This window comes from Tachypleus tridentatus, chromosome 13, assembly GCF_004210375.1.
Source record: "Tachypleus tridentatus isolate NWPU-2018 chromosome 13, ASM421037v1, whole genome shotgun sequence".
Lineage (NCBI taxonomy): Eukaryota > Metazoa > Arthropoda > Merostomata > Xiphosura > Limulidae > Tachypleus > Tachypleus tridentatus.
The window spans coordinates 231,923,427-231,977,160 of NC_134837.1; the positions used below are offsets into that span (position 1 = coordinate 231,923,427).

Genomic DNA, 53,734 nt, shown 5'->3' on the forward strand with positions numbered 1-53,734 from the left:
TATTTTGACGGGAACGAGACACGAGCCATGGACCTCTGGATACATAGTATAGATTATTAATTACAGATTATACCGAGCTATGTATACAAAAATAGCTCTGTTATTGTTCCGTTTTATTAAAATATATAGTCGTTAGGTTTTAGACATTATACAGTGGCGTCAAATCTTGGTTGTTTTACTTTTTGCCACCAATAAAAATCTATCATTTTATTGTAACACATTAAAACGGTGTCAGTTATCATCTTTGAAATATACGCATTTATAACGTTTAATAGAACTCAAATAGGTGTTTAAGGCTTGTTAGTTATCATTCAGCGGACTAGCTGGTACTTTATTTATGAAGTTTTCGTTTCGTCAACAGAGATAGTAGCAAATCAAATAATAGGTTATGTCCCTACGCTATTCACAGTTTGGTTTTGAATTTTCAACAAAGTTACATGAGGGCCGTCTGCGTTAACAGTCCCTAATTTAGCAGTGTAAGACCAGAGGGAAGACATCTAATCATCACCATCCATCGGCAACTCTTATAGCAATGGACAGTGGGATTGACCGTCATCTTATAATGCCTTCACGGCTAAAAGGGCGAGCATGTTTGGTGTGACGAGGATTTGATCCCGCGACCATCAGATTGCGAGTCGAGCTCCCTAACCACCGGGCCAGGTAATTCACCTATTATTTTTGCTGAAATTAAACATTTTGGTGACGAGAAGTGTTTACATAAATTTCACTTGTTTTCTGACAGTTAAATACGCCACTGTCGTGTACTAGCCGATTTGAAATATAAGGCTGTCGCTTTCCCCTTTATTGTTAAATGTAGATGTTGCCACTTTCCTATTCTTTGCGTAATACAGGCCTGCGATGTTTTCTATTGTCTTGACATCTTTACAGGTTTTATGGTAATTCTTTTATGTTGAATCCGAAAATAATGTCCATTGTTCTCCATAACATACATATTTTCTACAAAACATCATATATACTTTCACACAAGTGAATCGTTTTCATTGAAATCGGGTAACATTTTGTGATGCTTAAAATGTTGACAACCTCTGGCTATGGATTTCTCTAGACCAATTGCGATCTAAGTCTTATCAATCGTTCTAGGGTCCATGAGGCATCACACCCTAATATATAAACAGTTACCATGCCGCATGACGTATCATTTCTGGATATTATTTGTTTGTGCGTGCACTTTGACATTTTTTCTTTTCAATACTAGTTATTCTTCGCTATAGTAACAAGAGGTTGTGTAAATGATCCAAACATATTCTGTTATATTTGTGGTAAAAAAAAACAAAGGTAAAACATTACAGAATTCGGCTAAAACGCAATTACGCGCATTTTGAAATGAAATCTGGGGACCAAGAAAAAATTGGGCTCTGCACAAATTTTGCATTGTTTGTGTGGAAGAGTTTAGAGAATGGACTGAAGGTAAGGAAAAGCCTTTGCCATTTGGAATTTCAAGTGATTTGGTGTGAGCTTAAAAACCATAAAGATAACTGCTATTTTTGTTCGTATAACGTGAAAGACTACAACATTTGAAATAAAAAGGAAATGTTTTATCCAAATCTTCAGTCTACTAAAAGGCCCGTTGCTGATATACTTGTACCTACTCCACCGGTGACTCCTGATACAGTTTCATCTGATGCTGAATCTGACGTCAACAGAAATGATGGTAGATATTGTTTTCAACCTGAAATGTCTAGTGAACCACAGCTTTTCACACAGAAAAAGAAGCGTAAATTGTTTGTCTTTAAATATGTTACTGACAAATGTTTAGGAAAACAACAAGGACCCAAATTATTAAATTATTGTCAATAACATGTTCCATAAATTCAAAGAGTTTGGTTGTAATATGAGCTAGAATGTTCATTTATTACACTTCCATATTGATTATTTCTTTGTGAATGTCAGTGCTATCAACGAAAAACAAGGAGAAAGGTTTCATCAAGACATCAAAGAAATAGGTTGAACATCCGCATAATGGCCAATTACCGTTTGCTATTGAAATGAGATGCTCCAGACGTAATACATAAAAGACCATGATATGTAGTTTTGAAACTAAAATACGCAATTTCACACACACAAACATACATAAATCAGGTTAAACAAGGGTGCATGTTCTACCCTTTCCTTCAGTTTGTTTGTATTTTTGTTAGCAAATATAATAAAAATATTCTTGTGGTAAACGAATTAATCATTTGTTCTAAGTAAGAGTTTTTTTCTTTCTTTCCAATTTGTAAAATATCCTTATGTAATAAAAAAAAGGATATTTTCGAAATCTGCGTAGTTGCACTAAGGAAAAATCGTTATTAAAATCAAAACATTTCTATGAAGTTTGAATTCGAAGGCCTGTATAATTAATCACAATAGTTTCACCTACTTTATTACAAGTTAGAGCTTTAACAGTAGGAAAGAATATGTGTTTTTGTAAAAGAAAAAAATTACTGTAAAGGCTGCAACTTGTAATAAAATGACACATAATGGGTGAGTAAACTCCAAAAGAAACTAACAAGTTACAACTGTTGTTAGACGATTCAACAAATTCATTGCTAAAATATACCCCTATAATCCTCTGAATAATTGTTAAATAAACTACTGTGATAACATCTATACATATACGGTATATAGACACACATATAAAAGCCAGTTAGTTGTCTTTTAGAAACTCTGTTCGTATATGTTGTCGCTTAGCAACAAACTATGACATAATATTGTTACGTATGTGTACAATACTTGGAAAGTTCACGAAGGCCGACTTGAATTACACTTTTGTAGATCGTTTTACTTCTTAGGTAATGAATGTAGTTAGCTTGACGTAGACACTTGGAATTTCTTGGCGAGTTTCAAAAGTTTCTATGCCAGAGGTTAGTGACCGTAATTTGTATGTTTATATTAGGTTTGCATAAAGTTTTCAGTTATCATTATTTTTGAATAAAACTTTTTTTTATCTACCATAAGTCTTAACTAACGATGGTACTTGAAATTAATTTTTAGGTTTAAACTTTATGATATAATTTTTATCATAAAACCTTAGGCGCGAAATTCAAAACAAACAAAACTGAACAAAACCTTAGGGCCATCTGGTTTTGTAATCATTAGTTTATATAACGTAGTTAGAAAAATAAGTTCCGGTTCGTGTGAAATATCGAAGGATTTGCTATAACGTGGACAATAAACTGAAAAGCGAAAACGAAAATAATTTAAACGAGAGTTTGATATAATTTTTAAAATTTTATATTTTTAAAATGTTTATAAATTCACGAATTTTGACTTCATACTATTTTTTTTCATTGATTAAAATCAAATATATATAAGCAACTTGCCAGTGTGTGTGTGTGTGTGTGTGTGTGTAATGTTCGTGTCATAAGTAATTTTTAATTTAAGTTGCGCCATTCTTAAAATTTGTAGTCCATGAGTTTTGGTGTTATATTACTATTCTTTCATTGATTAAAATCTATTATATATATAAAAACAAGTTGCCATTTTGTGTGCCTTTGTAACGCTCATATTATAAGCAATTTTTAAGTTGCACCATTTGTATTGATGTTTTAAGACTGTATTGAAAATTATTTTCTCAATGTGTTTATGTAGTTTGATGAACGAAGCTTACTGAAAGAGGGGCGGGGACTCACGTTTTTTTTAATAAATACAAAACTCCAACCCTTTATTTCTCTCTCTCTCTCTCTCTGGTGTTTGGGTATATGTATTTTGTATACCCAGGAGGACCTCTTCCTCCTTCAATTACATTGTTGGAATGGACTAATTAATATGTAATAATGTCAACTTTAAACTGGTCCTTTTCAGGGCAATGTCTATTTATATTTTTCTTTTTTTTAAAAGTATAGTATGTAGGTGGCTGTTCTATTTTAGCACTATTTTATTAATTATTATTATTTAAATTTGATTTTATCTTAAAGATCAGATGTACAAATTTAACGTGGAGAGGTGTTAGAAGCAATAGCACCCTGGATATTGATGTGTAATACTGTGAATTATCCATGTTTAACAAAGTTCATGATGTATGTTAACATTTGTGGTAGGTATTTTTCGATGTTTTTCATAATTATTTTAATGATTATGTCTGTTAGACTGTTTTCATTATTTGGATTTGTGTATTCTGTCAATATTTCAGAGAAGGTGGAAGTAATGGCATTGGTTATTGTGTTATCAATATTCATACGTGTGGTTTTGTGTGTGTGTGTCTTCAGTTGTTTTAGGTAAATCTTCATTACTTGTTGATGGTTTTTCCTGCACGAATGATGTTTTCTTGACTACTGCAGTTTGTGTTTCCTGGTGTTTGAGTAGTAGTTGATTTTGATTGTTCTTGGATTTTATTTGTTTGTGGCTTGTTCATGTTTGGAGATTTGAGTTCGTATAAGTGTACCTTAATAGGTTTATATTTTTGGCATCCTTTATAATTTGCTGTGTGTTCTTCCCAACAATTACAGCATTTAGGTTTGGGGGTTTTGTTTGGTACATTGTGATATGTGGCGATTTTCTCCACAGCCTACACAGCGCGCAGTAACCCTTCACTTCTTGACGGTTCAGGTTTGAGTTTCGCGCAAAGCTAGACGGTTCAAGTAAAGCTAGTAAACAATATAATACTTGATATTCAATACTTACCCTTACGGCCTTTCTTTGGAGTTTCTTGTTTTATAGATAAGTGCTAAATATTAAGGTAAGTGCCAAATATTAAGGCAAAATTTGCTCCATATTCCACTTTGAATTCTGGAGAGAGAAGTGTTATGTGCTTTTATTTTAGAAAATGCGTCTACTAAATACACCAGTTAACTTTCTAAACGATTAATAATACAGAAAAAAAACACTCGCTTGTTTAACTTTTCAGAACATATTAAAGGACTGATTCCTTTTATCCCTTGAGATTTTTTTTGGAGTGTAGCTATTTGTGCGTAATATTTTTTAAATAACAAAACTACTGCCATTTGTTAGCTCAATGTTGTATTAACCACTGTAATTTATTGTCAAAACATTATATTACAACCGTAACAGTGAGTAATTTTTTTGTTTTCAGAACAGGTACCACCATTTCGATCACTGGTGTGATCATTCTCAAATATACACAAGAGAAAAAACTTGTGTACTTGAAAATGATTACAACGTTGTACCTATTCTAAGAACAAATCTTACCTACTGGAAAAGCTGCAACTTATAATTAATTAGACAGTAAACTCAAAATGAAATATTAAATAAAACATAATTTCTTGTCTTAGTGTTAAACATATCTTTTATCAGCTGACTAACTGCTGGATAGGGCCCGGCATGGCCAAGCGTGTTAAGGCGTGCGACTCGTAATCTGAGGGTCGTGGGTTCGCATCCCCGTCGCGCCAAACATGCTCGCCCTTTCAGCCGTGGGGGCGTTGTAACGTTACGGCCAATTCAACTATTCGTTGGTAAAAGAGTAGCCCAAGAGTTGGCGGTGGGTGGTGATGACTAGCTGCCTTCCCTCTAGTCTTACACTGCTAAATTAGGGACGGCTAGCACAGATAGCCCTCGAGTAGCTTTGCACGAAATTAAAAAAAACAACAAAAACAAACAAACACTACTGGAGAGAATACTGTTTCATGATTACTTAAGTTGCTATTATGTAATAACTTTAGAAACAATAGGTTATGTTTTATTACCTCACAGCTAAGTATAAAACATCAACTTAATAGCTCACGTTTCTATACGTTACTCAAATTGTTTCCATTGTCCTTAAGCTTTACGCATCAATGTTTTTTGCTTTTTTAATGTATTTCTCTGGGTAGACGTTTATACTGAAACTTATTCTTTTGTTGCTGCTTAATCAGTGATTCAAGCTTTGCCATGTCAGCTAATTAAAACATGAAATATGTTATGTGTATGTGATGTCACCTCCACGACTTATCGAAATTTTATTTGAATTGTTTAACATGCTTTCTGAAATTTGTTAAAACGTGTTCCTAACGTACAAGCTTCAATCGTCCGGATAAACAACATGGTTTCCATTGAAACAGCGACAGGATATAGTGCGAGTCTGGCATATGTTTTTATTTTAATCTATTTGATATACAGAAAGAAAAGTAAATGAAATTCCTTGCATGCTAGTACGATATAACACATGCGTATAAATTAGGCGGTGTTGAAATGTAGGAGCGATATTTAGAATTACAAAATAAAACATGTCAACATTTAACAATAACGCATATTCTCGTAAAACATCGATGATAATTAATATAGTATATGATTAAGAACAAAGAATAAATAAATAAACTTGTATATGTATTAAGGGCAATCTTTTTAACACATTCAACACTGCCATAAAACATACGGTTTCTTAATTGTTGGCTCGTTACATACCTATCATAGCTTAAAAATCTAGAGAACAATCATTTATGATCAGATCCCTGCTTACATCATAATTGTTCTAACCTGTTACTAACCAGCCAAGGAAAAATTTTTAACGGTGTACTTTCTCGACTTAGTACCAGTTATATCATTTCCCCCTTGTGTGAAAGTTAAATTTTAAACCCAGTTAAACAAAATTTTAGTTCATTACGTCTATAGTTTTCTTATATTATGCATGATATATAATACTTCCAAACCTATTATTTTGGTACATAAAGACATTCATTCACCTGATTACATAAAAAGTATTTTTTGCCCTACTTTTAGTAACTAAAATAACGAAAAACGGTTGCCTAGTGATGAAAACCACTGCTGATGACAGGGTGCCTTTGAGATGTGGCCATTTCGTAATCGCCAGTGTACTGTTTACTTCGAAGAAAAGCAACTTTGTCGTCAGGTTCAGGTCTGCGTGTAGCCATCCCTTCTACGTAGAAAAATTGCGCTACTTTAGCAGCGATATGTATAGAAACATCACGGATATTCTTTAAAGGCGGATAGAGACGGCCTTCCTCAATGTCCTCCTGTTTCACCTGATTTGCTAGAGCCTAAATGATTTACAACAACCATAATTAAAAATAAAATGTTTATGTTACATAATAAGAACTGTACATGAAAACACACTCAGAGATAAACTAATAAATATTAACAAGCCTTTAGCGCTTGGTCAAGTAAACCAGAAACTAGTGCTGAGCTATTATCACTTTTACAATTCGATTTGATATTTGTAAATATTCCCAATTTCAACTGCCATGATTTTAATTAGATCATTTCTTTTATGAAAGAGTAGAAAAAACAGAGAAACAAGTTTCAAGATTATATAAATAAATTTTAATAACAGAATATAACTAAGAATGGTCCAATACACTTATCAAATAACCTGTGTTTGGGTGCAAAAACACTAAACACAGATAATCTAACTTCTTCGCATGCTTACGTTAGAAGTGAAGCAAGTTCTCGTAGAAGAATAGTAACCCTCACATGGTTTCTGGTGACAATTCCTCTCTCCCCAGTTGTAACCATATTTTCACTTGCCATACAAGATAATTATAAGAGTACCGAATGCTTCACTGCGAGTTAGAACACACACGATGTTTATGATATGAAACTGAGCTGTTCAATCATATAAACTGGATTTCAATGTTTATGTCAATAATCGAAATTTCGGTAAGTTGCTCAGCACTCGAGAAACAACTATGTAATACTTAAGTAGCTTCTATTAAAAGCCCAGAAAGCAACTTAAATTATATATAATTAGAAAAGCAACTTAAATTAAAAGCAACAAACAAATCGAAATCCTATTGTGGTCAATAATAATACAAGAAAACAAAATGATACCTGACTGCCTTACCTTTGCAGCTATCAGAAACACTTGGTCTGCGATTGTGTGAACGCCACACTCTATGACTGCTAGCGCCACCCCGGGAAAGATATATGCATTATTACCTTGACCAGGGTAGAACGTTTGATCTTTTACTGTGACTGGGTCAAACGGACTTCCACTGGCAAACACACATCTACCCTAAAAAAAACAAACAGGTTATCAAATATTCTAAACCAATCAACATTTCAAAACTAAGAGGCAGAAATACAAAATGAAGTTCAGGCTGCTATCGAAATATAGGGTATAAAAGCTGGCTCCATCTAGTGAGTAATTTGAATAAAGTACATAAGATCTATGATAAAACGGGTTATCAACACTAGCAGCATTTACTTTTCTAAGCAATAGTGTGATTTTTAAAGCACTACGTAATAAGGCGTTTTGTAGACATATTGTAACTATTAAATTCATATTTAGCAAATTCTTAACGTAAAAACTATTAATTCAAAATTCACTTACCTCTGTGAATGTATAAGCTTGTTCTGCCGTACATTCGGCCCTGTCAGTGGGATTGCTGAGAGCAAATATTACAGGTCGCTCATTGTTATCTGCCATGGTACGAAGAATGTTTTCAGAAAACACACCTTTTTGGGCAGATGCGCCTAAAATGACGAACAATGTATTAATCAGGGGAAGCATTTAGCGCTGGATTAGTATTTAGGGCCTACCTTTAATATCGAAATTTAGAAAATATAAAAGAGGAATACAGTTTGAAAAACACCGTAAATATTTTAATACACATTATATTGGTGTTTACATCTCTAACTGACTCTTATGCACGCATAGGCTAAACAACTAGTACAGAGACAACTAAAGTTCAGCTATAGCCTTTGTAAACCAACATTCAAACACTTGATGAGAAGGAAGGAAGCCATTCACCAACACCATCAGCTAAAAGGGCTTTGAATTACATAAATAGAAATGATTATCACTCTTATAACACACCAAAAGCTGAAAATGTGAGAGTGTTCTGCAATATCGTATGGCGAACTTCAATTTTCTGAGACGCAACTCAACATGAAACGCTAGACAAACTTGAAAATTAATATTAGTATATGTTAAAGTGTATTAAGAAAACAGAAGGAAATCCAAAACAACTACGAATGGAATGCCTTTATGAACCAAATATACAATATACTGATAGCAGAGAAACAGAAACAAAGCAGCGGGTTAGATTTAAAATAAAAATACTGTAGTAATAGACAAACAACAGGAAATCGTCAAACAGATGATGAAACACAAACTTTATTTCAAGTTAATACAAAATATAAACAAACCTAGTTACATCATGACAACGTAATAAATTACGGTTAATGTCATTGTAGGAAAAGAGAGCAACGTATAGTTAAGATCTGAAGAAAGGAGTTTCGCACATTTTTGTTTCTTATGGCGATTTTAACCATTTTTTTGTATTTCCAGGAAAAAATAATGGAGTAAGAGAAAAACATTTTCACAAATAAAAGACAGGTAGAGTAATAAAATATATACTTACAGTAATATGTGTAATAAAAAAACGACGGAGAATAGCAGGAAAACGAAACAGAATGTTGTTATATTTTCACAAAACACTTGTGTAAACATCTACTTTTATTAAGTAATGGAAAGTAGCGTGGAATGTAATATTTGGAAACAAATAAAATAACGTGAAAGGCAAATATATCATAGGCTACACTGTTTCTTTCACCGAATGCTTATTTATATTTTTTCTTTGCTATGTCTGTTTGTTCTAATTAGCACAAGACTACATAACGGGCTGTCTGTGCTCTGCCCACCACGGATATCAAAACCCGGATTCTAGCGTTGTGAGTCCGCACACATACCGCTGGATCATCAGGGAACTATTTACTAACTTTGGCTTTCAATAGCTATATCTACGCTCTTAGAGTTTAAAGAATTAAAATCACCACTATCAAGCAATCATTAAAATTTACCTATTAAAACAGTCGGTTTTATGGTTTTCACGATGTCTTCCAATTTGGTCAGATGCTCGTGCTCTTGAGCAAAACGAGCTTTGTGCTCGGTTATGCCACCTGTTTGTCGATTCTGAAAGTCAAATAAAAGTTCATTAGTGTTACCCAATAAAAAAAAAATGAAACATTTCGTTTTACATTTTAAACATTACTTTCAATTAAACTAATTGGTAACTTATAGGTAATTACTCTAAATGCTTAAAACAAGTTGGGTTTATGCACTATTTGCCACGTCTTGTGTTATCTAACAAATATGCAAATATCTATAGTACTGTGCAAAAGTGTTAGGATAAAGTAAAAAATTAATTCCAGGCTACTTTCTAAGAATAATGGAAGGTAAATCAGAGATGAGACAAAAAACTTTTATTAATCTTCATATTTAGTACAACAGAAACCCAGTAGAAGTGTTTGAGTTCAGTAAACAGTTAATATTTTGTGTGTCACCTTTTGCTTTAATAACTGCAGACAGCCTTTCTGGCATTATTGTAATATATTTAAACCACGTGTCCTTCAATATTTTGTACCAAATGTCTCTAATACATTTCAGTAAAGTTTCTTTGGAAATAAATTTTGATTTTTTTCAAGTTTTTAATCCCAGATCTACTCAGTTGGGTTGAGATCAAGGTTCTGTGAAAGCCATTGCATCATTTAAATACTCCAGTAGCTTCTTTCTTAGCTAAGTAATATCTGCATAGGTTGGATGAGTGTTTGATGTTATCTTCTTGGTAGTAAAATCCTTTAAAAATAATACGCAAATTACTGGGAAGAGAAAGACGGATCAATATCTGATGGTCTTGTACTGGTCCATTATTATATCTGTTTTGCAAAAAATCTCCTATCGTCTTAGCATAAAAACTCCCCCAAACCATCACACTGCATTCCAATGATTCATGGCAGGTACTATGCATCGAGGTATCTTTCACTTTTCTTCCGCAAGGCGTACAACTTGCAATTTGAATCAAATATTTCAAATTTGGACTCATTCGTTCACAACACCATTTTCCAATCATCGACATTTCAGTTTCTGTACTTTTCAGTCTCTCGACAATCTTTGCATATTGCAGTAAAGGTTTGTTAACTGCTACACAACCAGATATTCTATTATTGTTCAGTCTTCTTGATACTGTAGATTTGAACACTTTTCTGTCATTTGGTACCTGGTCGTTCATCTTTTCCTTGAGATCAGTGGCAGTCTTCCTTTTGTTCCAAATGCTTGATAAAAAAAGATACTTAACATCAGTAGCATTGAGTTCAGGTGTTCTGCCTTTTTCTTTCCTATTTACAAACTTGTCTGTCTCAGTCTCACGATCTAGGCCAGGGGTTCCCAACCTTTTGGCACTCGCGACCCCTTACCTAAAAGTTTGAAACCCATGTGACCCCTAACTTAGGGCTTACTATCAGCAGCTTAATTTCTCTTTTATTTTCTGTGAAGGAGAGGGAAAGAAACATCTTAAAAAATATTTAAAAATTCTGTAATTATTTATTAGCAAATTAAATCACATTGGTCCAACCTGAATTCACAAAAAGAACATATATTTCTTAAAATAATATTAACATAGGTTTGAACAGCTATCCAACCCAGCTAGTGAGATGCCTGATGTTGCATTTCAGCAGCAAGCTTTGAAATTCGTGGCCGAACGTTTGTTAGAGCCAGTCTCATGTCATCTCCAACATCCAAGCTGTTCCTATTCTTTGTTTTTATATTGACAAGAGTGGAAAATCCTGCCTCACACAAGTAGGTAGAAGCAAATGGAACAAGGACACGTAAAGCTATCATGCTGACTTTGGAGTATGACTGATACATAGCGCACCAGAACTGAGTCACGGATTTCACCTTGAAGAGATCACGAGCTGAAGAGTCGTTCCTTAGATCCAGAAATTCATCTTGGATATCATCTGGGATGCTGGATACATCAAGTTCAGTACAAAATGGGTTCCTTACCAGGGCCTAGGGTTCCTGTGATAGCTCAGGGAAGTAACGCTCGACTTCCTTTTCTAGAGACTGAAGATGTTCGGTAATCTCATCCTTGAGGAACTGATCCAGTTGGATCTGAGACTCATTCGTCACTCCTCAAAGTTTTTCAAACATAGCGATGTTTCCAAGATTGGTTTTCCGACGCCAGTTCTGCAGTTTGGAAACAAAGGCCCGAAGTCTATCTTGAAAAAGGAGAACATGTGTTTCCTTTCCTTGAAGCTTCAAATTGAGCTTGTTCAGCTGGTCAAAAATGTCGGCTAGGTACGCAACCCTTTTATTCCATGCTTCATCTTCGAAGCGAGCTACAAGATCTTTCCTTTCTTGAGTCTCCAGGAATAGCTTTATTTCAGCTTTCATTTCAAAGACACGATTAATAATGTTTCCTTTCGACAACCAACGTACTGCTATGTAGAAGAGAAGGACTTCGTGGTCAGCATTCATGTCTTTGCATAGTTCTTTGCATAGGCGAGTGTTGAGTGCTTGAGTCTTCACATAATTTACAATTTTGATTACAGATTTAAGCACTTCCTGCAGAGAGGCAGGAAGAGTCTTACTGGCGAGAGCATATCGGTGAATCATGCAGTGGATGCCCTTTGCTTGAAGTGCTAGCTTCTTCACTCTCGACTGGAATCCTGATTTCGATCCCAGCATAGCCGGTGCCCCATCCGTACAAACTCCACATACGTTTTCCCATTGAAGATCTTCGTCTTGAAGAAAAGTTGAAACTTTTTCCATGACATCATCAGCTTTTGTTGTGGTTTCAAGTGCACTGCAGAATAAGAATTCGTCTTTGATGCCACCTGAATTAATGTATCTCACGAAGACAAGCAACTGAGAACATGAACTTACATCTGTTGACTCGTCGAGCTGAAAGGAGAACAAAGGGGAACCCTTGATTTTAGTCAAAACCTGTTACTTCAAATCCATAGACATTTTAGAAATGAGCCTCTGTATAGTATTATTTGACAGGGATACTTGCTGCATCTTCTTTGCACTGGCTTTTCCAAGAATAAGATTTACTGATTTCATCATGCAGGGTTTAAGAAGTGTTTCTCCAATCGTGTGAGGCTTTTTTTGTTTAGCAATTTCGAATGCAATCTCATATGAAGCTTCCACTACGGCTGCACTCTGCTGCTGAAACGACCCACTTCTATCGATTCTTTGGCTTTTAAGACACCGTTCATGCCGTTTGAAGAAATCCAAACCCTTATTTGCGTGTTCTGGATGTTTCAAAACACACTGTGGTTTCTCGATACCGTCGTTGGCGAGCACAGTGGTGAAACCAATGTTGAGGTAGCATTCTGAGTATCTGCGCTGTTTAGCCATGAACACAACTCACCTCTACTGCTTACTTATCTCCTTGTTAAAATAAAATAAAAATGTTGAATAATGAACACTTTGGCAACTGTAGATCTTACACTGACTACTTGTGGGGGGGGGTGCAGGTAGAGTAATGATGGGGTAAGTATTGGGAGGGGAAAGAACGTAGCCAGTCGCGCGATTCGTCATCCACCAATCAGCAACGGACATGTGACTCACGTGTCGACAGCAAGCGCACACACTTAATCACAGCTAAACAGACACACAAGCATACGTACATGCGCGTGTACTCACATACTCGCTACTCACTAGTACACACAAACATACAGTTGCAGACACAGGCACATTCACTCACAGGCACGCATACATACACCCATAATGTCACCTAATGACATTGAACTAACGTAGCACACGTTTTGCTTTGCGCCAAAACAAAAAAAATGTAAGAGCATAAAAATGCAATTGATGAAATAAAATTAATGTTATCCCAAGCTACTTTCTAACAAGGCTACGCGACCCCATGTGGGGTCGCGACCCACCGGTTGGGAACCTAGGTGGTACTTGACAGTGTTTAGGGAGCATTTGAAGTCTGCATCAACTTGTCAAAGAGTCCGACCAGCATCACGTAAAGCATTTATGTGAATTTTCTACTCTACTGACAATTCTAAGTGCTTTTGGGTCGTCGCATGACAACAAAACTAAAAATATCGTGTTAAACACTGTTTTTATTAAGGTTTGTTCATGGAGTGCTATTAAACTGATTTCTTATAGAATATAACGGTATCATATGCTAGCTCCCTTCAAACTTCTTTCTATATAGTTAAAACACTGTAAGAAGTATCATGTCAGTTATTTCAGACTAACTTTAATCAATATGTTCATTCCAGCAGAACCCTTATGACATACCCTAGATACAAATATAAGGGAATTTTAAAGAGTGATAAGTATTCTCATTCTGACTCATTCAATTGTTGTTAATAGGGATCAGTGAATCATTACATTACAATAGTGTTGAAATTTACATTTTATAATGGCATGGAATAATTAACTCCATAAAATGGAAATAAAATATTTTGTTGTCCTCACAATTTTGAAGAATAATGTACAATGCTAAAACTATATCATGTAATCGCTTTTAAATGATCAAATGCCATAATTAACAAGAAATACCAATGTAACATTTTGAAGTTGTTAATGTAATTACACAATATTTTTGACAAACTTTAAAAAAAGGTTTATCATAAACAAACTGAAACAGAAAATTATACAAACATAATTACCTTTACAATTAGACCTTTAGAATCAACCATCCATATCTGGCGTGTGGCTTCTACACGACTAACACCTTCCTCTTCCATCGCCATTACCAGCAGATCGGCAGTTCCCAGTGCCGCCTATGAACAGGAAAGTTAACTATGGGGCTTTGAAATTTTTTTATTTCACAATATTGTAACCTAATTTAGGTACGTAAATAATATTAGGTATTTCGTCGAATTCATTAATCGTTATTATACAGCGGTCCAACTGTTTAATGACTGGGTGTTTACAAATATGCTGTAACGTAAAAAAACAAGCCGAAAGAAAAATAAATTAATATATCACTAATTAAGGCTATTACACTTAACTTGATAAAGACTGAATAATGTATGGAAAAGTGTGATATAGTCAGCGACAAATCACAAACACTGAATGAATATATTTTAGTGAAAATTAATACATTTGAATAAAGTTAAGCACACAAAATCGCATTGTTTAATCGGCTTATTTTTTAAGTTATAACAAACTAATATAATTAGTCAGAGGTTTGGATTTGCTGTTTATAACAGTCCTTCCTTGTGATTTTGTTTACTTAATTTTATCAAAATGTATTAATTTTCATTAATATATATTAGTTCGTCATAACCAAAAACATGCCATAACAAAAATAAAGAACGCTGCACTAACTGAAAGGATTCCAGGATACAAGTTATAATGTGGGATATAAAATGTATCCCCAGGTGTTTGAAGTAAGACACCGTTTATAGGTCTTAACCTCCATTCGCCAGTCTCATATAAAGAAATAAATTAAAGGAATAGCAATAGCAATTAAAATTAAAATAACAGATACAGAAACAGAAATAAGGGGAGCGAGATGTGTGTTCTCAATAACGTCCCACATCTATATCACCCTTCACTACTTGCAGACACAGTCGTGAAAGTGATTGTTCTCTGAAGTCAAGAAAAAGATGACAAAATAAATAAAATTTGAATGAAAAAATACATTAGAAAATAAAAATAAAGTATTATCATTTGGATGTAAGTAAGTTAAATAAACTTACCTCTTGAAATTAGTACAACTCCCAACCACCACCCATTAAGACTAATGAAGTTATCAATTTTTTTTGCTCTAAAGAAACCTTTATATGCGGTAAAGTGTTCATCCGCTTAAAGTAGTGCCAAGTTGTTAAATGACTTAATTTTCCACTAAAAATAGTTATCAAAAACTTTTAAAGTTTTTTTAATTTTTATTTCTTTAATACATTCTTATATCTGTTACAGAATATTTTAATAATTTTATTTAAATTTCTTTATTAAATCCACTAAATATGAATTTTTGTATCAGTATTTCAACATTATTTATACAATATTGTAATTTATTACAAATTCTGAATAACTGAAGTTATAACACTTGTATATGATACACTACTATTAAAAGAGGATATACCATATACTGGAAAGGCCAAATATTTTCTTTTATCTAAAATATTTACAATTTATAAATCTAAATAATGTGCCTCTGAAGTATTTTCAATTTCGAATTCTACTAGGACCCTTCATACTAGTATAATTCGTTTATTGGGCTACCAGTGCCTTTCTACCATTACGAGGTCTCGAATGGTAACTTCAAGAGGTAAATTTATTTATTTAACTTACTTACCTCCAAATGGTAGTAACTTATTTTTATGTATTTGTTTCTTCTTTACTTTGGAGATCAGTCACCTTCCCACAACTGTCTGCAGACAGTGAAGGGTGATATAAATGTGGGACGTTGTGGGCTAGAGAACCAACACCACCCATAATAAATCAAACTTACTTCTCCTGCTCCTTGGAAGAGAAACACGTTCTGCGACAATTTCAAGTCTGTAATCTTTAAACTTGCAAGAATTCCCGCTACAGTAACAGACGCGGTCCCTAATCGGAAAAAAGTACTTTGAAAGACTGTTCACAACACATTACATTACTGTTGGAGATAAATTACCATAAAAATTTTACTTTTCTTTTCTTATTTCTTTGGCGACGACAAACTAAATAGACGAGGGTAGTTTGCTTATTTTAAATTTAGCGCAAAGCTACTCGAGGGCGATCTGCGCTAGCCGTCCCTAATTTAGCAATGTAAGACTAGAGGGAAGGCAGCTAAGTCATCACCACCCACCGTCAATTCTTGAGCTACTCTTACCAACGAATAGTGGGATTGAATGTAACATTGTAACGCTCCCACGGCTGAAAGTGCCAGCATGTTTGGTGTGACGGGAATTCGAACCTGCAACCCTCGGATTACGAGTAGAGCGCCTTAACCACTTGGCCATGTCGGGTCTTTTAGGTTTGAAATAGAACGTTTGGTCAAAACGTCCCGCCAAGAAACGAATCAAATAAAAGTTTTTAGGGCGATTTATCTTTAACAGTCTAATTTCGAAACATTGCATACTTTTGTCTCTAAATTATGCAGTGTAGATGAGTTCATTTCATACATGAGATACTTTGAGTATTCTAAAGACAGTAAAATAGCGACATACTACAAAACTAATATTGTATACAAAACGCATTGAACAACAGTGAATATAGCGCTGCGTTATAGAATTTCACAATAATACAAATGTTATTTTTTATTATATAATCAACGTAATATTAATGGTTACTGCTATAGAATTAAACAGTTTTATATAAATTTCCAAATCGTTATTCTAAAGTAGCGTGGAATAAACAGATGACACATACACTAACAAGCCCATACATTATAAGGTATTAAACATCACCTTTAATACGTAAAACTAAAGAAATAACATTAGTGAAAGAAATATTAAATTTTAAATAAAAAGCTGGTAAGTGAAAAATAGAGCAATGAAGTAAGAGTAACAAAGACAGTGTTCTACAAGTTATATACCATTTTGTTAAACCAGCTTTGTTTTTATATTTTGGATGTTTGTGCCTCAAGCACTGGACTAGTTAATAAATGTTGTTTTCCAAACTGTGTGTCGCAGAAAGTTGTTCAAAATGTCACAAGATTCACCAAATGAAGAATAAATATGAACATAAAAATCTAAAAAAAAAAAAAAAAATGTATACGGCAGCAGGGATGTTTGTTGGTTTGGTGTTTTATGGCGCAAAGCAACCAGGCGACTTGCGTCAAACAACCGGTAAAAGGTTAAAAAATTAAAGATAAAACAAAACAAAGTTCAATTTTGTATTAAAACATAAATAACATTAAATCCAATTTTTACATCTAGTCTACAGCTGTAAGAGAAAAACTACAGTAATACAAGTTGTAAAGGACTTTCTGTAGTATAATTGTAATTATCATAATTCACCAGGATGACAAAAGGGTAAGATAAAAAATCAGCGTTAGTCACCTGAAGTTGGCCTTTCCAGTCCTGGTGTTTCGGGTTATTTGACATTACGACCACTTTCAAATTTCAAATCCAATAAGATGGACTTTGATTCTTAAAATAGAGTCACATTAAAAAAGGTCTAATGTATAAATTAAAAAAACAGTGGACAGTGTCACCATCACCAATAATACTGTTTAACATTATAGATAAACCTTGGTACACAAGTTTAAAATGGTGCCGTCGTTATGATCTCAACGATGGCAAGACACTAAAATGTGGCTTATTGTGACCTGAGTGTTACACAGACAACACAATGGAGCATCAGTCCCAGATAAATGAAAACAATGAGTTAAAAAACTGTGACCAATGCCTAGTCTAGTTAGAACAACTTTCTCTTTCTGATCCTTACGGAAGCAAGACGGTCAAAGTCCAATTTTGGGTTTTATTTGGAAAAGCTTGTTTTCACATTGCTCACTCCAAGTCGACTGCTAACTGGCACGGAGACGAGCCTTGAATACAGGACCATAGTCCATGTATGGAACAGGAAGAGCGGCGATAGTGCCAGAGCAGATAGATTTAGGTGCGGTGTCGACGAGCTCGTTCCCGCAAATACCAACGTGGACCAGTATCCAGAAAAACTGGATATAAGTAGATGTTAAAGAAAAATGGGCCAGTCAGTTTTAAATATCGGCGAAAACAGGGTAAGAACTAAAGTGAAGCCATTCCAGGGCCAGTACGGAACTAAGCGAGCCAGTGTAAAGAGTGCAGTTTGAGTACTGCTTAGCTTCTGTGTGATACAGGGCAAGAGAACAGGCGTATAGTTCAGCAGTGAAGATAAGCTGTAGATGGGGTTTTGCCTGCAACCACCAAACCACAACAAACTATAGCAGAGCCCACACAGTCACCTGATTTCGAACCATCTGTATAAATAGGAATGGAAGGATGGTTCGAAAAATGTTCAGAAATTAACAGACAGTATTTCCAATTGGGAGTGTCTGCTTTTCTCAGATGATTTAAAGAAAGGTCACATATGGGGATTGTAATAAGCCACGGTGGAATGGGCTGACCAGTGGATAGAGCAATGTTATCCAAAGACAGACCCAATTCATCCAACTGCACCTGGATACGAAGGCCAGAAGAAGCAATGGCAGATTATCTGTTCTGAAAAAGCATGGTTCACCGAGGAAGGAAAACACAACCCCAGGTGGGATGCTCTGATAAGGAACAAAGTTCTGAAGCAAACGGGAAAGACAATAGCAAATGGTACAGGTGCAGAGAAGGTTCATGAGACTGTGTATAAGCTCTGAACTGGGGAAGTGCATAAAGCCCTGGTGTAGAGCTGAAGTCCCTGATGATGAACGGAGTCCAGCATCTTCAAGGCCTAGGTCCTGTCAGAGCCATAAACCAGTGAACCATAGTCTAGTTTGATCGAATAAGGGCACAATATATCTTTAGTACAGAACATCAATCCACTCCTAAATTGGTGGAAGAGGGGATACTCTTGTACATTTGATCCGTAGTTGCTTTATGTGTGGTATAAAGGTTAGCTTACAGTCAAAGATAAGCCCAAAGAACTTTGTCTCAGGGATCATAGGTAGCACAACATCACCAATACAGAGTTGTATCAGGGTGAATACCCCATTAGAAGGAAAAGTGCATGTAGACAGCTTTAGAGAGAGAAGTTTAAACCGTTTGCTGTGGTCCACTTCAGTAAACGATTGAGGACAGTCTGTAGCCGCTACTCAATAAACCTCATGTTCGATGACTAACATGAGATGTGAGAGTCGTCGACATCGAGCCCGTTTGCAACAGTAAGAGGAAGTTGTTCAGTGATGGCACTAATCTTTATACTGAAAAGTGTCACACTCAAAACACAGCCCTGAGAAACTACAAGTTCCTGTAGAAAGAACGGGAAAGTGTCGAACCCACAATGACTTGAAATAGCCTGTCCACTAATTTTTGTTCAAATAAAAATGGGCAAATGGCCATGTAACCCATATAAAATGAAGGTCTCGCAAAATGACATACCTCCATGTTGTATCGTAAGCCATCTCAATGTCAAAGAAGACAAGACGTCATTTGAGAAAGGCTTCTCTGATTGACGTTTCAAGTCGCATCACGTGGTCCGTGGTGGAACACTGTCGTCGGAACTCACACTGGGTGGGCGAGAGAAGGTTGTTTGATTCTAAAGTCTTACAGAGACAGCTCTTCAAAGGAATTGGATAGTAGTTTGAAGGAATGTTGGGATCCTTCCCAGACTTAGAGAAAGGACAATAGCCTGGCACCAGACATCAGGAAAAACATTCTCCTGCCAGATCCAGTTAAAACAATCAGAGAAATAGCAAGAGAAGCAGGAGATAGATGGTGCAGCATTTCATGGTGTGCATTATGAGTTCCAACTGATGTATTGCCAGACCGATGAAGGGCCAGTTTGAGCTCCACCAGTGTAAAGGGACAATTACAGTCATAGAGACAATCAGCTCAAAAGGAAAAAGATGATCGCTCTGCTCGAGTCTTGATGGCTAAGAAGGTGGGGATGAAGCAGAAGTGCTAGATACCTGGCAAATGCTTTCACCTAGAGTATTGGTGATTGTCTGGGTATCAGCACTTCCTGGCTATCAGAGAGCAAGATTGAGAGAGTGAAACATAATAATATTGCTCACTGACTTTTCGAATCTTGTCCCATGTGACTTTGGAATTGGTGGTAGACGATATGCTGCTTGTGAACTTAATCCAAGAGTCCCTTCTGGTTTTGACGTTTTACCCACCAAGCATGTGCAAAGGCCTGCTGGAAAGCAATGCAGTGTGAGGTAGGTATGTAGGTATTCAATGTTTATTGGCACAAAGATACAAGGCTATCTGTGCCAAACAAGATGTGGTACACTATAGGGCAATTAAGGTAAAAAGTAAAATATGTAAAATTAGGAACTGCCAGGAAGACTGAAGCAAGAAGTACACCCTTGCTGTCAGTCACTTGAAGTTGGCCTTTCCAGTCCTGGGTTGAAGTAAAAATAAAAATTGATACGTGTAAAAGAAATCGTGTTAAAACATTAAATGTGTAAAAGAAATCATGCTAAAAACTATATAGTCTGATAAAAACCTTAAATTAAGTGTAAAAGACCAATGGCTCTTAAAAATGTAAAAACATGAGTGAGATGGGCAGTATCACCTATAACATGGGCCAAAGTCAAGGGCAAACCTGCCTTACAAGTATCTTTAAAATGGTGTCGTCGTTCTAGGTTGTAACGACGGCATGATAATAAAATGTGGATGATTGTGATCTGAGTGCCACAGACCACACATTGGTGCAGCAGTACCAGATAAAAGGAAGTGGTGGGTTAAAAAATGTAACCAATGCGTAGCCTTGTCAAAAGAACCTCCCCTCGATCCTTATAGAAGCAAGAGGGCCAAAGACCTAGAGAAGGTTTGATTTGAAAAAGCTTGTAATTATGTTGCTCATTCTAGGTTGCCTGCCATCTGGTGTACAATCTGGATTTGATAACTGGACCATAGTCCATGTATGGAATGGGTACTGGGATGATAGATCCAGAACAGACAGACAGACTTCGCTGCTCTGTTGGCCAGCCCATTCCCACAAATACCAACGTGACCTGGTATCCAAAAGAATTGGACAGAGACAGATGAGAGAAAGATGGGCCAGTTTGTTTTCGATATTGATGAGAAGAGGGTGGTGACTTATCATGGAATGATTCCAGGGCCAATAGACAGCTGAGTGAGTCCATATATATTGTACAATTTGTATATTGCATTAGTTCAATATGATTTAGGGCAAGAGAGATGGCATACAATTCGGCAGTGAAAATAGAAACTGTACCACAATGGAACTGTCACAAACCATGGCAGAGCCCACTGAGTCACCCGATTTGGAACCATCTGCATATATAGGAGTGGATGGATCATATGAAATATGTTCAGCAAAGAAAGAGTGATAATTCCAATCGGATGTATCTGCTTTCCTCAGATGACTCAAAGATAGGTTACAACTGGGGACAGTAATTTGCTATGGTGGAATAGGCCGATTTGAAGAAACTGCAATGTTATTCAAGGAGAAATTCAATTCTTCTAATTGTGCCTGGATATGGAGACTGAAAGGAACAATTGCAGATTTTCTGTTATTAAAAAAGTGTGATCCATTGTGGTTGGAAAACACAACTCCAGGTAGGATGCTGTGGTAAGGATCGAAGTTTGGAAGCATACATTAGGGGCAGTTGCAAATGGCGAATATATAGAGGGGGTTTACGAGATTCCACATACAGACTTTGCACGGGAGAAGTACAAAAAGCTCCAATGCAAAGCTGAAGCCGCTGGTGATGGACAGGATCCAACATTTTCAGTGCTGAGGTTCTGGAAGAACCATAAACCACAGACCCATAGTCAAGTTTGGATCGGATGAGGGCGCGATAAATGTTGAGCATGGAGTATCGATCTGCTCCCCAAGAAGTTCGAGGTCTGTTCAAAAAATACGCGGACTGACGTCATAAAACAAAATGTACTTTATTTAGAAGTTACAGGTCTGGAACCCCTTCAAAGTACTCTCCTCCCCAATGCACACATTTATCCCAACGGTGTTTCCACTTGTTGAAACAGTCCTGGTACGCTTCTTTTGTAATGTCCTGTAGCTCCTTCGTCGCATTTGCCTTAATCTCGGGAATCGTCTCAAATCTTCTTCCTTTCAAGGGTCTTTTGAGTTTGGGGAACAATAAAAAATCGCAAGGAGCAAGGTCAGGTGAGTAGGGGGGGGTGGGGAAGAACAGTGAACGAGTGTTTGGCCAAACACTCACGAGTTCTGAGGGCTGAATTTCGCAGCAACGCGGTGCATCCAACTTTTCGGTCAAAATCTCGTAACAAGATCCAACTGATATCCCACACTCTTCAGCAAGCTCCCCGACAGTCAGACGTCGATTTGCCCGCACCAGGGTGTTGATTTTGTCGACGTGTGGGTCGTCAGTTGACGTGGAAGGACGTCCAGGGCGCTCATCATCTTCAATGGACTGTCGACCATCCTTCAAACGTTCATGCCACTTGAAACATGCCGTACGATTCATAGCAACATTACCGTAAGCCGTGTTAAGCATAGCAAAAGTTTCAGTCGCAGATTTTCCAAGTTTAACACACAATTTCACAGTAAGTCCTTGCTCCTTCAAGTCATTCATTCTGAAATCCGCCAAACGAAAAAATCGCACTTCACTTAAAACCGCGTAGCTAATACACAAATGAAGATATCTGCAATCGGGAAATGGCGTCGTAATCAGCTGATCTGTGCGAACCTAGCGACACCAAGCGGATTACCCTGGAACCAACTGGAGCCGCGCAATTCAAACAGTCCGCGTATTTTTTGAACATACCTCGTAGAAGAGAGGACACGGAGAAATGTTCAATATTTTTAGACATTTGATACGAAGTTGCTTGATATGCGATATAAAATTTAATTTACAATTAAATATAAGACCTTAGCACTTTGCCTCAGGGACGACAAGAAGTACATCATCATCAAGACGGAGTTCTGGATCTGGGTCGATTCTCTGTTTGCGGCAGAAATGTATACAAACGGTTTTAGAGAGTTTAAAACCATTTGCAGTGGTCCACTTCAGTATCTGATTGATTGCAGTTTGTAATTGCCATTCAATAAACCTCATGTTTGATGACTGACATGAGATGTGAAAGTCATCAACAAAAAGACCGTTTGCAACTGTAGGGGGTAGCTGTTCTCTGATAGCATTAACATTTATAATAAAAAGTGTGACACTCAAAATACAGCCCTGAGGGACTCCAAGTTCCTGAGGGAAAAAATGAGAAACTGTTGAGCCCACACGGACTTGGAATCGGCGCCTCATTAAGAATTGCTGGATGAAAAGGGGTAAGTCGCCACGCAAGCCATATCTCCATGTTGTATCGTAAGCTTTTTCTAAATAAAAAAACAGCAACAAGATGTTGTCATCTTAACAAGGCTTCTCTGATTGATGTTTCAAGGTGAATTAAGTGGTCTATCGTAGAACGTTGTCTTCAAAACCCACATTGAGTAGGTGACAGGAGGTTGTTTGATTCAAAAAATCAAACGAGGCGGGCATTGATTATCCTCTCTAAGATCTTACTGAGACAACTTGTCAAAGCAATGGAACGGTAATTCGAAGGAATCGTTGGATCCTTCCCTGGTTTCAGAATAGGAAGTATGATAGCTTGTCGCCAAGCATCTGGATAGACATTTTCCTACCATATCCAATTAAAGACAGCTAGGAGAATAGTAAGAGTTCTGGGAAAGGTGGTGCATCTCATAATGTATATTATCAGGTACGACTGATGTATTGCCAGACCAATGAATTGCAAGTTTGAGTTCCATCAGTGTAAGAGGGCGATTGTAGTCATAGGAATGGTCAGTTGAAAAAGAAAGAGGTAGATGCTCCACCTGTGATTAATGGCTAAAAAGGAAGGGGATAAGTTCAAAGAGCTAGACACACGAGAGAAGAAGTCTCCAAGAGTACTGCCAATGTTCTGTGCATCTGCAACTTTGTGGCCATCAGATATTAAGATAGAGAGGGGGCCAGAAGTATATCTTCCACTACCCTCCAGATCTTATCCCATATAACCTTTGTGCTGGTGGCTGAAGAAACGTTGGAGGTGTATTTAATCCAAGAGTCCTCTTGGCTTTGACGTTTAACTTGCCGAGCGTGTGCACGGGCTTGCTGAAATGCAATGTGGTTTGAGATCATGTGGTATCTTCGAAATTTATCCCAAGCACATTTCTGAATTTTTCGTGTTACTGAACAGGCAGAATTCCAGTAAGAGCGGAGACGCCATGGGGAACTTGTCGAAGTTTTAGGGATGCATCGAGTAGCAGCTTGTATAATACTGTTGGTTACTGCTGCTATACAAATAATCTATGGACGATTTACATAAGATGGCAGAATCAAGTTCCATGAGAGAAGTGAAAGAAGGCATTGGCCTGGACAAACTTCCACCAAGGTACTTGGGTTGGGTGGTACTGATCACGGTCAATCTCTTGTAAGATGATGAGAAAATGATCAATACCTCGTGGATTGATGTCAACCTCCCAGGAAAAGTAAGTGAGTAGCGAAGGGGAACAGACAGAAAAATATATATGTTAAAACGACTCAACCCAAACGAGCCATTTTTACATATATATTTTTCTCTACAAGTGGGTTTTCTCGACAGAAAGATCTATAGCTGTAAATGACTGACTAGGTGCATGAAAATGTGTGTAAGAGCCAGTATTGAATACAGCCAGGTTGTGGTTCAGGAGCATATGCTCTATGGCGCGCCCTCTCATATCGATACGGGGGCCACCCCAGAGGGGATTATGCCATTGAAATCTCCCAAGATTAAAAAGGCGGTTGGCAGTTGCTCACTGAGGATATCGAGGTCTGATTGATTATAATGTGCTTCAGGTTAAGGTATAGAGAGCAAATAGTGATGGTATAACCCAAGGAGACACGGATAGCTACTGCTTACAAGGGTGTGGTCAATGACAGTGACCGGATGGGCACATGCTGATAAACCAGCAATGCAACTCACCCATGTCCCCGTCCTACACATAGCCTGTCGTTCTTGTATAATGAATAGTGGCAGATAGTAATTGTATTTGTAGGCTGTAGAAATGTTTCCTGCAAAGAAAGACATATGGGATGATAAAAGTCAATCAGATCTTTGATGTCAGTCACATTTAATTGAACACCTCGACAGTTCCATTGGATTAGTGTGGCCATGTGTAATTATTTCAGAGGAGAAGACGGTAAAGAGTCCTTCTGCTTTCGAGTTTTTTTTTTTCTTTATTGGATGTGGGTCTATCGCTCTCTATAAATCCTGCTCTAGCTCGAATGGTCGGGTTTGAATTTATCGGTACACGTATTAATGATTGAGGGCGCGGACGAGTGGTTTGTTTAAATTTTTGGGTATCAAGAGAGGGAGACCCATGGAAACATCTTGACTTGAAGAAGGTGAAGTTCGGCAATGACTGGAAGGTGTGGTCAAGAAGAGATGGAAGGAAACACTGATTCGTGAACTGTGTTGATTTTTTGAAGTGTTTCATTAAGATTTGCTGGTGAAGATTGTGTCGACTGTAGAGGATAGGGTAAGGTCTGTTTGGACTCCTACTGTAGTGGCAGGACGGGTTACAGCAGTATAAGTTCTGGACGGAATAGGTAATAATAATTTTCGAGCCTCTGTGTAAGTGAGATTGTTAACTGTCTTGAGACGTTGTACTTCTTTTTCTTTTACCCATTTAGGGCAAGAGGTAAAATATGAAGGATGCAGACCATTACAGTTTATACAATATGGTTCGAGTTGGCATTTGGTGGCATTATGGTCTTTACCACCACAACGGACACAGGTCAAGGAACCATGGCAAGACTGTTTTGAATGACCAAATCGTTGTCAACGGAAACAACGTGCAGGATTTGGAATATAAGGTCGCACCTTATAATTCAGATATCCTGCTTTTATTGTGGTAGGAGGACGTGATACAGTAAATATTAGTATTAGAACATTTGTTGGTTCCAGAAATCCATCTTTTTGAGTGAAGATTCGGCGTACTGCTGTGACACCTTGGCTGATGAGACTTGGAGGATCTCAGATTCGGGGACAGTCCTTAAATCTCTTTCAACTATGACTCCTCTGGAAGTATTCAAAGTGGAATGAGAAGTAACTTCAATGAATATGCCCCCCAAGGCCTTTGATGTCCGGAGTTTGGAATGCTGTAATGAAGATGTTTCTACTAAGATGTCTTCCAAACGTAGCTTTTTTACCGATTTAGGAGAGAGCCAACAAGCCCTTCTGAATAAAACATGGGGACATCTGCACGAGAGGTTTGTCACTTAAAAAAATGCAAAATTAGAAATCGCAGGACAGATTCAAGTTGTGAGTTAGGCTGAACAGATTCATCAATGTGTGGTTGTTTTCCAGTAGTAGGGTTTTCTCGATGGTTTCAAGTTGTGTTATTTTTTGTTTTAGAAGTATCCATAATAAATAGACATTTTTCGGTGCCCACTGACCCCACCCACCATGGAGCCCAACAAGGAACGCACTACAGTGCCTTAAGGGCACTGCAGCGACGCCATGGTTTCGTAAGCACTATATCCGAACACGCAGGTGGATGTTTAGATCACAGAGGAGGTAAACTGTAAGAACAGAAACTTCTCTGGGAGGCCCCCTCACCGCGTACAGGAATCTACATCGAGGGGAATGCAGTGTGAGAGTGTTGGATACCTATGAAAAGTATCCCAGGCCTTTTTTTGAGCCTTCCATGCCATATGGCAGGCAGGATTCCACCACGGACGAGGATATCGTGGAAAACATGTCGAAGTTTTAGAAATACATTGAGACTGTATAATTCAGTCTGTTACTGCTGCCACACAGTCGTCTACTGATTTCTTACAGACGATGGCAGGATCAAGTTCTTTGAGAGCTGCGAAAGAGGGCCAGTTTGCTTGATCCAGCTACCACCGGGACACGCGGGTCAGGTGGCATCGACCACAGCCGCCAGTTTCTCTCAAAATTATAGGAAAATGATCACTGCCTCGTGGATTATCGTCATCCCTCCATGAAAAGTAGGAGAATAGTGAAGGAGAGAAAATTGAGATCAACAGCAGTAAATGGCTGACTAAGTGCACGAAAGCAAGTATAAGAACCAGTATTGAAAAGAGAAAGGTTGTGATCAGAGAGCATTCGTTCTACAGAGCGACCCATCCTATCAATATCAGCACTTCCCCCAGAGGAGATAATGTCCATTAAAGTCCTCCAGGATTAAAAGGGGAGATGGCAACTGTTCAATGAGAACATCAAGGTTTGATTGATCATAGGTCTCACCAGGCGATAGGTAGAGAGAACAAATAATGATGGTATGACCCAAGGAAACACTGATGGCTACGGCCTCCAGATGTGTGGAGTAGTAAAGTCAAAGTGGGCACATGCTATTCAACCAACACTGCCACCCCACCATGCACTCGTCCATCACACAGCCTGCAATTTTTGTACAAAGAAAACCGCTGAAAGGTGACTGTAATGGCAAGTTTCAGAAATGTTTCCTGTAAGGAAAGACATACAGGATGGTAAGAACCAATCAATGCTTTGACGCCATCCAGATTAGAATGCAAACTTCGACAGTTTTATTGTATCAAGGTGGCCATTTCTATTTATGTGCAGACGAACTGGGTGGAGAGCCCTTCTGTTTACGACCACGTCTTTTTTTTCTTTATTGTCTTTATTTGAGGGAAGTCTGTCGACCTCCATGGATCCTGCCCTGAGTCGATTGGGCAGGTCTTTGTTGTTGGAAGAGGATTCCAGCAACTGAGGAAGTGAACGAGAGATCGTTTTGCATCTTGGGGTAAGACAAGATGTACCTGAGGAAATGCCTGTACCCTGAACCAAAGGAAGTGGATCTTGGGATTTCCTGGAATGTATGTTATGGTCAGAGATGAGTGTTGAAGTTGATTCATCAAGTTCTTTGACCAGGGAGGTCAAAAGACTTTTCATTTGGTTTGAGAACGATTCTTTTGAAAGCACAGAAAGATTCGTCTGCACTCCCACTGTACTAGTAGAACGAAGTGGAGCAGCATACGTCCGAGATGAAGTGGTACACAGCAACTTTCGAGCCTCAGATTAAGTAATGTTTTGAATCGTCATTAAACGTTCAACCTCTTTTTCTTCCATCCATTTAGAGCAAAAACGAAAGTATGATGGATGAGAGCCATTGCAATAAACGCAATGGGCGTCTGTTTCGTACTCACAGACATCGTGGTCCTTGCCACTGCAACGAGCACACGTCAAGGAAACACATCGTGATACCTTCAAGTGATCGAACCGCTGACACTGGAAATGTCTGAGAGGGTTTGGAATGTATGGCTATACCTTGCAATTAATATAACCTGCCTTGATGGTGGAACATGATGTAAATGTCAGAATGAGGACATTGGTCAACATTGTAATTCTATCTATGCAAGTAGAAATACGCTTCAATGCAGAAACTCCTTGGTGGAGAAACTAGCGAGAATCTCTGACTCGGGAATGTTCTTTAAATTCCTCTTAACGATAACCTCTCGTGATAAATTCAAAGTACCATGAGCGTAACCTCAATAGGTATATCCCCAATCGCCTCTGAATGCAAGAGGAGTCCACTGTGTTGAGATGTGGATGTTTCCTCCAATATATCACCAGAGCGAAGGTTTTGACTTTGGAGAGCAAGCAAGTCCCTCAAGTCCCTTCTGGATGAAAAAGGGAGACATTTGCCTTAAAGGTTTGTCTGAAAGAGAATGTAGTGTAAGAAAATGAGGTACAATAGGTGTTACAGATGTTGAAGATTGCTGCTCAGAATCTTCAAAACGTGGTCGTTTACGTATGGACTGTTTTTCACTATTTCATTTACGTTTTTATTTGGAAGATCCATAATATAAAAAGGAATATTTCGGTACCCACTGACCCCACCCACTATGGAGCCCTACGAGGGGATGCACTACAATGCCAAACAAGGGCACTGCAGCAACGCTATGGTTTCGTGAGCACTATACCCAAACACCAGCATCAAATATAATGTCTACAACACCAACACTGGTACTTGGTTGACCCTAGCCCAAGTGGACCAGCCGATTGACCATAAAGGCCCACCTCAAGACCGCCCATCTACAGGAATTCAAGGCCAAAGTGGTGTGTTAGGGTTGGATCCTCTCCTCCTCTTTATGGGTCACCAGCACGACAAACACGTAGGTGGAAGTTTAGACCCCAGAGGAGGTTAACTGAAAGTACGGAACCTTTCTTCGGAGGTCCCCTCACCAGGTACAGGAATCTACACGGAGGGGCACGGATGTCTCGCCCCACAGTGGTACGTCTACTGACGTATAACGCTAGAAACAGAGTTTCGGTATCCGTGGTTGGCAGAGTACAGATAGCCCATCGTGCCTAACTTCAAACAAACAGGGATGTCACACAAGTTAAAGTCAAGATAAGTGGGTTAGGATGACGTCAGCAAAAAGAGCTTGGAAACCAATGCCCTAAAAATTCTACAGAGAATGTCTGTTTTACAATGTATAAGAGTAATTTTTGGAAACAAATTTTGTTATTAAGCGTTTAAAATCTTAAATGTAATCTTAAGAATTTAAACCTTTTATTTATAGAGGCTTCAAACTTAGGTTTAAGGACAATGTATATATTAAACATCTTTAGATCTTAATCTATGAGTAATAGGAAATCATTTCTTATCATTTAAAGATTTAACAAACTTATAAAGTGTTTATATAGTTTATAAATATTTGTTTATTGGGAACGGTTAATTGTGAGTGATGTCTGTATTTAACCACACCTTTATCATGGACATTATTATGAAACATTATGCAAATATATTTGTTGTACACAGAATTTAAGATACTTTTGTCCCAGTTTTTATAACTATAAAAGTTTATCAGGTGATTTCTTTTCTTGAGCAAAATGCGAATTTCAGTGAATAAAAGATGGCAGAGAGGCCTAAAGTATTTTACGATTCTTTATTTTTCCTGCAACAAACTAGTTTCGTTTAATTTACGGCTCATCAGTCATGCTTGGAAGAACGAAACAAATGAAACAGGCCTCACAGGGTTGTGGAATGTAAGCAGTTTGCTTGATTTAGAAGAAAGCATTTTTTACTATCAGTGTTAAATAAAATACTGTACATCTAAACCAACCATAAGAGTTGCGTAATATACAATTTAGTTAAATTACCTTGTATGTCATCATTGAAGGTAGTATAACGTTCATGGTATTTCTTCAAGAGCTTGAAGGCATTTTCGTTACCAAAGTCTTCAAACTGAATCAAACACGACCTTCCAAACCTAAAGATAGTATGTGCAGAATATTCACTTTGCTAAACTTCAAGTTTGTTTATGCATTTCAAAGATAAAGGTAGACACCGGGTCAAAGTTCAACAAATTTTAAATTTTTTTAAAATTAATATAAACGTTGAACAAAATCGATCTTGACGACAAAAGATAGATACATCCACTTAATACGATTTACACATAATAAACTATCAGTCCTTAATGAGTTTTAATAGGACGAAATTCATGAGAAACTTTCAGTCAAGAAGGTTTTGGCATAACTAAATTATAACAGTGGTCAAGATATTACGACTAAAGACTAGAAAGTTCGACATAAAGCAGGGCTATATACAAAGAATTTAGCATAAATATGCCTTTCTAATTTCTGTAACTAATGACTGAAATTAACGCTTTAAAATATAATAGTATCAGGCTACAACACTTTAAGGACAAAACGTCTTGCTTAATTAAATAAATTCTAACCTCAATCACGCTTAAGGTCTGCTTATAATCTTTCATAAAAATGAGTAATATTCATCGTTCAAACAAATTCAAAAATCATTACACTAGATAATTTTTATGTAGCAGTTAATCAAGAAAATTTTTTGTGATATTAATAGTTCTGTTTACCTTCTGATGACAGCTTCCATAAACTCTTCGACGAAATCATCATACTCTCGACCACGAATCCTCTTGTGACGTATCCCGATATAATAGGGATCACTCAGAAGTTCCTGATGAACGTAAAACTCTTTAGAACGATACACAACAAGAAGTCTGTACTCACACACATACACGAACTAACTAAACATTTAAAACTACTTAAAATAGAGTACAAATAAAAATGTTATGTATAATTAGTAAATTTTCATTTTCTTATTAGCTCATGTATTGAAAATTATAACTTTTAGGATCAAAAGTTTAGTTTCTATGTTGTTGCTTTGTTTTTTCAAAATTGGTAGTAATCTTAAATTTGATACCGGGTCTTCATGATAGAAAGACTGCAGTGTTATCCATTCATCTAAGATCTCCTGTGTTAAAAACTGAATAGATTCAAGGGAGAATCGAACATTTGTAATATGGTCACAAGATTCCAGAATTAATGAAGTACGTGAGCAGACAACTTCCAGCGATACAATTCACGACTGTAGTAGAACACAGTAGAAAATTACAAGCTCACATTTCTAAAATTGATGGTCACCAGGAAATTCACAGATACTGGTAGATATTTGTAGTGAATAATTCCAGCAATGCAAAGCCGTTTGTCACAGACTGCGTCTAGTTTACAGAATGACTAAGATTTGTTATACAAAGTATGATTAATAATAGGAAGAAAAAACAAAAACAAACTACAACTTTCCTTGACTGTGAATATCCTAAAAGCTTGAGAGAGATGAAATAAAAGAAGAATGAGCAAGGCAAAACCCAGGATCGAATCCTGTTTCCAACTGCCCCTTCCAAACAACAACAACAAAAGTTCGTCTCAGGACCTCACTTCAGGTGGCAGCAAGTTATAAACTAGTTCGATAGTACAATCTAATAAGAATATTAACAAGTTAATACTCGGACTTAATTAATCAGATAGGTTACAAACCAGGACAACGATTGACATATGATCCCCAAAATGTTATTAGTAAAAACTTGTAATTCTGTTTAAGAAAAAGTATTCACGAAATATTTACTTTCATTCGTATTACATGCAAGGTCACGAGAAATGTTTAACTAGCTAGGGCTAATGACAACAAAATTTATCATTGCTATATTTTTTAACAAGAGGAAGGTCGCAGGATATTTTATATCTGTAAAATATTAAACAATATTAACTTGGGGGCTACTTTTAAGTTCATTAGATATGGTATTTAACTAAATGGAACCTTACCCCATTGTTGGTTCCCAGATCCAACGTCACCGGAAGCGTTTTATTTGGGGGGATTCCTGCCAGTGCCGTGTAAAGGGCTAGCTTCCCCACTGGAATGCCCATACCATTGGCGCCCAGATCTCCTAATCCAAGAATCCTCTCTCCGTCCGTCACAACAATGGCCTACGCAAAATATACAATAACAAGTAAGCTAGAAGGATCATACTGAAAACTAAATATTTCAACGCACTGTTAAACAAAAATAAAGACAGAATTATAAAAACATGTACAGAAGAAAATACTTATTCACCGGTTTAAATTGCACTATATTTAATGTGCTTCAAAAAGTACAACTTGATACTGAAGTGCCACTTGGTTGTATGTTAACATCTAAAAAAAAAGGAGTAAAAATTGGCAACTGACTAAACGAGCAAACAGTACATAAACTTGTAACACAAACAATTATACGTGCACTAAAATCTCGCATGACGAAAAGCACTAGGTGCAGAACAGCTGTAGAAGGTACAATTTTGGAAGGAAAGGTATAGGGGGTTGGGGTGGAAACAGCCGAAATTAACTACGAAAAACCCGTTTCTTAACTAATTAAATTTCCGTTATGGGTATGTAGAACACCCATAATATCAATACAAATTGGATTATTGATCTTAAACCTTATCAACTCTGAAGAGGTACATTAGATAACTTACACAGTCATCAGACACGATACAATACAAATATTACAATAATACTGCTGAGTTATATTACTATCCATAACAAACAATATGATATTATAGTTGAATGTTATAATGCAGTAGTGTCTGTCGTCTGTATGTCCGCTTTACACGCCTATACTTTTTAACCAAATTTGGAAGACCAGGGTTTTCCGAGAGGTTAAGTTTTTAATAACTTAACTTCCATGTATTTTTTTCTCACCTTCGAGTTTGATATTTGTAACGTATTATCTTTTGAAAACCTACCCTTATTTCCTTTTCTGGCCAATTACATAAGACATCGTAAATTCTTCCTGCGTCTTGAATAGTTAGGAAAATTCCTCTGGTGGCGAAAAAAACAAACAAAACAACAACAACTTTATATGAATACTAGTTACTTTACAATATCAACTTACAATGAAAATTAATGACCAAGAATAATACTGCATAAATACTGGTGTCTTTTATTTTTTATTTTTCATTTATTCAAAAGCTAAAATACTTTTCTATATTATTGATTCCATTTGTAAAAAAATTATATTTAAAAGATTATTTCATATAAGGAACAATATTTTTACAGATGCGTCTCGCTCTTGACACAACGATATTTGCACTTGGCTTGGGTCAAAAGAAGTCTAGCGCCTGCTTAGTTCTGACAGCAACTATAATTTTATCACCATCCGATAGATCTAAATATCCTTCACGATCTTAGACTACCTATTTTATCATCATTCTATGTGAAATTTATAAAGCTTTAGAATACACTCTAACCTAATAATCCAAGTACACCTATAGTATATAAAAATAAACGAAGAAAGAAAAAAATACAGCTAAATAAAAACAAAACAACGCAGGACTGACTACTGTTCTCAAAAAAGGAACCAAACAAAATCAGAATGAAAGTGTGCATATCACTTGATCGGCTACTGATCACGTAGCAGACTAAGCTGTTTCAACCATATATGGAAAATAAAATTCCTATATTACTAGCTTTCCCACTGGGAAAACAAACATAACCCAAATTTCCAATCGTAAAATATTACTTAACTGTAAAATAGTCAAAAGAGTAGAATTCTAAAGTAAACTAAAGGAAGGTTATAATGATGACAACTGAGATTCTATTCAAATACCAAGGTTTCGATAGACAAAGCGGGGAAGCCAGTAATATAAGGATTTTATTATCCATGTCAAGTTGAGACTGATGACGAGAAACCCACTTGATGTATAATTATATTCTCAAGACAGCTGGTATGGGTATTAGTACTTTTTTAATTAAAATAAATTAGAGAACAAGTATTCGACCTTCTTATGTTATCTTCAGGTTGCCTTGAGAATACATTTTTTAAGGTTCAAACTGGTTAGTCTACTATGTGATCATTATCAGATCACGTGATATGTCCCTGACTTGTTTGGTTCCTTTTTTCAAGTTCCGTAGCTAGCCCAAAACAGATTGTTTATTTAGCGGTAAATGTTTCCCTCATATTCGTGCAATCATTAATAAAAGGCTAATGAAAGGCAGACAGGTTTCTGTTCGTGAATCCTATGTGTTGACTAGTTCCTACAAAACAACCTGAACAGACTACAGTTACACGTAAATGAAAATATAGTATTAAACACATTATTAATAAATTTTTTGATAAATTTATGACATAACAATCATACACTAAAGTTGATATTATATCGTGTAATTTTTCATGTGATCAAAAATTGTTATAAGGAAATACAACCATAAATATTCCTAAATGTTAAACTAAACAAGTTATTATGCCTATATGTTTTGATATTACACAAGTTTCCATTAATTTCACAGACGAAAAAACAAAGCTCAGCAATTAAATACACTTCTTTTTATTTGTTGGTTAATTCCAGTCACGTGATGGAGTTGTAAATCCTAGAGTGCCTTTTAAAACAGAGAAGTCTGACAAAATTTCTTTGTAATTCGGTTGGATTTTTATTTAAAAGTAGCAGTATCAACGAACAAAAGCTCCATGTTTTAATTATCTTTTGTATGTGAACTAGTACTTTCTGTGCCGTTTTATACATAAACTCCAAATACTTAAGTATCGACGAAATTGCACATACTATTAAATTATCTAGAATAAGCACGACACCACACAGGAACATATGTACAACAACCCTTACAAAAAGAAAATAAATCCGCTTGTATCTAGAGAAGGTACATGTAGAGTTAGATCAGACATTAAAAAGAAGAAGAAACAGAAAACTCATATTGTTACATTTTGAATGCTAATTAGCGTTTATTATTAATACGCATATTTTATAAAGTAAATGTAACATCTCCATTTTCTACACGGCAATTTATTTATTTATTTATTTTTTTTTTTTTTTATAACTCAAGATTTCGAATTCGTAAACACTGAAGAACTACAGACCACACTTTCTCAGAAGCCCGGTTTATCCTTGGAACAATAGTATGTACACTTGGCTTGGCTCCAGAAAACCAATCCTTCTGGTGGTATTTAGAATTCTTTAAAACTGTGAAGAAGCAGTTAAAACGAAATATCGAGTTATAATAAAGACACCATGCTAGAGATAGGTGTTGTGTGCTATATTTATTGTGTGTTATCCGTCCCTAATTTAGCAGTGCAATGCTAGAAAAAAGGCAGACGTCATCACGACCCACCGCCAACTTTTGGGCAACTCTTTATGAATGAATAGAGTAATTTACTGTCACATTATAAAACCTCCACGGTTGAAAGGGCGATCATGTCTGATGGAAAGAGGAATCGAACACGAGACCCTCAGGTTGCGAGTTACCGGACAGTTATATTACTTTAGAAATACAAGCACTTAAGGGGTAGGGGGAAAAAAGACAAACGATTCCGATAAAATAGAAAGAAAAGTTTATTTTATGTTTGTTCTTGTTATCGGTGGCGTTTCTAATATTTGCTTTTATTTCAGGGGTATAAGGAAGCAAAGAGTTAGTTTGATGATAGAATAAAATTAACATCTTTGACTCAGTGGGTCACAATGTAGTGAAATTGAAAATCTTTAAAGCCTACATTTCAGGTAGGGACAGAGTTCCCAAATATGGATCTACCAACTTTACACCATCACGGTGGACACGCCTCTGTTGGCTGTCAAGTACAAAACAACGAGTTCGGGTATCTGTCTGTTGTTACTCACACCGGATATCCAAACCCGATTTTGCTCTTTTTATTTACAACCTATATATTTAATGATCTTGCTTACTAAGTTATACATGTTCATATGTCAACTTTTCGTACCTTGGACGCTGGAATACTAAGCTATACTTGATGCAAGCTAGTCCTACAGTGGGTGTATAAACAATAGGCATAAGTTTCTCTGTATGTTCCATCAGGACTTTGAAGAAAAGGTTTTGATTGTAGTCCTGTTGAAAGAGACGGTATACAATTATCGAGTTTTATCACCTGTTAAAGACAATCTATTTAACAGTTCTCCTCTTCAATATATATTTTTACTGATTATCATCTCATATCTTTAACATGCATCTCACACATCTTCATATCTAATACTGAAAGTATTATGTCTACTTAACTGTATGTATTAACTGAGGAACAATTATGTAATAATAGCCATGAAACGAAATAATAAATATAGAACTGTTGAATGTCGTGTATTCCATGGGTAAAACCACATACGTGACGTTGCGCTCCAGCTTGTGACGTACAAAGATTGATAGTCGAGTTTAGAAGCGACTGTAAACATTGTTAACTGTGGAATATATCTAAACATCTAATATTAAATCGTACAATGAACATGACCCAAATTTAAAATGAGGAGACACTCGTAAAGAGGCAAAGTACCTTGTTAAAACCAGAGTATGGTTCCTATTTTTCCCATTCTTTCTGTCATTATTAAAGGGCTCATTTAAGTAACAGAACTAAATCAATTGGATTTGACTAAAATTAATAACTTTCCTAAGTTTAGTTAAGAAAGTGAATTTTCTAAACACATGTTAAAAACGTAGGTTGATTAGAGATGCAAAAAAAAAAGAAAACCCAATGATAACTGCTGTTGTTATGGAAGTAGTTGTCTGAATCGCTGCACCGTTATACATATAAACGAACAAAAACTAATAGACAGCTAAGTCTACTGTTACAGACATCCATTTTTCTTTTCTTTGACATTTGATTAACATATGCATGTGTGTGTTAAAGACAGGGGAGAGTCATGCAAGATGAGAAACATAATCGTTTGAATGTAGAGGCAGATATAAAAGAGAGAGAAAAGGATTATACAAGGAAAGCATGCAAGGCCTGTTATGACGATGAGTTGTGCACTTTTGACTGGCTTCCAGAGGAGGAAGTAAGCAGTAATTCGATTTAATAATTTATAACTGCAATTTTATTATGTTATTTTAAATAGTATCCAGACAGGATAACGTATTCTTAATAATCTGTAAAAAACATATTACTACACTTTTTACTACCATTTATTATAAACTACAAAACATTAGGTGTAATATATAGTTAAATTAAAGTTATGTATTTATGTTTCAATTTTTAAATGATAAAATGCTCAATACTTAATTTGATAGTATTATAGTCTTAAAACGCGATTTTATATTGTTAAGTCTATATGATTTACATTTTCACAATAAGTCATTATTACTTTAATTAATAAAATCATAATATGTTCCGCAGAATAGTGCAAAATTTCTAAAGTTTATCGTAGATATCTACTTAAACATATCAGATTTTTTCCACATGTTACCGAGGATCTGGACTTTGCTAATTATGCGATTCTGCGAATGAACAGAATACACGTCTGTCACGCAATGCCAATCACACCTATGTATTTATTTTAACGCTTGTACACGTTACAGAAGAGAGGGGAAGAGAACACGTGATAAAAGCGGCTTCCAGATTCCGCCATTATATAAAAGAAAACAATAGTATTTACTTGGGATGTTAAGTATTAACATTTAAACATTTCGCATTTTGGGTTCCTTTTGTACAAATCCTGGAGTTATTTATATTTAAGAACTAAGGTTAACCAAATGTCAGTTTTTTCATGTATTAGTTGGAGCACTCTCCTAGACTGTTTGTTTACTTTTGTTTTTACAAAAAGCTACATATGGTATTCCTCCTGTCAAACTCTAAATCAAACCGAACCATATTACCATTTATCCTACCAAATTGTATGTCAAACCACTAATAGCCACATACACTATGCCTCCCGATAACCTGTAAATCAAATCTACACATGCTAGTTATTACCTATACCATTCATTATACCAAATTGTCAACTCAAACCAACACATAGTCACCCACACCATAGATTTGAAGGAAAGTAGATAGGCAACAACTAGCGCCAACTGTTAGTCTATTCTTTTTAGATTGATGTGCCTGTCATTATTAAAATACAGTTACAGCCCTACAGTACAAAGCTGTAACAAGGTGCAAAGTTACCTTAAACAAGGTAAAACATTCTCAAATCTTTAAAAAAGTTTTGTAGTGCAGTGAAAGTGTAAAGTTGTTTTCCACTATCTCTTTCATGGAAATCCATTAAATCCTAAAAGCACATATCAATATGAACACCAAATATTAAAGATAAACAGACCTACGCCATTCTTTCTGCCAAATTATGAATCCAACCAACAAATACTAATACTTACATACATCATTCCTCCTGTGAAACTGTAAATCATACCAACATACACTAGTAGTTACTATACCATTTCTCTCGCCAAATTGTAATTTAAATCAACACACCTACAACATTTTCCCTGCCAAACTGTAAATCAAACCCATATACTAATAGTAACCAACAAATTGTTTTTTGTGAGAAATAAAATGTAAAACAATTATGGTGACTATTTGTTTCTTTCTCTTGCAAGTCTTTTATAGTCTTCAAAACTATAAAAACGTCAATACATAATAATGTTTGCAAGTTTACGAGTACTGATTATAGAGCCATAGTAATACACGGAGGACGTATCCACAACCAACATGATTGTTTTATTTACTATGTCACAGAGAAGCTGAGGTGTACAATAAGTTAACATCAGATGTTGAGAGTACTCACTATGTTACAGAAACGTGCTCATACCTTATACTAATATGTATTTACAATGAAGGAGACTTATTTCTACCTGAAGTTGACAAAGATACATGTATTTACTCAGACTGTCCTCGAGTCTGTCTATGTTTTCTATAACAGCCTGCACTTGAGATTCTACACATCGGACTGACGGTGGGAGAAGACCCCGAAGTCCAAGATTTTCTCGCTCTTGTGCGGAGAATGCCAATCCCTAGGAATAAAAAAAATCAGACAATAAGGCCAGTAAAAAAATACAAATGAAAGTAAAGAACACTGTAATAATATGTCAAACATATATCATCCATTATATCCAATGGCGATGAAGTATTCTATCAAATACCACGGGTCGTAAAGTAGACTGGAATACATCAAATATTGTATATAATCAGTTAATTTAACGTTAAATGGTTTCGTGTGAACTACACTAAGTTGTTGAACTGTATTTTTCACCAATTATATTAAAATCATTAAGAATCATAATTTATTACTTTAATAAAATGAACTTATGTATTTATTTTAGTACCAAACTCTTTATTACCAGCATTTGAAGGCATAAATAAAGTTGAAGTTATGCTGTCATAGCGCAGATAGAAAAGTTACGATTAAACTTCAGAGGTGGAGAAATTATATTCAAATTATTTTATAGTATATGATTAGTTTCAAATCTGTTGTATGTTTATCAGGGACTTGCAGGCTACTTCCAGACGATTTGGAACCCTAGCATTATGAACTACAATGCTCTCTTGAATTACTATATAAAACTGGTTGACAAGGAACGTCATCACTAATCTTCACTAGATTGGCGAAGTATATTAGTATATTACTTGTAGTAAGCAAATCGTCTTGTAGTTAAAAAGTGCCATAATACGAAAAGATGTGTACAGCATATTCAAGTCACGTAATGTGTGTGACACTGACGATAAGATTAAAAATCGGACTGTGATGCAATATTACAATTTTTCTGTTTCTTTAAAATTAGTTTACTTGTTCGTTAAGCACAAATCTGTATCATGTGCTGTGTGGGAGGTTATCACTGTATATATGGAACCTAGAATTTTAGCGCTACAAACTTTTCAGCTCATCGCTGAGCCTTAAACAGAAAACAAATCGCTATATTGATTTTACATTCGTTAATTCTTAAATCTATAGCTAAAACAGCATAATTTTACACGTATTTTAAAATAGCATTTCATAACAAATCAACAATTGAATTTATCCAAACTATGAAAAGGTGGCATTCCTTTGGTGACGAATTCTAACATATGACAGTGAAAATGCTAAAAACCTGTTACACACTGATGTACAGGATTGAGTAACAGTCAGGTTGCATGTTTGTCAAGGGCTTTGAGAATTATTTTCGACGATATTGGTTTGTTGGTTTGGTGTTTTATGGCGCAAAGCAAGTAGGCTTTCAGCGCCAAACATTCAGTAAAAAAGTTAAAATTAAAGTTCGTAAAATCCATAAAAGGAAATTAAAGTAAAACAAAACAAGTTTTATTTTTGAATAAAAACATAAATAGCATTAAAACCAATTTTTACTTCTAGAGTACAGCGGTAAGAATTTGTTTGTTTTTGAATTTCGAGCAAAGCTACACGAGGGCTATCTGCGCTAGCCATCCCTAATTTAGCAGTGTAAGACTAGAGGGAAGGCAGCTAGTCATCACCACCCACCGCCAGCTCTTGGGCTACTCTTACCAACGAATAGTTGGATTGACCGTCACATTATAATGCTCCCAAGGCTGAAAAGGCGAGCACATTTTGGTGTGACGGGAATACGAACCCGTGACTCTCAGACTACGAGTCGCACGCCCTAACCACCTGGCCATGCTGGGCCATCGGTAAAAGAAAAACTACAATAATACAAGTTGTAAAGGGATTTCTGCAGAATAATTGTACTCATCATAAATCGCCAGGAAGACTAACAGGTAAGTTAAAAAAACACCGTTACTCACCTGAAGCTGGTTACAAGTTATTTGACGTTATGGCCATTTTCAAAAAGTAAAGTAATAATAGTTTTAAAAGACTGGCAACAAAAGTTTAATTATAACTAGCCAGGATGACTAACGGGTAGTTCAAACAGCAGCGTTAGTCACCTGAAGTTGGCCTTTCCAGTCCTGATGTTTCGGGTTATTTGACATTACGACCACTTTCAAATTTCAAATCCAATAAGATGGACTTTGATTCTTAAAATAGAGTCACATTAAAAAAGGTCTAATGTATAAATTAAAAAACAGTGGACAGTGTCACCATCACCAATAATACTGTTTAACATTATAGATAAACCTTGGTACACAAGTTTAAAATGGTGCCTTCGTTATGATCTCAACGACGGCAAGACAGTAAAATGTGGCTTATTGTGACCTGAGTGTTACACAGACAATACAATGAAGCATCAGTCCCAGATAAAAGAAAACAATGAGTTAAAAAACTGTGACCAATGCCTAGTCTAGTTAGAACAACTTTCTCCTTCTGATCCTTACGGAAGCAAGACGGTCAAAGTCCAATTTTGGGTTTTATTTGGAAAAGCTTGTTTTCACATTGGTCACTCCAAGTCGACTGCTAACTGGCACGGAGACGAGCCTTGAATACAGGACCATAGTCCATGTATGGAACAGGAAGAGCGTCGATAGTGCCAGAGCAGATAGATTTAGCTGCGGTGTCGACGAGCTCGTTCCCGCAAATACCAACGTGGACCAGTATCCAGGAAAACTGGATATAAGTAGATGTTAAAGAGAAATGGGCCAGTCAGTTTTAAATATCGGCGAAAACAGGGTAAGAACTAAAGTGAAGCAATTCCAGGGCCAGTAGAGAACTAATCGAGCCAGTATAAGGAGTGCAGTTTGAGTACTGCTTAGCTTCTGTGTGATCCAGGGCAAGAGAAATGGCGTATAGTTCAACAGTGAACTACAGAAGCTGTAGAGGGGATTCTGCCTGCAACCACCAAATCACAACAAACTATGTCAGAGCCCACACAGTCACCTGATTTCGAACCATCTGTATAAATAGGAATGGAAGAATGGTTCGAAAAATGTTCAGCAAATAATAGATAGTATTTCCAATCTGGAGTGTCTGCTTTTCTCAGATGATTTAAAGAAAGGTCACATTTGTGGACTGTAAGAAACCATTGTGGGATGGGCTGACCAGTGGATACAGCAATGTTATCCAAGGACAAACCAAATTCATCCAACTGTGCCTGGATATGAAGGCCAAAAGGCGCAATGGCAGATCGTCTGTTCTGAAAAAGGGTGGCCCACTGAGGAAGGAAAACACACCCTAGGTGTGATGCTTTGATAAGGAACGAAGTTTCGAAGCATACAGTAAAGACAGTTGCAAACGACGGAGGTACAAAGAAGGTTCATGAGACTATGTATAAGCTCTGAACTGGGGAAGTGTGGAAAGCCCCAGTGCAGAGCTGAAGTCCCTGATGATGAATGAGGTCCAGCATCTTTAAGGCCGAGGTCCTGGCCAAGACAAAGACAAGTGATCCATAGTCGAGTTTCGGTCGAATAAGAGCACGATATATCTTCAGCATAGAACATCGATCCGCTCCTTAAGTGGTGGAAGAGAGGACATGGAGGATGTTCAGTGCTCTTGTACATTTTACCCATAGCTGCTTGGTGTGTGGTATAAAAGTCAGCTTACGGTCAAAGATAAGCCCTAAGAACTTTGTTTCAGGGACCATAGGTAGCACAACTTCACCAATATGGAATTCAGGATCTGGGTGAATACCACCATTGGCAGCAAAAGTGCATGCAAACGATTTTAGAGAGAGAGAAGTTAAAGCCATTTGCTGTGGTCCACTTCAGTAAAGATTGAGGGAAGTCTGTATCTGACACTCAATATATCTCATGTTCGACGACTGACACGAGATGTGAAAGTCGTCGACATCAAGCCTGTTTGCAACAGTACGAGGGAATTGTTCAGTGATGGCATTAATCTTTATACTGAAAAGTGTGACACTCAAAACACAGCTCTGAGGAACTCCAAGTTCCTGTAAAAGAGAACGGGAAAGTGTCGAACCCACACTTATTGGAACATCCTGCCCATTACAAAATGGGCAAATGGCTATGTAACTCATATTATATATATGGAGGTCTCGCAAAACGCCATACCTTCATGTTGTATTACAAGCCGTCTCGATGTCAAAGAATATTGATACAAAATGATGTCATTTGAGAAAGGCTTCTCTGATTGACGTTTTAAGTCGAATCAGGTGGTCCATGGTAGAGAACTGTCGTCGGAACCCACACTGGGTGGGCGAGAGGAGATTGTTTGATTCGAGGAAACAAACAAGATGAGCATTAACCATTCTTTCTTAGGTCTTACAGAGACAGCTCGTCAAAGGAATTGGACAGTAGTCATAGAGACAATCAGATCGAAAGAAAAGAGGTGTTGTCTCTGTCCGAATCTTGATGGCCAAGAACTTGGAGGAAGAACCAGAAGTGCTAGATACCAGACAAAAGCTTTTACTTAGAGTATTGGCGATGCTCCAGGTATCAGCTACTTCCTGGTTATCAGAGGTCACGATTGAAAGGGAGAGAGATTTATATTGCCCACTGACCTTTCGATTCTTGTTCAATATGACTTTGGAACTGGTGATAAAAGATATGCTGGTTGTGAACTTAATCCAACATTCCTTCTGGCTTTGACGTTTTACCAACCGAGCATGTGTACGGGCCTACTAGAAAGCGACTCAGTGTGAGAGTGTCGGATACCTACGGAAAGTATCCCAGGACCGTTTCTGAGCCTTCCTTGCCATATGGCAGACATGATCCACCACGGATGAGGATATCGTGGAAAACGTGTCGAGGTTTTAGGAATACATTGAGCAGCTGCCTGTATAATACAGTCAGTTACTGCTGCCACACAGTCGTCTATTGATGGTTTGGTAGTTTACAAATCACTGGGAAACAAGCCGTCTCTCCTGGAGTTTAGACTCGGTGTCATCCGTACCCCGATTGAAGATTACCACACCCAGCGCCAAAATCCACCGGAGCCGGCCTTCCTTGGAAAACCCCCCTTCGTCTCACAGAAGGTCACTTCTCAACACTTATTCCCCAAACAGACAAGAAAAAGTACCCCACTAGAAAGTGTAAAGTGTGCTCTGACAAATCCACAAGGAAGAAAAGCAGATATGAATGTACTGATTGCAAAGTGGCTCTTTGTGTTGACCCCTGTTTCAAAACATTTCACACGAATTTCAATACCCAAAAATGACATTTTGTGCATTATTGTTTCATCTTTTGTACATATTTCTTCATGTTGTGTACTACTATAAGTTTGGCTTAGAGAAAAAATAGTATTTGTTGCTTATTTCCTTTGTTTTACAAATTACTCAATTTTGCTGAAAAAACCAGCATAGGAGCTGCCGTAGCAAATGATATACTTGGCAGTCAACAGGTTAAAGTCCTTCAGGATTAAAAAGTGAGACAGGAACTGTTCAATGAAAACAATGTCTGATTGATGATACGTCTCACCAGGCGACGACAGGTAGTGAGAACAACAGTGATGGTACGGCTCAAGGAAACATGGATGGTTATGGCCTTTAAAGGTGAGTGGAGTTGCAAAGTCAAGGTGGGCACATGCTGTTCAACCAACACTGCTACCCCTCCATGCACTCGTCCATCACACAGCTTGTTATTTCTGTACAAAGAAAACCGTCGAAAGGTGACTGTATCGGCAGGTTTCAGGAATGTTTTTTGTAAAGAACAACATTTAGGATGGTAAGAGGCAATCAATACTTTGATGTCATCCAGATTAGAATGTAAATCTCGACAGTTCTATTGTATCAAGGTGGCCATTTTATTTATGTGCAGACGAATTGGGTGGAGAGCCCTTCTGTTTACGACCACGTCTTTTTTTCTTTATTGTCTTTATTTGAGGGAGGCCTGTCGACTTCCATGGATCCTGCACTTGGTCGATTGGCCAGGCCTTTGTTGTTGGAAGAGGATTCCAGCGACTGAGGAAGTAAACAAATGATCGTTTTGCATCTTGGGGTGGGAGAAAATGTACCTGCGAAAATGCCTGTACCTGGAACCAAAGGAAGTAGATCTTGGAATTTGCTGGAATGTGTGTTATGGACAGAGATCAACGTTGAAGTTTATTCATCAACTTCTTTGACCACGGAGGTCAACAGACTTTTCATTTGGTTTGAGAACGATTCTTTTGGAGGTACAGAGAGATCCGTCTGCACTCCCACTGTAGTAGTGGAACGAAGTGGAGCAGCATACGTCCGAGATGAAGTGGTACGCAACAACTTTCAAGCTTCAGGTTAAGTAATGTTATGAATCGTTTTCAAACGCTGCACCTGATTTTCTTCCAACCATTGAGGGCATGAACAAAAGTAGAATGGGTGAGAGCCATTGCAATTGACGCAATGATGGTTCGTTTCACACTCATAGGCATCATGGTCCTTGCCGCTGCAACGAGTACACATCAAGGAACCACGACATGACGTCTTCGAGTGACCGAACAGCTGACACTGGAAACATCGGAGAGTTTGGAATGTATGGCTGTACCCTGCAATTAAGATAACCTACCTTGATGATGGCAGGTGGACGTGGTGATGTAACTGTCAAAATGAGGATATTGGTAGGAATCGTTTGTTTGTTTTTGAATTTCGCACAAAGTTACTCGAGGGCTATCTGTGCTAGCCGTCCCTAATTTTGCAGTGTAAGGCTAGAAGGAAGGCAGCTTGTCATCACCACCCACCACCAACTCGTGGGCTACTCTTTTACCAACGAATAATGGGATTGACCGTCACGTTGTAACGTCCCCACGGCTGAAAGAGCGAGCATGTTTGGAGCGACGGGGATGCGAACCCGCTGCCCTCAGATTACGAGTCGCACGCCTTAACACGCTTGGCCATGCCGGGCCTTGCGCTCTGCCAACCACGGGTGTCGAAACCCGGATTTTAGCGTGTAAGTCTGCAGACATACCGCTGAGCCACTGAAAAGCTGGTAGGAATCGTAATTCCATCTTTGTGAGTGGAGATATGCCTCAATGCAGAAGCTACTTGGGTGGAGAAACCAGCGAGAATCTCTGAGGGGATGTTCTTCAAATTCCCCTTAACATAAATCCCCTCGTGATAAATCCAAAGTAGCATGAGGTGTAACCTCAACAGGTATATCCCCAATCGCCTCTGAATGCAAGAGGAGTTCACTGTGTTGAGATGTGGATGTTTCCTCCAATATTTCACTAGATCAAAGCTTCTTTACTGACTCTGGAGAGCCAGCAAGTCCTTCTTGTCCCTTCTGAACGAAAAGGGTAACACTTGCCCTAAATATTTTTTGAAAGAGAATGTAGTATAAGAAAATGAGGTACAATAGGTGTTACAGATGTTAAAGATTGCTGTCAGAATCTTTAAGACGTGGTCGTTTACCTATGGATTGTTCTTTAACTATTTTATTTAATTTTTTATTTGGGGGATCTATAATAAAAAAGGAATATTTCGGTGCCCACTGTCCCCACCCACCATGGAGCCCTATGAGGGGACGCACTGCAAAGACAATGCAGCAACGCCAGGGTATCGTGAACACCATACCCAAACACCAGCATCAGATACAATGTCCACAACACCTGTTGAGAACATTCAACACAGGCACTTTTTGTTGACCCCAGCCCAAGTGGGCCAGCCGATTGACCCAAGGGGGCCAACCCAAGGTCGTCCGTTTACAGGAATTTAAAGCCAAAGTGTGTTAGGGTTGAAACCCTCAACCACCAGGATCATCTCCTCTCCTTCACGAGTCACCACACACGGCAAACACGTGAGTGGATATTTAGATCCCAGAGGAGGTAAACTGAAAGAACAGAACCTTCCCTGGGAGGTCCCCTCACCACGTATAGAAACTCACACCGAGGGGTTTAGACGACATTTTACAATTTAAAACAATTAAGTCAAAATGTTAAGTAAAATATATTTTGAAACTACACATGTACGTTTATTTTTTGCTTTGTAATCAAAATAATGTTTTGCAATAATTATTCTCAGTCCTATAGAGACTCTGACATTGGGTCTAAAGAATGGAATGAAAATAATGATGGAGACAAGTACTTTGTAAAACAAGTCTAAGTTGAGAAACACTTCCCTCCAGGAGGGGACACGGTCTAAATTGAAATCCTATCATAATATATTGAAATAAAGGTGGATGATTAGCTCCGTTTGTTATTGTATATGTGAAAGAGTGTGCGTTTTCTCATAGCAAAGCCACATCGGGCTATCTGCTGAGCCAACCGAGGGGGAATAGAACCCATGATTCTAGTGTTGTAAATCCGTAGACTTACCGCTGTACTAACGGGGGGTTCAGCAGATAGCCCGATGTGACTTTGCTATAAGAAAACACATTGTATATGTGAACGAAATCAACAACTCATGGTTGAAAGTATACAAATTATGTTCCAGACTCAGGTAGTGAAACCATAATTCGTTTTCTTCTTTTTTTCAGTTTGAAGCAAAATGGTTCCTCGAAAATAATTTAAAATTGTGATGTCTATTAGTTCAATATAACAGTAACATAAAATTTATACGATTAATAACTTTAAGTAACCGTTAACAAAATTTGGAAATTAGTTTCGTGATATTTGTTTCTTCTGATGATTTTTGTTTATTAATACAAGATAAAATTTACATTTTCGTTAGAACTGTGCATCTGCATCTTAGTATAGACACCCTTGATAATATATCCAAGTAAAAAAAATACGTTTACCTTAGCTATCTATATAAATAATACGCTCGCGTTTCTCTATCCGGAACTTTTCTTTTGATCAAATCTATATTATTTATAGGCCTTGTCCGAGGAGTTCGCATTGCATATTGATTTTTCTATTCACAATCACATTGCCTGTTTTTTGTAAAAAACTTTAATGCAGGGGAGAGAAGTTTTATCGAGATACGTTAAATACATCTTTTTAAATACGCTTACAAGTTTACCTATCAAACGCTACAAATCTCATATCTTTAGAAACATTTTTTGTTCGAGGAGTCTGGACTGTATATTGGACTTTTCGCACTTCTGAATCACTTAACCTGTTTTTGTTTAATCAAACTTTTCAACGCAATGAGTATTACACACACACAGACTATGGTACATTGTGTGAAGAATGGGTTCGACTTGAACTTTTTATTGGCAATGTATTTTATAGAAACACCCAAACCATTAGTAATTTCCAAATAGATGAACGTTACACTAAATACAATTTCTATGGGCCTTCTCAACTTATTTAAGTGTAAAATCCTTATACACAGTTCGTTCAAAACCATATTTATTACTTTTTGCATAATTAACTACATTTGGCTTCAGTAAAACTTTACCTTAACATTACTTTGAAACAACTTGGCTTCAGTTCGTTTCATAGACTGCTATAAGCACCTTTTAGCTACATTTCTTCTTTGACTACTGGTTTTATTCTTAGTTTGGTGAGTTTCTTTGTTCCAACTTGCAAACTTTTGTCACACACTGAACACTCGTTTCATATTCTGTACATAATAATAATTATAATTACTATAATTTAGTGCTTACTAAGAGTGTAGTGTACTTTTATTAAATAATGTTACGTATGTGCGATTTTATTAAATCAATTACATCTACGTGAGTTTGTTTGCTTGTTGCATAAAATGTTTTCCAATAAACTACGATTTATCGATCTAACACACAATGCTTGCAAGAAATCATAGCTTAAATGTTGTACATAAAAATGATAGGATAAAATAAATACAAATGAAGTGCGTGAAACTACCCCAAATGTTTTACGGGTCGAGACTGGTTGAAAATACTTCAGTTTACTGAAACATAAGTTTATTTCAAACTAAAATCACAAGAAGCTGTCTTTGCCCTTACGATAGCATAACGGTAATTCTGCGGACTTATAACGTTACAAACCGGGTTTTGATACCCATGGTGGGCAGAACACATTTCTCATTGTATAGCTTTGTACTTCAAACAAAAACATTTTATGTAACGGGTTTAAAAATATTGCTGCTATAAAAACATTTCCCCAAAAGAAAAAAAAAACAAAAATCTCACAGCGCAGGCAAAATATTATTAATAATAAAAACAGTTTACTTGCTCAACATTTCGTATTGTAATTGTTTCGATCTTACATTTGTGATCAGCGAAGTTTTTTAATAATGTATAAGCGTACCAGTAAAAAAAATCTAACTATCTAAAGTTTACGAATCCTGTGTTTTAGCGTGTTTACTTTTTTATTCACTTATTACTTTTTTGAAGGTATCTCAAAAGTTTGTTTGTTTCAAAGTAAGATTATAATTAGGTTGGTAATTTTATAATTATTGCTTGCATAGATAAGAAATTACACATTATTGCAAGAAACTTGGGCACTACGTTGCATAAGACTAGTGTCTCATTAGGAAAGGGTCCTGCATGGCCAGGTGGATAAGGTACTCGACTCGTAATACGAGGGTCGCGGGTTCGAATCCCCATAACACTAAACATGCTCGCCCTTTCAGCCGTAGGGACGTTATAATGTAACTATTTGTAAAAGAGTAGCCCAAAATTTGGCGGTGGGTGGTGATGACTAGCTGCCTTCCCTCTAGTCTCTCATTGCTGAATTAGGGACGGTTAGCATAGATAGCCCTTGTGTAACTTTGCGCGGAACTCAAAACAAACCAAACCATTAGAAAGAAATGGTTCTATTTCAATAATAACAATTGTCATAACATATTTTTCAATCTAATACAGGAAAGTAATGTTCTTTAAATAAAGGATTAGAAAATATAAAAGACATACGAAAAAAACAATTTTGTCTGAACACAAAAACTATGAAAATTTAATTCATGTAAAGAAAGACGTAGAGCAATTTCCCACAATTGAAACATCATTCAAAAACTTTTTGAATATTTATAAACATAAGAAAATTGTGGTAGTCAACTTCTTTAGATTATCACATTCAAGTCATAGTTATAACTGTTCACTTAGTATGCACCTTATGCTTTTTCAAAGTAGCGCCAAACTTTTGCAAAAATTTGAACAGGAATTTAACATCAGAAGTTAGTTTGTTTTAAAGTGAGAGTCAATAATCACAGAGGTGAGACATCGTCCTGGATCCGTTTGAAACCATTATTAACTAATAAAATGGAATTTTTCACGACCCCGAAGTGTGTCCTATTTTAACATGAAATGAAACCAAAATGAACAGTAATAAATATTTCTTGAAGTTCATATGACACGATGTCATTCATGCCTAACAGAGTGCATAATTATCTTCGTGATTCATGGCATGGGTGTGTTTTACTGACATTACAAATTACAATATTAAGCATTCCTTATGTGATGTCGTTTTAGTGTCTACTGTATAGTGTTACAAGAAATAAAACAAGTGACCCCCCTGGTAGCCTTCGGCCCCATTTCGGGGAAACAATTCCACGTGAATGATGTGTTAACAGCTTTAATGAACACATTAATCAAGCTATGATATATTATATTTCAATGCGATATTGATAAATTAATGAAACAGTTTTCAAAGTACAATAGCGATTTGTTCTATTTTTGCTGCTTATCTGCTCATTGTAAGCAATTTTATTTTCGCAATATGCCAACGGTCGCTCCCATAAATGGGTTATTCCGTATGTAGCAACTTACGGAAGTGTTTCAACATCTACCATACCGAATAGGTTTGACTTTGTAATCAAGGGCACGCTTTCCGCTTAAAACTTGAAAGGATACTTTCCACCTACGTAACATCCTTCATCCTGCTTTGTCATAGAAGACATTTCAGTTAAACTTCGTTGTTTTCTTACTAATTAATTAAAATTAGTAATATTGTGGAATAATATAATCACAATGACTATACAACAATACAAAACACCCACACAAGAATACAAAACCTAAACACCATAACTTCGTTGGAAAGTTAGCGGAAAAGAGTATTACTTCAAAATATTTGCGAGATAAAACTTTGGTATTACCTTGCGACTTCAAATGTATAATTAGAGTATTATAATTTAATTAGTCTATCACCGTTGTTCATACTGCCATTACTCAAGAAGCTTACGTAGTTAACATATTTTAATAACAGTACGTGTATACTAACTGAAAAAAAAAGTGAAGGGGCAAGATATACAAATATTCTGCCCCTTCTGTAATGAAAGTGGGGCGCGTTCACTTTATTTATACCTAATGTTAAAAATGTGAAATTTATATCGTATTTGTTCTTAATTCTACTACAAGTTACGGATAATAACAAACAAAGTATTAATGTCATTAGCACATATTTAGTCTAGGATCAACGATGTTCGGTAACTTTCAAATTTACTCTTAAGATTCAGTTGAGTGATTGTTTAAAACATGTCTATAAAGGTCAATGTACTAGTGAGTTCATAAATATGTCGCAAACAAAGATACCATTTCACACAATACTGAATTTAGTGATGGAGCCTTTCAGACAGTACTGAATACATTAAGCATAGAACGTTTACATATTACTTTATTTATTAATATATATTACTGTATATACCTGTATACACACACGATGCGACATTAGATCTTTTGAAAATTTCACTAACTGGGAAAATAGCTTCATACCCTACGTTTTCAAGTTATTTTGCATGTTTCAAATAATTATATCGTTTGACCTTAAATAGGTGTATTTCTACCTTCTACTGTGCTATTAAGCGACTGTTTAACAATAGCCTTATGGGTATTAATTCTGTAAATGGCGCGGTCTCACACAACGTTCCATTCATAACACTCTAAAACGGCGTTGGTACATCTTACCGGCGTAAACAGAAAAAATATATTTTGCATCGTTTTAATAAACTTCTGGGATATTGCAATTAATCTGGCTTTACTCTCTAAATAAATACCAAGTGAAGAATATAAAGAAAACTATTTTTCGGAGTCGGACTAGTTGATCGTTGGAAAAGTATTTCAAGTTCTAGTGTTTCGAAATGTTTCTTGAAGTTTACACAATGTTAAGCAATTTCTAACTACATTGTAACAAAAACCCATGTTTGTGATCATGTTACAATAGCACTTGTATTAAACTTAAAAGTATCATACATGTTTCTATGTATATCATTTTCATGTTTAAATGTAAAATATAAAAGTAATATCTTCCCATTCATCCATTCAAATACTACTTCAATATAACACTGATTATAACGATTTACCCCCAAACCCCCATCATGGATTCACACGTATGTGAATACATACGTGTGATTTTGGCTACGACTCAGGCTTTCGGTTTATGTTCAACAAACTGCTCATAAAGCTGTAAGAAAAATTACTAAAACTGTTAATTTTATTTCTTGTACGCCTAACTTTTGTACGCTTTATTACTGATTTACAATTATTGTAGAATAGGTAATAGCGCACGTATACTTCGGAACGTAAGAACCAGAATTAAGCTGTACCAGATGCAAGACTATAGTTAGAATTATAAAGTTAGTTTGTGACATTACATCACCACGAGACTGATAATTATTTTCAACAGATCCTATCTTTACTGGAAGTATATTACCTGCTTTACAGTGAAAAGAAACATAATAACATCGCTATTGTGATTCCTTTTAACGTGTCTTATTACTGAAACATTAGTGTTTGGTAAGGCGGATGTTAATTAACCATAGAATTAATATTAATTAATCCTATTAAAATTACTTTAGTTATATCTGTAGAAAAATAAAATACCCATGAAAGCTAATTTTGAAATGTAATAATACAAACAAACCTGGTACGTACATATTTTACAAACGTTACACAAATACCTCAAACAAAGGTTCAGTACGTTAGGCTTACCTTGCATGAAACAGGGTCTCGGAGATAATATATACCTTTCTTCCTAGAGTCTCTGCAGCAAGGGTCCGCATTAGAACCGAAGTGACCAAGGCTTTCATCGTACACTTTTTGATTATTTTGCCCCATTTTTTCAGCCCTAATATCTAGATTCGTACGAACAAGGCTCGTAATAATACCTGTTTAACAACTTCACTAATCGTTCCACTCTGTAACCGAACGCATAACTTAGAGCCTACCGCTATCGTCAGCTGATTCTATCGATATTACGGAAAACGAAATATTATCGCTTGTGACGTCATCGTTTCTGCTGCATGTGTGGAGATAAGTGGAAAATTGTTTTGTTAGTACCGGCTCATTATCTATGAAATCTTGGATTACTTAATATTTGGTTATTTTATAAACTGAGAAACGATGTATATCATCTGTTTAAATAGCACAAAGGCCGGGCGTGATAAAGTGGTTCATGGTTCACGCCCATAGCTGCATAATCTTTTTCTGCAGTAAGATGTCCGTCGGTGCGCTGGATTACAGTTGCCCAAGAGTAAGCAATGAATGCCGTTGGCAGTCTTCCCTCTAGTATATCAGTTTGAAATTAAGGACAGGTATACTCAAATAGCTCTGTGCAGATATGCACGAGAATTCTAAACAAACAAATAATCTTTAATACGATGAACAAATTTACAATGGAAATATTTTTTGTTTATTGTTTAAAAAATAAAGCTACGACATTTCAGCCCATCTTCAGACAGTGTATGGTAAATAAGAATTGTAACGAGCCATCTTCATGCAACTAGTGAACCGAAAATAGACAATACTGAAATAATAATTGCAAAGCATATGTAATGCATAAAATTTAGAGCGGTTGGAAGTGTTTGAATTTTGAAAGATGTAGAACTTCATTTTGTGATCCTTTATAGCATTCCAATCAGTCCA

The 53,734-nt window shown here is 36.6% G+C and overlaps 1 protein-coding gene across 1 annotated transcript; it reads right to left on the reverse strand.

The window, feature by feature from the left end:
- Positions 1-6,009: 6,009 nt before the first annotated feature.
- LOC143239250 (NADP-dependent malic enzyme-like) lies at positions 6,010-53,339 on the reverse strand. The gene is made up of 13 exons (XM_076480157.1): positions 52,802-53,339; positions 39,100-39,258; positions 36,248-36,372; positions 33,267-33,342; positions 32,311-32,472; positions 31,062-31,165; positions 30,337-30,446; positions 16,104-16,201; positions 14,311-14,424; positions 9,697-9,808; positions 8,225-8,367; positions 7,736-7,906; positions 6,010-6,932 (listed from the first exon to the last, which is right to left on the reverse strand). The coding sequence occupies exons 1-13, from the start codon at positions 52,925-52,927 to the stop codon at positions 6,681-6,683; spliced, it is 1,752 nt and encodes a 583-aa protein (XP_076336272.1). The 5' UTR covers positions 52,928-53,339; the 3' UTR covers positions 6,010-6,680.
- Positions 53,340-53,734: the final 395 nt, after the last annotated feature.

Bases quoted from the DNA above. Each gene is read 5' to 3' on its own strand.
- LOC143239250 (XM_076480157.1), bottom strand. From the start codon at position 52,927: ATGGGGCAAAATAATCAAAAAGTGTACGATGAAAGCCTTGGTCACTTC. The intron at 31,166-32,310 runs GTAAGGTTCCAT...TACGTTCATCAG, and splicing joins ATCTGGGAACCAACAATGGG to GAACTTCTGAGTGATCCCTA. The intron at 14,425-16,103 runs GTAAGTTTGATT...TCCTGTTCATAG, and splicing joins TCTTCCAAGGAGCAGGAGAA to GCGGCACTGGGAACTGCCGA.